The following is a 72,089-nucleotide window of genomic DNA, read 5'->3' as shown; positions in this document are numbered from 1 at the left end:
GACCCAGGTTTGATTCCCCAGGACCCATGTAAGCCAGATGCACAAGATGGCACAGGCATCTGGAGTTCATTTGCAGTGGCTAAGGCCCTAGCACACCCATTCTCTCCCTCTTCTCTCATAACTAAAAAATAGGTGTATCACCCTCTCATTGGTGGACAAAATACCTGACAAAACAATCACTCCATGCGAGGAGGAAGGGTTTATTTCAGCTTCCGGGCTACAGTCCACCATGGTGGGAAAAGCATGGTGATAGGAGCTTGAGGCAGCTGGTCATGTTCAGTCCACAGTGAGGAAGCAGAGAGCAATAAATACCCCTTTTCTTCTCTCTCTCTCTCTCTCTTTTTGCTTTTTTGAGGTAGGGTCTCACTGTAGCCCAGGCTGACATGAAATTCACTATATAGTCTCTGGGTGGCCTCGAACTCATGGTGCTTCTCCTACCTCTGCCTACCAAGTGCTGGGATTAAAGGCATGCGCCACCATGCCCGGCCCAAAGTTTTTTTTTTTTTTTCGAGGTAGGGTCTCACTCTAGCTCAGGCTGACCTGGAATTCACTGTGTAGTCTCAGGGTGGCCTCGAACTCATGGCGATCCTCCTACCTCTGCCTCCCAAGTGCTGGGATTAAAGGCATGCGCCACCATGCCTTGCCAGCTTTCTCCTTTCTATACTATAGTCCAGTACACTGCTGAGTCTTCCCACCTCAACCTAATCAAGAAAATCCCTCCAGGTCCTATCAATTTCACTATCAGTATAAACGGTCACAGTCAGCATTCCATTTTTCGCAATAGGCTGACCAAAATATTTGTGGAACTCATGTTTGGGGATTATCTTCAGGGTGAACATATATGTGATATGAGTACATGCACCTCTTTATTTATGATTATATCCTATTTTGAAAGTTGTTTTTGAGGCAGGGTCTCACTCTAGCGCAGAGCGACCTGGAATTCACTGTGTAGTTTGAACTCTCAGCGATCCTCCTACCTCCGCCTCCCGAATGCTGGGATTAAAGGTGTGCACCACCATGTCCCAGGTCTTTTTGTTTTGTTTTGCAAGGTAAGGTCTCACTGTAGTCCAGGCTAACCTGGAACTCACTGTACTGTAGTCCTACTGCTGGGATTAAAGGCACGGGCCACTATGTCCAGACACTAGTCTTTTAAGTTGCAAAATGTTTTGATTCCAAAAGTGTTTAGGCTATGTTTAAAAAATGATTTTGGCATGTGTATCGACTTTGGGGACAAACTTGGGGAGGGGAACATCAGAAACTTATAAGTGTAGGGTGTTTGCTTAAACAATCCCATGGCTTCCTGGGACTTTCTGGTCACCAGAAGGGTACAGTGGTCAGCAATAGCAGAATCTTCATTTGAAAGTTCTCCCCAGTGATTTATCTTCACACAAAGTTAGAGAAGGGCTGTTCTAGTCTACAGCTCTAATGGGGAACTGATCTGCCTGAGTCAACTGAACCTCATCAATAGGGCAACTTTTATTTTTTTTTTTCCGAGGTAGGGTTGCCCTAGCACAGGCTGACCTAGGAAACCTTGTTTATGCTGGAGTGAGCCCAAGGCCTCTCGCTTTGTAAGTGCTGCTGTGCCACTTAGCACGCTCCAGGACATAGGGTTTGAGTAAGTGAAGATGGCAGTCTGGGAGAGGACTCACCACTTGGCCTGTTTGAAGGTCATCTGGGAGGGAGGCAGCAGACCTGAGCTTCCACGAGGAGGCGCTGTATCCCAAGAAGTGGGTGTGGAACTCGGAGGCTAGAAATGACTCAATTTGGGAGGCACATGTGACTTGTCTTATGGTTCAGCAATGGTTTATCATGGTAAAATTTCTAAAACATGTATTCCGATGCCGGCTAGAATGTCTATAAATACCAATTAGGTCAAATTGATTTTATTAGTCAAGGTTTTACAATTGTTACTCGTTTTCTGTCTACTTAATTAATGATTTATCAACGAGAAGAGGGCTGGAAAATCCACCTGTGCATTTGTTCCTCAGTTATATCAGTTTTTAAGTAATATTTTTATTTATTTATTTACAAGGAGAGAGAGAGGGAGAGAGAATGAATGAATATGAGAATGGCATGCCTGGCCTCTGACCACTGCAAATGAACTCCAGATGCATGTGCATCTGGCTTTATTTATGTAGGTACTGGGGAATCAAACCTGGTTCTTTAGGCTTTGTAAGAAAGCACCTTAACCACTGGACCATCTCTCCCATCCATGCTCAGTAAGTCTTGATGACTACATAAATATCTTGTAAGTTAAATATTTATATATATATATTTTCTGTATATGTTGTTAGAATCAACTTATCTTTCTGGCTATATTTGATTAGTTCTCTCTTCCAGATCTCAGAAGGTTTCCCTAATGCTTAATACTACAGTCAGATCTGTTACCTTCCAGCCCAGAAAGCTTGGTTGTTGGATGGACTAAATATCAACTCATGGAAGCAGGAGCATCTGTAATGGCCTGTATTGCGTCCACTTCGGAGTTGTATCAATAATGACATGTGTGACTGCTTTTATGTCTCTGACAAGATAGCAATCTTTGGGTGTGCATTGATGGAAAGGACACAAGCACAAGATGGGAGAGGAAGCCCAGAGGTGGGTATTTGTCCACTTCTGCCTTTTTGGCATGATCCTTTAAAAAAAAATATATATATATATATAATTTTTTTATTGACAACTTCCATAATTGTAGACAATAGCCCATGGTAATTCCCTCCCTTCCCCCACTTTCCCTTTGAAACTCTACTCTCCATCACATCCCTTCCCCTTCTCAGACTCTTTTATTTTGATGTCATAATCTTTTCCTTCTATTATGATGGTCTTGTGTAGGTAGTGTCACGCACTGTGAGGTCATGGATATCCAGGCCATTTTGTGTCTGGGGGAGCATGTTGTAAGGGGTCCTACCCTTCCTTCGGCTCTTACATTCTTTCTGCCACCTCTTCCGTAATGGACCCTGAGCCTTGGAAGATGTGATAGAGATATTTCAGTGCTGAGCACTCCTCTGTCACTTCTCAGCACCATGGTGCCTTCTGAGTCATCCCAAGGTCACTGCCATTTGAAAAGAGAAGCTTCTCTAACCAAAAGTGAGAGTAGCATTAACATATGGGTATGAACATTAAGAGTATTGCTTACTGGGCAGTTTGGTGAACATGGTATATTCATTTAGCCCTAGGACTCATGACTACCCCTGTTGTAGGTTTTCAGTATCAGGAATGTATTTATTTATTATTATTATTATTTGGTTTTTCAAAGTAGGGTTTCACTCTAGTCCAGGCTGACCTCCAGGTCACTAAGTAGTCTCAGGGTGGCCTCGAACTCACAGTGATCCTCCTACTTCTGCCTCCCAGTGCTGGGATTAAAGGCATGCACCACCATGCCCGGCTTATTTATTTATTTGAGAGAGATAGAGAGAAAGAGAGAGAGAGAGAATGAGCATGTCAGGGCCTCCAGTCACTCCAAATGCATGCACCACCTTGTGCATCTGCCTTACATGAGTCCTGGGAATTGAACCTGGGTCCTTTGGCTTTGCAAGCAAGTGCTTTAATCACTAAGCCATCTCTCCAGCCTTTTGGCACTATCTTAATGTCTTAGGGTTACAACAGGTAATTACCATAAATAGGGTACTTTAAGCAATAGAGATTTGTTCTCTCATAGTTCTGGAGCCTATAAGTTTGAGATGAAAATGTTGCAAAATTGTGCTTATCAAAGGCTCCTCTAAAGGGACAGAACTTTCTTGCCTCTTTCAAGGTTCCAAGCATAACTTGTGGCTTCTTATTTCACACTACGATGATTCTCCTGTGTTTCTGGTTCTCCACCTTACCACTTCCTTCTGCTTATAAGGACATTGGGTCTTTTGATTTAGACACCAAATAAATCCATGGGGAGCTTATGGTAAGACTGTGAACCTAATTACATTGCAAAGAGCTTTTTCTCAGCTAAGGTCATGATCAAGGTTTCAGGGGTTAGGAATTAGACTTGTGGTGGTTTGATTCAGGTGTCCCCCATAAACTTAGGTGTTCTGAATGCTAGGTTTCCAGCTGATGGATATTTGGGAATTAATGCCTCCTGGAGGGAGTGTATTGGTGGGGGCGGGCTTATGGGTATTAAAGCCAGTTTCCCCATGCCAGTGTTTGGCACACCCTCTTGTTGCTGTAGTCCACCTTATGTTGGCCAGGGATTGATGTCCACCTTCTGCTCATGCCATCGTTTTCCCCTGCCATCATGGAGCTTCCCCTCAAGCCCGTAAGCCAAAATAAATCTCTTTTTCCCAGAAGCTGCTCTTGGTTGGGTGATTTCTACCAGCAATGCGAACCTGCCGCGGACTGACCCTGCCGCGGACTGACTCTCGGGGAGATCAGGACCGAGGGAGAACAAGGGCGAAGGCTCAAGGAGAACTCGGGATTCGGCGAGGAAATGACAGACAGACACACTCTAGGTAGAATATGCTGCTGCAATTTACTGAAGGTTTCATGAAGTTTTTATACAGATTGAACAGGGAAACTTAGCAAGCCAACAAGTGATCTTAGAAATCATTAATTTAAACAATCTTAAGTATTGTTCTATTGTAAGCATACATGTAGTGTTTATCAGGCAGGAACTGTACCCATTTTTTAAGAAGGATGCCTTGTATCATTGACCACAACATTATACAAACAGAAACTAGGTGTAAGGTGAATAACAGGTTACTTATTTCTTATACCCCAAGGACTGTATAAACACCAAGGCTTACGCTTTCTTGTTAAGCGTTCCCATAAATGGAAGAGAATGCCATAGCCTCCTTTTTATTTCATAATTCACCCATCTATTACCGAATTCATCATATCCTTCCTCATAGGGGAGTGGAACTAAGTAGATTCCAGCTTTAGGAGTCCACCATCTGCCCTTGATCAAGTACTGAACATATCCCCCAGGAAGTTTCCTGGTGGGAATGCCTAAGTTTTGTAACTCCTTTTCTGCAGAACTGTCATGTTTCTTATGAACACTACCGATCAACATTTCTACTTTCATATTCTCAGGCTCAGTATCGTTCTCAAACATCATAAGCTGTTTTTACTTTACACCATCTAAAAACTGTTCTAGAGTTAATTTTTTATTCCTAGTAGAGTTATACATTCTCTCCATTGCCCTAATCATAGGAGGGGCACATTCAATGCTTAGATTGTTTCTTGTACTCTGATTGCGTGCATGATTACTAATAAGTGTTGAATTAGCTGTTCTTAGACAAACAGCTAGAAGAAAGCAGGAAAGAAACAGCATTGGCGCCAGCAATTAGGTCGTCGTGACTTCATGGGCAGCAGGAACCTTTACAGTAACCGACTGCCAAGGGGTCACCGGGGGCATCCCTCCGAGGAGTGCTGGCCCTCTGTCCTCAGCTCTCTTTCAGTGCAGAAGCATTTCTGCTTGCTACACAGGCGAGGTCGCCGTGGACGTAGCACGAACCGGACTGCAACAGACATGTATTTTTAAAAAATTTTTATTAGCATTTTCCTGGCACTCTTTAATCCTAGGCTGGCCTCAAACTCAGAGCGATCCTCCTACCTCTGCCTCTTGAGTGCTGGGATTAAAGATGTGTGCCACCATGCCCAGCTGAGCTATTCCACTTTTGTGCTGTGTTAGTAAATCTAGCTGTAGGTTTGGCTCCATGCTCAGGAAACTAAAATAGACTGTTACTTAAATGATACCTTATTTCTGCTTCAAGATAGCTCACAGCCCAGAAGGAAGTAGGGCTTCCTGACTCTTCAGCAGTGGCCTTTGTACATCTTAGTCCCTGTGTACATGCCTGCTACCTCTGACTTGCTTGGTCTCAGGACAGAGTGCAGATTTCATGGCTCTTGAAAAGGAAATTTGTTGGAAAGCTTTCTTATATATAAAGCATGTTTCTAAATTATTCAGTGATATGAATGTTCATTTTTGCAGAGAAAATAACAGAAAATTTCAACAGTCTTTGAAGAAAAAGTTGTTGCTGAGTCTGTGTTGAGTAAGTTAGGGCCTGCTTTCTGGAAACCAGCAAGGCAATAAAGACTCAGCTATGTGGCCACACTTGCTCTTCTACAGAACCATGACAGGGCTGGCCCTCCCTGAAACATTTCCAAAGACCTAACATCTTTTAAAAATATTTTTTAAAAATATTATTTTATTTTATTTAACAGAGCGAGAGAGAGAGAGAGAGAGAGAGAGAGAGAGAGAGAAGGAAAGAAAGAAAGGGTGAAGGGGTGTGACAGGGCCTCTAGCCACGGCAAACAAACTCCAGATGCTTGCACCCTCTTGTGCATCTGGCTTATGTGGATCCTGGGGAATCGAACCTGGGTTCTTAGGTTTAGCAGGCAAGCACCTTAACCACTAAGCCATCTCTCCGGCCCCTTAAAATATTTTATTTATTTATGAGAGAGAGAGAGAGTGAGAGAGACAGAGACAGAGAATGGGGGTACCAGGTCCTGTAGGTACTGTAAACAAACTCCAAATGCATAAGGCACATTGTGCATCTGGCTTTAGGTGGGTACTGGGGAATCAAACCTAGGTCCTTTGGCTTTGCAGGCCAGCACCTTAACCACTAAGCAATCTTTCCAGCTCTAAGACCTAACATCCTTTTAAAAAAATATTTTATTTTTATTTATTTGACAGAGAAAGACAGAATGAATGGGTGCACTAGGGCCTCCAGCCAGACATGTGTGCCCCCTTGTGCATCTGGCTAATGCGGGTCCTGGGGAACTGAACCTGGGTCCTTTGGCAGGCAAACTCCTTAACTATTAAGCCATCCTTCCAGCCCAAGACCTAACATCTTTTTTTTTTTTAAATTTTTATTAACATTTTCCATGATTATAAAATATATCCCATGGTAATTCCCTCCCTCCCCACCCCCACACTTTCCCATTTGAAATTCCATTCTCCATCATATTACCTCCCCATTACAATCATTGTAATTACATATATACAATATCAACCTATTAAGTATCCTCCTCCCTTCCTTTCTCTACCCTTTATGTCTCCTTTTTAACTTACTGGCCTCTGCTACTAAGTATTTTCATTTTCACGCAGAAGCCCAGTCATCTGTAGCTAGGATCCACATATGAGAGAGAACATGTGGCGCTTGGCTTTCTGGGCCTGGGTTACCTCACTCAGTATAATACTTTCCAGGTCCATCCATTTTTCTGCAAATTTCATAACTTCATTTTTCTTTACCGCTGAGTAGAACTCCATTGTATAAATGTGCCACATCTTCATTATCCACTCATCTGTTGAGGGACATCTAGGCTGGTTCCATTTCCCAGCTATTATAAATTGAGCAGCAATAAACATGGTTGAGCACAAGACCTAACATCTTAATGAGGCATAAAGTTAAGCTTACACAACATAGAGAAAATAAATCTGATAATAGATCTTAACAGTGTCAAAAAATACTCTTGTTTCTGATAGTCTCTTTGTCATCCTCCCACCCAAGCAGCAGTTTGGAAAGGGCAAAAATCGTGGTAGTTAAAGTCCGGCCCCATGGCGACCCCAAGTCATGACATTGATGGATGCATAATTATCAACCAACCAGGTCTGCTTCCTGCCCTTGGAGACTCCCTGACTAGGGAGTCCCCACCTTCTGCCCAGATAATTCTAACAGCTTCCTCCCTCCGCAGTATCTGCATGCTACTCCCCGTCCTGGCCCACGTCACTTGTCACTCATTCACATACGTACTGCATACATACATACGTACAAACAGCTTATCTAATAGGACTCCAAACCTAGGGCCATGTTTCTTAACTTGTAAGATAATCAGTTAATAATTTAAAAGTTTTATTTAAATGCTTCACAATTATTTATTAACCTTTGTTAATATTTTTGCTGGGCCAGCATCAAGGACTTCACTGTCACTTTCGTTCTTCTGGGAAGCATGGAGAGGATCACCAAGCCAGCAACTTGGTGTCAGCTTCACACTGGGCTTGTGGGACCACTCTGACCCCTAACTTTCTGCCAGGGTTTTTGAACCTTCCTTCCCCCTATTTAAATATGACTGTTCATCCTCTTAAAAGGAACCAGCTAGGCTGATGTTTTTCCTGTATGTGGTGTATACCTGTGTGTGCACGCAGATGCACACCAGGTCCGCGTGTGTGGATGCCAGGGTAGAGCTTTGGTGTTGTCTTCTATTACTCTTCTGCATTGTTTCCTCGAGACAGAGTCTCTCACTGAACTTGGAGCTGCTGTTTTTGGTTTGTCTGACCAGCAAGACTCAGCCATTCTCCTGTCTCCAGCCCCATCAGGGCTGAGGTTACTGGCCTGTATGGGCGTACATGGTCTCTAGGGATTAAACTGAATTTCTCATTATGACACAACAAGTGCTCTTTTCCCCTTAGTTATCACCCCAGCCCCTAAGCTGTTAATTTGTTGAAAGTCATTAAAATATAATATTTTCACCTCAACAATAATATAATCATTTTAATGGTAGTTACTCAAGTCAGCTTCTTTTATGATGAAATCCTGGCTCATCAGTCCTCTCTCAAAAAAAAAAAAAAAAAAGAAGAAAAGGAAAATTCTCTAGTATTACTAGGGCCTCATGACACACCAGAATCTTCTAAGCAGCTTAATCCCACTGAATCTGTTTCATCCCACAAGTAAAGCAGCAATGTAACATGAGGAAAGTGTGTTCAATTATGTGGAGTAAAGATTATCTAGCAGGAGCTCTTTATGCCAACTTGGAGCCTGTGGGGACCTCCTGAAAACAGGGTTTCTTTTTGTAAACTATTTTTAAAGAACAAATAATTAATTAGTTTGAGAATGAGTGAGAGAGAATTAGTATGGGCATGCCAGGGCCTTCTGCCACTGCAAATGAACTCCAGATTCATGGTCCACTTTGTGCATCAGGCTATGTGGGAATCGAACCTAAACCACTAGGCTTTGCAAGAAAGTGCCTTAACACTCTGAGCCATCTTTCCAGCCCTGGGAACAGGATTTCTAAAAGACAAATATGTCTACAAGGCTGTGGTGCAAGGCCATTTTTTTCTTTTATTTTGTGTGTGTGTATGCATGCATGTGTGTGTGGTGTGATTTATACACATGCTTTGCAGATGTGCACACCTGTGTGTACTTGCAGATGATGGAGAAGGACAGTGGTGTTCCTATCACTCATCTGTGCATTTCTCTGAGGTGAGGTCTCTCCCACATCTCGGAGCTGCTATCCATAAGTGAACCCCAATGATTCTCTGGTTTCCACCTGGCACAGACTGGGGCTACAGATGTGCATGCCCTGCTCGGCTTTTTACATGGGCTCTGGAAGTCGGAGTTGGCAGTCCCTAACCGGAGAGGCTCTCACAAGCACTCTTAACCACTGAGCTGCCTCCCAGCACACATTAAAAAAAATAAAAAACAACTTTTCTGGACAATTTTCAAATGTGTACGAAATGCATTTTGATCATAAACTCCTCCCTTCACCTTCTTTGTACCCTTTCCTCTGAACTTTTTCTCTATCTACTATTTGGTCTTTGATTTTGATAGCTTTTATTTTATTTATTTATTATATACTGTTCTCCACTGTCCATGGCAGAATGTCAATGGACCCAATATTTTTCAGGTCTTGTGCAGGTAATGACAGCCACTGTAAGGTCATGAATGCAGTGGCCACTTTGTATCATGTGACAGCATTCTAAAGCCCTCCTCCCTATCTCTGGCTCTTAAATTCTTCTATAGTATTCCTTGAAATGTAAATAAAGTAGATTTATGCCATCTGTCTGTCTATCTATCTATCTATCTATCTATCTATCTATCTATCTAAATATAGATATGGAAAAATTGGCTAGATTATATCTGTTCATTTGGGCTTCTGAGTATAATTTTATTAATTTATTTATTGTGTTGGGATCAAACCCAGGGCCTCATGCATACTAGATAATTTTTTAAAATTTATTTATTTATTTGAGAGAGACAGACACAGAGAGAAAGACAGATAGAGGGAGAGAGAGAGAATGGGCGCGCCAGGGCCTCCAGCCTCTGCAAATGAACTCCAGACGCGTGCGCCCCCTTGTGCATCTGGCTAACGTGGGTCCTGGGGAACCGAGCCTCGAACCGGGGTCTTTAGGCTTCACAGGCAAACGCTTAACCGCTAAGCCATCTCTCCAGCCCTTATACTAGATAATTTATAAGTCTTGTAGTCTCAGTATTGTGGGTAAGTACCCTCATGAGAGGGATGGTCTGTCCTGAGGGGTTCTGCTGTTATGGGAATCCAGGGATAAGGCCAATGATGTCTCTGTGCTTTCACCCACAGTAAAGAAGACAGATAGGCACAAAACAGGCTCTCAACCTGTTTTGGAGACCTTGTGGCTCTACGTGAGAGCTGTATCTTCTGTGGGCTCAGGGGATGTATCCAAACTCTTGCTGTCATCAGCTCCTGTACCCTTCAGAAAGTCTACAAGGACATGTAGTTAACTCAGGAAAAAAATAATAAATTAAAGTCAACTATATGCTGCTGAAAAAATTTAAAGGTAAGGGACCTTTGGAAACCAAAAATTTAAAAAGCCTAGTTATTTTAAATGAGGAAAAAAAATGTATTATTTAATTTAACCTTATTAAAGAATGAATTGATGTTACTCTTTAGTCTGAAATTTTTGGTCTTGAAGCAATGGAATACTTGCCTACTTATACTCAATCAATTTGTCTCAACTAAGTAAATTTTCCCAATACTTTATGTAGTATATAACGTGCCATACATAGATAATATATGCAATAAATCTGAACAGCCATTTATCTTTGAAATATGTATCAGGATCCTGTGGGTTTAAAAAAAATTTTTTTTGTTATTTTTATTTATTTGAGAGCGACAGAGAGAGAGAAAGGCAGATAGATAGAGAGAGGAAGAGAGAATGGGCGCGCCAGGGCTTCCAGCCTCTGCAAACGAACTCTAGACGCGTGCGCCCCCTTGTGCATCTGGCTAACGTGGGACCTGGGGAACCGAGCCTCGAACCGGGGTCCTTAGGCTTCACAGGCAAGCGCTTAACTGCTAAGCCATCTCTCCAGCCCCCCTGTGGGTTTTTAATCACAAAGAGGTTCTCTTCTTTTGGTAAATTCAAGGGCTGGAGAGATGGCTTAGCAGTTAAGGCACTTGCCTGCAAAGCCTAAGGACTCATGTTCAACACTCCAGGTCCCACATAAGCCAGACAGACAGTGACACAAGCACGCAAGGTTGCACGTGCACACAAGGAGCACACACGTCTGGAGTTCGATTGCAGTGGCTGGCGGCCCTGGTGCACCAATTATCTCTCCCTTACTCTTGCTCTTTTGCATTAAAAAAAGAAAAATGGGAGCTGGGGATTCAGTTCAGTAAGTAAAGTGCTTGGCTCCCAAACAGGAGGGTCTGCATTCTATCCCCAGGATTCACATAAAAGTGGTGAGCATGGGGCTGGAGAGATGGCTTAGCGGTTAAGCGCTTGCCTGTGAAGCCTAAGGACCCCGGTTCGAGGCTCGGTTCCCTAGGTCCCACGTTAGCCACATGCACAAGGGGGCGCACGCGTCTGGAGTTCGTTTGCAGAGGCTGGAAGCCCTGGCGCGCCCATTCTCTCTCTCTCTCCCTCTATCTGTCTTTCTCTCTGTGTCTGTCACTTTCAAATAAATAAATTAAAAAAAAAAAAGTGGTGAGCATGGGCGTGGATGCCTATAATCCCAGCTCTGGAGAAGCAGAGACAAGAGGGTCTGAGCCTCACTGGCCAGCCGCTGTAGTCTATTTGATGAGCTCCAGGCCAATGAAAGACTCGGATTCTCAGAAGAAAAGGTGAACAGCATTCTTGAAGATGACACCTGAGGCTGTCCTCTTGTTCTACATGGGTGTGTGAGCATGCATATGCACACACATGCACACGTACACACACACACACACACACACACACACACACACACACACATACATTTCAAAACAGTGCCCCCAACACACCAGAACACAACAACTGATTCAAACATAGGGTGTGTCACTTGGGTAAAAGGAGTTCCCTTGAATTTCTTATAAAGATAATAAATGCCTTGAATGTCCTACAAAGATAAGACAGTCTCACAGATCTATTTATGTCCCCTGAGAAAATAACAGCTTTTGATAAGAATTATTGTTTCAGCAAAGAACCTGCTGATCCAATTGGTTTTTTTAAAAAAGCAGATCATACTGTTTCAATTCCTACATCCAATGCATGGTAAGCTATTTGCTGTTTCAAAGGATAAAAATAAGACAATTTAGTTTAAAGATCTCAGTTGACAGTGTTTTCAATTCTGGAGTTTAGCACTTTGTTTTGTACAACAGTCAGTGTTCTGTGAGCTGAGAAGAGCTTGGTTGATTTGTAGGTGGAAAAGGGCTGGAGAAGGCAGCCATAAAGAATGGGGGATGATCATCTCAAAATGACTTTTCTTGGGAGGTGAAGGCCAGGAGATAGAACAGAACAATAAGACTAAGACAGAGGAGGCTTCCTTATAATGCCAGTTGAAACTGGCCTGTTTCACAACTTTGGCACTGGGCTTGGTGATACATGCATTTGATGTCAGCACTTGGGAGGCTGAGACAGGAAGATTGTGAGTTCCAGGGTAGCCTGGGCCACTTAGCAAAACCTTATCTCAAAAACCAAACCAAAACACACACACACACACACACACACACACACACACACACACACTCACTCACTCACCCCCCCCCCCAGCCATTACATAGCAACAACAAAATATTTGGTGACATAGAACTATGAGTGACTCCATTTTGACTTTTAGTGTGGTCTGGAGCTTAGTCCCAAACAATAACCTCCTGTACTTTTAATTTAAACTAGTATTTTGTTGTAAACAATGACATTGCCCCTTATTCCTGGCTGTGAGTTACCTTTGGACCACAGAATACATTTGGTTCTTCCTGTTTGGACAAGTATCCTTGTGCTTTAAATATGGCCTGGGGTTTTTAAGTCCAGTTTCCTTAACTCATGTCCAGCCCAGCCCTGATCCCACCCTGTTGCCTGTGGCCCCAGATAAAGGTCATATGATTAAGCAAGTATGTATCAGGAGCTTGGAAGAAAAAGGCATATGTCATAATAAGATGAACATTGAACTTAAATGCAGACATACAGCAAGAAGAAGGCAGATGAAAAAAGAGAAGAAAACCTTGATTTAATACTTGTAGGTCCCAGACATTGTGTTAAAGGCTTTTATTTATTTCATTAATTTAAATTACTATTTCATTACCTATTAAAATATTTATTTCATTTAATTAGCCCTTGAAGATGTTATTACTAGCTCCCTTTTAAACAGTAACTAGCTTATCAGTGGTAGTAAATTCCTCCAGGGAAAGAGAAAACTCTGGGCTGGAAAGGCCACGAACCACAGAGTGCAGCTGTAGATGGTAAGAGAACAGAGCGTGGGATGCCAGGCTTCACCATGAGGATGAAAAACCCACTGGGACCAGTCTTTTTGCACTTCCCCACACTGGCTTGGCTCACTGTTGGCTCTGTGACCCTCAGGCCCTCACTGCTGTAAGGCTGCCTGCTGAAAATGGAAATGTGTTGATATTTACTACTTGCTCCAGAAGGCTTGTGAGAAGATCTGGTGTCAGTACTCAGGAATGGAATTCACGGGCAAACACACACACAAACAAAAAAAAAACATGTACAGTTCACGATCTTCTTTGAGATCCTACCCCAAGGAAGTTGCAATAGAGTTCAGAGGGCACAGCATATAAATCAGGCAATACTAAGATACATGTGACTGAAGTGTTAATCACCTGAAGTCCCCAAGGTCCTCTTGCCTTCGGTGTGTATGTGGGGAAACCCTGTCCTAACATAACTAAAACCTGACTTGAATGCTCATTTACAAAATGAGAAAAATCACCATTACTCCCAATGTGTGTATGAGTTTTGGGGCAGGGGCATCTTTCTTTGCCATGTCTGTTTCTGTTTGCCTGATTCTCCTGAGTTCTATAACTGCTGAGTGGACTTTTATTTTATTTTAAAATATCCCCAAAGTCCCCTTTCTGCCTTTAAACTATCAACCAGTGCCTTTGACGCTCTAAATACTACAAATACTGGCTATGTACACAGCAGATACTACTGAAGACGTGCAGGAATGAGGGTGAGGTTGTAAGTCAGCTCAGTAAATTTTATTTTTTATTTTTGTAGTCAGTGAATATGGTCAAGTTGGTATCATTGTTAGCCTCCTCTCTATCCTCCCCCCTCCACAGGGACCCTCTTTGTTGAGTTATATGGGTCATGCATTGTGGGGTTAGCCTTTAGTTTTGGGTAGGAGGAAATGTCTTTGCATGTCATGACCCAATGTGGCCCTGACATTCTTTCTGCCCTCTTTTCCACAAATTTCCCTGAGCCAAGTTGGGTTCATATTAGGTCTGCTTCCATGTTGAGATCTTGGGAGCCTCTGTGTCTCTGGATATCTGGTTTGGCAGGAGTTGATTGTTCTCTGTGTCGATCTCCTTCACCCTTGTTCTGGTTCCTGGTTCACCAAGAAAACAGCACTCTTGCATGTTTCCCCAATTAATCTTAGTTTCAGCTGGGGCCCTTTTGAGGTATGATGTGGTGGTTCTCTCCTTAGGATCTGCATCTATCTGAAAAAGAGAAGCAGATTCTCCAGCGGAGTTTAAAGTTAGCACCAAGTAAATGTGATAACCATTGTTTTTTAGAGAGTTTAATAGAGAGTGGGCTCATTGTTGGATATGGTTCTGACTTGTTTCCCAGCTCCAGCTATGGGTTCCATTCCATTGAGCAGATCAGTTAGCCAAACCCAGAGCAGTTGGTTTCCCACCATGGCTATGTGCCACTATTGCACTTGTATGAGCATCATGTCAGGTTGCTTGCTGCTAAGTTGGTTAGACCTTGCGTTGCTTGGGAAGATATTGGTCATTATCCCCCAGTCGCTCATGCAGCACCTTCTGGCACTAGATCCACTAAGTCTCTGGGGACTGACTCTCTTCCAGCTTCCAGTCATGTTGCTCCATGATACATGCCAACACTGTATGGTATCTTCAGCAGTAGGGTCTTACCACTAACCTATGGTGGGGTCATCAAGCACTCTGACATAAAGCTGTCTTCTTTTGGGAGACCTTGTAGGTCTCTGTGATTAACAGCTTATTGTGGATGATACCTACCTGCTGGTACTGGGAGCTACAGGTGAGCGCTCAAGGAAACATAGGATAAGTGAGATAGAAGAGATAAGAGATGAGAGAGAAGAGGGAAGGAGGGAGGGAGGGAGGGAGGGAGGGAGGGAGAGAGAGAGAGAGAGAGAGGGAAAGAGGGAGAGAGAGGGAGAGGGAGAGGCAGGCAGAAACAGTTTTTGTCATACCCTCTCCAGGGCCTTGTGAATCCTGTGTTCCCTCTAAGGGCCTGGTGAAGGTTCAACCATTTAGTCTGTCTTTTAGGATGTAGTGTTTTATGGTACCATTGCTGTTTGGGTCCAGCTTTGTGTCCCCCACCACCTTCTTTACCCTTCCCCCCCTCCCTATTGTCTGGTCCTCGAGATGCTTGGTAGGTATGTCAGCAACTTGAGTAGATTCAGGCTAGGAGCTGTAGATGTTTGAGACTATGTGGCAATTATCTTTCTGTGATTGGGTGAGTTCACTGAAAGATCGGTTCCAGGTTTGACCATTTTTCTTCAAATTTCATTGTCTCATTTATCCTTACTTCTGTGTAGAATTCCATCATGTAGATATACTACATCTTAGTTATCCATTCGTCTAATGATGGACATATGGGTTGACTCCAGCTCTTGGCTATTACAAATTGAGCAGCTATAAAGGTGGTTGAGCAAATCTCTTTGAGCTGAGGCATGGAACTTTTAGAGTACATGCCCAAGAAGGGAATAACTGGGTCTGTTGGTTACTCTATAGTCAGTTTTTTTAGGAGTCCCCATATTGCTTTCCAAAGTGGTTGTACCATCCTGCATTCCCACCAACAATGGATGAGGGTTCCTATTTCTCCATATCCCTGCCAGCATTTGTTTGCATTTGATTTTTTTTTTTTTTTTTTTGGTTTTTCGAGGTAGAGTCTCACTCAGGCTGACCTGGAATTCACTATGAAGTCTCAGGGTGGCCTTGAACTCATGGCAATCCTCCTATCACTGCCTCCCCCATGCTGGGGTTAAAGGCTTGTGCTACCATGCCCAGCTGCATTTGATTTTTTGATGTTTGCTGTCCTTACTGGGGGAAAGGTGAAATCTCATAGTAGTTTTAATTTGCATTTCCCTGATAATTAAGGATGATGAACATTTCCTTAGGGGTGTGTTTGCCATTTGTATTTCTTCCTCTGTGAACTGCCTGTCCAGTTCCTTGCCCCATTTTGTGAGTGGGTTGTTTGGCTTTTTATTGTATAGGTTTTTGATTTCTTTGTAGATTCTAGAAATTAGGCCTCTGAATATGCAGCAAATATTTTCTCCCATTCTGTGGGTAATCTGTTAGCTCTGCTTATTGTATGTTTGTCTGTGAAGAAACTTTTCAGCTTCATATATACCATTGATTGAGTGATTGTTTAAGATCCTGTGCTACTGGGTTTTATTCAGGAAGTCTTTTCCCATTCCTAAATCATGGAATGTTCCCCCTAACTTTTCTTCCAGTAGAAGCTGAGTTTCTGGTGTTATATTGAGGTCTTTGATCCATTTGGACTTGATTTTTGTGCATGGTGAGATGTGTGGATCAAATTTCAGTTTCCTGCATAGGGTTATCCAGTTTGTTGAGCACCATTTGTTGAAGATGCTGTCTTTTTTTTCCAGCCTATATTGTTAGGGCCTTTGTCAAATATCAAGTAGCTGTAGTTACTTGACCCAAAGTCCGGGTCCTCAATTCTATTCCATTGGTCTATACTCCTGTTTTTATGCCAGTACCATGCTGGCTTTGTAATATAGCTTTAAATCAGGTATTGTTATTCAGCAGCATCTTACTATGTAACCCAAGCTGGCTTCAAACTTGTGATCCTTCTGCCTCAGCCTCCCAAGTGCCGGGATTATAGGTGTGTGCCACTATGTCTAGCACAATAAATTATTAAGGCCCTCCTTCTTTACTTCTTCCCTCCCTCTCTCCCTTCATCCCTCCCTTCCCATCTTCCTCTCTCCCTCCTTTCCTTCTCTCCTTCCCTTTCTTTTTTCCTTCTCTCCCTCCTTCCCTTCCCTTGCCTTCCCTTCCCTTGCCTCCCCTTCCCTCGCCTCCCCTTCCCTCGCCTCCCCTCCCCTCGCCTCCCCTCCCCTCGCCTCCCCTCCCCTCCCCTCGCCTTCCCTCCCCTCGCCTCCCCTCCCCTCGCCTCCCCTCCCCTCGCCTCCCCTCCCCTCGCCTCCCCTCGCCTCGCCTCCCCTCGCCTCGCCTCCCCTCCCCTCCCCTCCCCTCCCCTCCCCTCCCCTCCCCTCCCCTCCCCTCCCCTCCCCTCCCCTCCCCTCCCCTCCCCTCCCCTCCCCTCCCCTCCCCTTCCCTTCCCTTTTCTTTTGCAGCACTAGGGATTGAGCTGAGGGCATTGTGGGCAAGCACTCTTGCATTGAGCCTATGTCCCCAACTAATGGTCCCTTTTCATAACATCACCTCTGCAAAGACCTCACCGGTCCATTCTGTGTCCCCATGATGTTACTTCATTCATATCTTCCCTGCTTTTGCTACCTGCTTCTCCCAAGACGCTCCAGTGATTCCCCTCTGCTGCTGATATGGTACATTCTAGCCACCACCTAGGGAAAGCCTACTGTGTACCAGGCACCATGCTGCTGCCAATTCCCAAATATTGGACTTTCTTCTCACTCTCCTTTGTTCCAGATGGTTTAGGCACATATCCTACAAACTTCTCATTAAATAATTTAATGTTTGTGTGATACGTGTGTGTATGCAAGTTCGTCTGTATGTGAGTGCATATGAACATGTGTGTGGAGGCCAGAGGTTGACACTCTGTGCCTTTCTCTATGGCTTTCCAACCTTATTCTTCGAGCCAGAGTCTCTCGCCGGAGTCAGAGCTGTCTTATTTGGCCCCAGGGATTCCCCGTGCCTTCCTAGTGCGGGGATTACAGGAGTGCACCACTTCTGGGTACTTTAGGTGGTGCTGGAGATCTGAACTCAGGTCCTCCTACTTGGGCAATAAGCACTTTACCCATGGAGCTATCTCCCCAGCCCCTTATTAAATAATTTTTATACAACTCCTATATGATAGACCCATGGGATCTCTGTTTTCATGGCATTTTTAATAACAATGACAACAAAACTCCAGTCAAGGCATTTTGCCAAATATAATTTTTGAGGGTTTTTTTTAGGTGATTTTGAGATAGGGCCTCACTCTGTAGCCCAGGCTGGCCTTGAATTCAGAGTGATCTTCCTGGCCTGGTCTCCTAAGTGCTGGAATTATAGGAGCATGCAACCACAAATATAATTTTAAAAAAATTGAAGTTTTTCAATAAGATTTATTCACAACTATAGAACTAAGTAACACTGTATTATATAAAAAGATAAGTGATTTTATTATTATTATTTTGTTGTTGTTTTCTGAGGTAGGGTCTTGCTCTAGCTCAGGCTGACCTGGAATTCACTGTGTAGTCTCAGGGTAGCCTCGAACTCATGGCGATCCTCCTACCTGTGCCTCCGGAGGGCTGGCATGTACCACCACCATGCCTGACCTTTTTTTTGATGCTAGGAATCACATTCAGGGCCTTGTGCATGCTACAAGGACCTGAGCTCAGATCTCCAGCACTCACGTAAAGTACACATTGGAGGCTCTATCACTAAGTTACATCCCAAGCCGTGCATAATTTTTTTGTATTTTACTTTTATTTATTTTAGAGAGACAGAGAGGCAGATATATATATATAGAGAGACAGAGAAAGAATGGGCATGCCACGGCCTCCAGTCACTACAGATGAACTCCGATGAATGTGCCACGTTGTGCCTCTGGCTTATGTGGGTCCAGGGGAATTGAGCCTGATTTCTTTGGCTTTGCAGGCAATCGCCTTAACTGCTAAGCCATTTCTCCAGCCCTTGTTTGTGTGTTTTAAGACAGTGTTTAACTCTGTGTCCCAAGCTGCCCTGGAACTCACTGTGTATCCCCAGTTGTCTTTGAACTCTTGTGAATGATTCTCCTGCCTCAGTCTCCCAAGTGCTAGAATTATAGGTATGAGCCACCATACGATCTATAGTTGTTTTTACACATTTTCTCCTCAAAGCTACAATTAGGTAGGACAACATTATGACAAACAGGAATATTAGAAAGAAATACAAATGGTACCACAGCACTGACACATGAGTAGCTCAGGCAATAAAGAGAAGACAGTGAGTTTAGGAGTCAGCATGCTGAACTGGAGCCCAAGGGCTTTCGGGGGAAGGGGAATCTTGAGTTGTGTCTTAAAGGATAAGCAACACTGGAACAGGGAGGGATGAGAAAGGCATGATTAGCTGGGGCAGGATGAGTGGTGAGAATCTTGGCAAACGTCAAAGACTCGCGCTCAAACTCAGCAGTGTCATTTGCTCACTGGTAACTTTGGCAACTTACTTCATCTCTCTAAGCTCGATTTGGAAAACTGGCATAACAACAGAACCTTCCTCAAAAGTTTGTAGTCAGGGGAAATGAGAAAAAGCAAGTAAAACTCACGTAGTAGTACTTTCAACATAAGAGAGCATTCTAACATCAAAGAGAGAAAGAGAGAGAGAGAGAGAGAGAGAGAGAGAGAGGGAGAGGGAGAGGGAGAGGGAGAGGGAGAGGGAGGGAATTCTAACTTAAGAAAGAGTGCTGGAGAGATGGCTCAGGGGTTAACGCACTTGCCTGCAAAGCCTAACAACCTGAGTTCGATTTCCCAGTTCCCATGTAAAGCCAGTTGCACAAAGTGGCAAATGAGAGAAACATGGACAATGGTGGCCCAGTTCATGAGGTTTCAGAAGAGAAAAAAGTTTTACTGGGAATTTAGAGGAAGATCATGCGATATTTTGGTAAAGAAACTTACTGCAATCTGTGTGTGTCCTGAGAAGTTGAGCAAGGTTAAGTTTAAAGATAAGAGACTAATATGTTTGGTGCAGGAAATTTCAAGGGAAAATAACATTGTATTTGTGACATGGTTTTTGCTAACTTCTCTGATTCTGATCTACTATGGAAAGGGCAAAATGAAAAGCAAAAATATGAAGAATATGAAGTTTGGCAAAGAAAGACATATGAACAAATTTAAAGTTCTGAACAAAGAGACTACAGCATTAGCTTTAGTTGTTAGAAATAACGCCATTGGAAAGAGTCCTATTATTCTACACTGAGACAATCAGAAAGATGCTCTGAGGACAAGACCCAACCTATTTAAGGCTCTATCTAGTACAAATACAAATTTTGTGCTAGAGAGATGGCTTAGCAGTTAAGGTTAAGGTTTGATTCCCCAGTACCCATGTAAGCCAGATGCACATGGTGCCACATGCATCAGGAGATTTTTTCAGTGGCTAGAGTCCCTGGTATCTCCATTCTTTCTCTAAGATAAAAATGTTTAAAAAATGAAAATTCTTTTGAAAGGCAAGGGCCTGAATGAAGAATGCTAAAAAAGTTTCCTTCTCCCTAAAATAAGTATACAGAGACTGCCATAATTGTGGTTCAGGGCAGGGTTCATCCTGAGTTGGCCACAGAACTGGTTTTTATAGGTATGAAAAATGCAAGATTGAGGTGGCCATGGTGTCTTTCTCCAGTTCCACAGAGCCAATAAGGTTAGGCAATGTGAGGCAGGGTCTAGTTCTCTGCAAAGAAGCCCTGTGAGGCCATTGTGTGAAGTGATAAAGATGATAAGTTTTACTGGAGGCCCCAGAATGCAATGCATAATTTATACATGTATAAAATTGTCAAAAATAAATTAAATAAAAGATAAGACCCTTTAAAAACCTGTTTTGTTTATTGATTTATTATTATTATTATTATTTATTTTTTTTTTACAAAGGTTGTAGTCTTATATCCTCTCTCCCTGGTACCACTTTCCCTGAGGGCTCTTCTCAGTGAGGTTTTCAGTGCTCGCTATTGGTAATTAAGGCCTCATTCCCTGGGTGGGGGAGGTGGATCAGGATATTTCTACCTATCCTGTGGCACTTACATCCAGTCTTCCCACCCCTTCTTCTTCAATGAACCCTGAGCCTTGGTGGGTCTTCTAGCAGTCTGATTTAGTGTTGTGTTCTCTGTAGCCTAGGCTGACCTGGAATTCACTATGTAATCTCAGAGTGGCCTCGAACTCACAGTGATCCTCCTACTTCTGCCTCTCAAGTGCTGGATTAAAGGTGTACATCACCATGCTTGGCTAAGAAGACTTTTTTTTTGTTTATTTTTATTTATTTATTTGAGAGTGACAGAGAGGGGGGGGGGAGGGAGAGGGAGAAAATGGGTGTGCCAGGGCCTCCAGCAGCTGCAAATGAGCTCCAGATGCGTGTGCCCCCTTGTGCATCTGGTTAACATGAGTCCTGGGGAATCCAGCCTCAAACCGGGGTCCTTTGGCTTTACAGACAAGCACTTAACCACTAAGCCATCTCTCCAGCCCTAAGAATACTTTTTGATGGGCAAAACCTCTCCATTTTGCAAAATAACAGTGGAAGCTTCCCTTAGAGGGTTTATGGCTTTCTAAAACACAGGCTTTTAACTTGTTTTTCAGTACCAGGTATGAATTACCTCCCATTGATTGAACTTTATGTCCAATCAGAGTGCAGTTGATCACCCCCATAACTTGATGTACCATGATTGCACTGCTGGGCACATCTTGCCTGCATGGTTGATTTTGTTGCTTACAAGATCCACTGTATGCTCACACTATTGATGACTTTTATCCCCCAGAGATTGCATAGCACTATGACAGTTATCTGTCAGGAAGCTGGCTTCCATCTTGGTTCCAGCTTGATTTCTCAATGTCTTGTGACCACAGCCTGTGGTGTCTTCAGCAACAGGGTCTTACTATCTAGTTATGGTGGGTGACCAATCACTTTGGCAATGGCCTGCATTGCTTTAGGGGCCTCATGGGCTTACCTGACCAACAAGTTGTTGTGGGGCGAGTGACCCAGTTCTGGCATGAGACTTACCAGTAACAACCTATACAAAAATCTTCATTGTTTTAAAGAGTCAGTAGCAGTCAAAAATCATCCTAAAAAGTTTATATGTCTTCATTAAGCATACCAAAATAGTAATCTTATGAAGAGGTCCCAAATTTTGTTAAATAAATAAATAAATATTTTATATATATAAAATATATATTATATATATATGGAGAGAGAGAGAGAGAGAGAGAGAGAGAGAGAGAGAGAGAGAGAGAGAGAAGAGAGAAGAGAGAAGAAAGAGGAAGAAAGAGGCAAGGGCCTCTTGCCGCTGCAAATGAACATATGTCCAGACATATGTGCCAGTTTGTGCATCTGGCTTATGTGGGTCCTGGGGAATTGAACCTGGGTCTTTTGCTTTGAAGGCAAGTACCTTAACCACTAAGCAATCTTTCCAGCCCTATATTAATTATTTTAAATAATTGTAGGTACAAATTGAGTTTTATTTCACATAAAACAATTGCATGATCTGTAAAACATTTTATTGCCTGGGACTTTGTTTAGTATGTACAAACCTGTTTAGGATCAAGTGTTCTCCAGAAAGGGAGGCATAGAACTAAATTACCTTTAATTATATGTTTATAATTTTTAATATTATAAATTAAATTGAACATAATTATCAACTATAAGACAAGCTGGAGCATGAAATGGAGAGTTCCCCCCACCCCCTGCACAAACATTTTCTCTTTCCTTTTCCTTTAGTTAGATATTGGAAGAGTGACAGAGGAGAAAGGCCTAATGCTAGCAAATTAACAAACCAAATGCCTAGCCAACAGAGTACTAGTCACAAGTTCCCTAGCACTGGGATGGACAAGTTTGGGTTGGTCCCATTCTTAGAGGACTCTTTTGGCCAGTGGAAACCTCAGCTGTACAAATGAGAATCAGAAACATCTTTCTCATTCCATAGTCTACCTGGAAGGCCCTGGTGGCTGCTATATAAACCTAGTAACAAAGCTTTAACGCCCTAGCTTGAGTTGTCCTCCGAGACTGCACAAGCAGCAGGAACATTCACCCTCCTTAATGAACTATTGCTTCTGGCTCAGTACTTTAGGAGAAGTAGCTAAGAAAAAAACAAAATCCAAATCAATATCAAACGACTTGAAGTCCTAAATCAAAATTTAGCACAGACTGCCTGGTTGGGACAGTTCCTAGACAGCTTTTCCGGATGGGTTTGGACTCTCAGTTCCTATAACCCTTTTCTTGTTGTGTTTCATTCTGCTCTGTGTCTTTGGTCTCTGTTTACTTAATCTTCTGGTGTTATTGTTATCTTCTAAATTACAGATGACATTGTCTTCGGGATATCAGCCATCACCATCTACACCAACCTGTCACCCATTACTGAGGACTTCTTGACCTCCTAGCAACTTGACTCCAGTGAAAACCTCCCCTCTTCAAAATGCAGCGCAAGCCTTTGGTGACTTGTGGTCCCGTGACCCTGTGATGGATCAGCAGTGCCAATAAGCACTCCCCGGGGTTCCTTCTCAGCTCCAGAGCAGTTCCAAAAGAAAAGAAAATTTTGTCCCTTTGTCAATGATTTGACCTTTCTGTTCTGTCAGAGGGAAACATGTAAAGACTAAAAGGACAACAGTGACCAGAAATTAACAATAAAACACAAAACCCCTCATTTTATAGTAATTGGACCCTTAGCTCAGGTCCCCTGGCACTTCAGCCCAGGGAGGACAAAGGGTGTTTGCTGGAGTACATGCAGTCACTTTAAGAGCCACGCCCCCATCCCCCTGCTGCCCACGCTGATCTGAGGCAACCTTGAATTATAATTCACTCCCTTATTTATGTCCTTCCTGTCTCACCCTACTGACTGTCCCTGCTGTGGTGGATCAGTCCCTGCTGCAGGGCAAGCCTGGGCTACCTGGGTTATGGCCGTGGGTCTGAGAGGAGAGTCACATGGAATAAACCCTTCTCTCCTGCCCTGGAAAATCATGAAAGCAAGAAGCTCTCTTTGTCAAAAGCTGAGGTCACCTTTTGGCTTTTGTGACCTCACTGTGCTCTTCAGTGGCACTAACCCTCCTCTAATAAACCTTTTCCCCCCAAGGGAAAAAAAAAAAACTATTTGATCATTTCTCTCCTGGCAATTGTATTAACAGTGTTATAAAATTTACTACTTCAAGATAGTGAGTGGCCCTCTTGAACTCTGTTCTAATATCATCCACATGGTGCAGGGAACAAGTCAGGTAACTTCATTGCTATAAAAGGGCCCCATGCTCCCCTGGGGCAGGAGGGAGATTTTACTTGCCTGAAACGTCACCTGTTGTATTTCTGTCCAGTGTCTCTTCTTTTTTTTTTTTTTAATATACATATATTTTTAATTTACTCATTTGAGTGAGAGAAAGAAGTAGATAGATAGATAGATAGAGAGTGTGGGCATGCCAGGGCCTTCAGCTTCTGTAAATGAACTCCAGAAGCATACACCACCTTGTATATCTGGCTTATGAGGGTCCTAGGGGAATCAAACCTGGGTCCTTTGGCTTTGCAGACAAACACCTTAACTGCTAAGCCATCTCTTCAGCCCTAAAAAATATTTTATTTTTTTAAGCTGGGCATGGTGGCGTACACCCTTAATCCCAGCACTCGGGAGGCAGAAGTAGGAGGATTGACATGAGTTCGAGGCCAGCCTGAGACTATATAGTGAATTCCAGGTCAGCCTGAGCTAGTGATACCCTACCTTGAAAAACCAAAAAAAAAAAAAAAAAAAATATTTCAGAGAAAGCGAACAAGAGAGAGGAAGAGAGAATTGAGTGCCAGGGCCTCCAGCTGCTGTAAATGAACTCCAGATGCATGCACCACCATGTACATCTGGCTTATGTGGGTCCTGGAGAATCATACCTGGGTCCTTTGACCTGTAAACAAGCACTTTAACTGCCAAGCCATCTCTCCAGCCCCAGTGTCTCTTCTTTATTAAAACTTTCAAGAGATGGCTTAGCAATTAAGCAAGCACTTGCCTGTGAAGCCTAAGGATCCCTGTTCGAGGCTCGATTACTCAGGACCCATGTAAGCCAGATGCACAAGGTGGCACATGCATCTGGAGTTCGTTTTCAGTGGTTGGAGGCCCTGGTGCGCCCATTCTCTATCTGCCTCATTTTCTGGCCGTCACTCTCAAATTAAAAACAAAAAACCAAAAACCCTTCATATCTATTCTGGTCTGGTAAAAAATTTTCACCATTGCTCTTGAGCTTATCTTTCTGGCACAATAGGAAGTGTTTTTAGAAAGACAAACTGGTAAGGATGAATTACTTCAATAGGCTCCCAGGTCTCTGGAGCTTGTTGTACAATTTAACTAAACCTACGGTTAATAAAGCTCCTTCTAGAGGTTTGCAGAGTGCTGATGAGCCGTGGTGTTCATTGCTTGAAGAACTACACCAGATAAATGTATTTGATACTCCTAGTTCATCCTTGTGGGGAGCAGGGAATTTAGTGACTCCCTCTAGAAAACTTTTGAACACTTCTGGAAAAGGAAGGAATATAAGGATGTTGGCCAGTTGTTTCTAGCATCTCTGGATAAAGTGACAAAGTGACAGAATGAGCTCAGAAAAGAGATTTACTGGCTCCATATGTAAACAACAACAACAAGAAAGATCAAAAGGTTTCTAAGTGTGTCCTGAGAGATATTGTAAAACACTTACATGCAAGTGTCCCTTGAGAAACCCATGCTTGTCCGATCAGGTGTGCTTCCGTCCTCTCTTGCTTGGGGCATATTTCTTTCTGCTTTTCAGAAAGCTTTACTTCAAATTTGGCTCCTCATGAAATTGATTTATTGGTCAAACCTACCAGTCCAGGCAGGCGTGATGGTGCACACCTTTAATCCCAGCATTTGCGAGGCAGAGGTAGGAGGGTCACTGAGTTTAAAAGGCCAGCCTGGGGCCACACAGTGAGTCAGCCTGGGCTAGTGTGAGACCTTACTTCACCCCCCAGCCATCAAAAAAGCTACCAATCCAAGTTTTGTTTGGATGGAGGTCTCTTAAAAAGAATGCAGGGGCTAGAGTGATGCCACAGTGGTTGAGGTACTTGCCTACAGAGCCTGACACTCTGAGACAGATTCCCCACTAACCACATAAAGCCAGCTGCACAAAGTGGTGCATGCATCTGGAGTTTGTTTGCAGTGGCTGGAGGTCCTTGTGTGCCCATTCTCTTTCTCTCTCTGTCCTTGTAAACAAGCAAACAAACAAATAAATATAAAGAACTCCTCGGGTAACTGCTGGAGTGGTGAGGAACCTTGCTCCTGGGTCCACTGACATTCTCTGGGGGCTTTATCTTGGATTCATCTGAAGTTTCCCCAACTGTTGTTTGTTTGATCTGTCCTGTTAAATAAAGGCTTGCAAGTTGCTGCAATGCTATCTTGGTTTCTTTGTTTCTGTTTTCTGGTCAAAGTCCTGCACAGTGTTTAATGAGTGTCATTGCCACAAAAGATAGAAATCTCCTGGTCCCATTCCTACTGAGTTCCTGGGTTAGAAGGACCTTTATTGACTCAGCTGGGAACACACACATGAGAGTTTCAGCAGAGTCTTGAGCCCCTCACAGCCTGTAACTGTGTAACAGGACAAGTTAGAGACAGTGGGAGAGCTATTCCCTCATATAGCACATTTTGGATCCAAAACAAATTAGGATCAGCCACTTCTGTTGTCTCTCTTGATCCTAAAATCCTTTTAAAGATGCTTCCTGCTGTTGCTGTGTATCTACTTTCTTGGTTTTTCCTTTCCTACTTGCTTGCTGAGGATGCTCACTATTGCTACTCTAACTGCTTTCTGTGAAGCGAACAACCTCAGTTAAGGGAACTTTGTCACGCTCCTCCCCTCCTAAATTCTGTACTGCTAGCCAGCTCAAGCTTTCCCCTGTGAGATTGGATCCTCATTAGATAATATTTTAAGAAATGGGTTTTAATAATTCTCATGGCCAACATAAGCATATTTAGGCCCCGTGCATTCTTATTTCATAAGAGGTTAAACAAAAACAGTTGCTAAAAAAGATCAGTTGCTGTGTATATCTATGCCTTTCAACTTCATACTGGCTGGATGATGATGTGACGGTGTCTGATCCAGGTGGTGAATTCAGTATAAATTCAGCTTCACACTGGATGGACAGATGATGATGCTTGGTCCAGGCTGGGCAAGTCACTAGGGACTCCTAGAGAGGAAAAATAGCCACTGGAGATGGAAGACACCCTTATGCCCAGTTAATGGCTACACTGGATAGATTTCTGTCTGATCCAGGTGGGGAGCTCAATATGAGCTCTCCAGGTTTGGCTCCACTGGGCGAGCCCATGATGCCTGACCTAGGAAGGGAACTCAGCATGCGCACCCCAGGCCTGTCTACCCCTGTCTGCTTTCCCCTTTCATCTTTCCCTGTTGCCATAGATATATGAGCAAAGCTATGGGTAATCAAACCTCTATTTCTGAGAACTCACCTTTAGTATTTTAAGTAAGTTCGGCCACTTTAACGTAGAAGATGTAACAAAAAATAAATAAATTAATCACTTATTGTAATGTAATGTAATTTTGCCATGATACAAATTAGGAAACAGGGATATCTGACCTAAATCTGGACCTTTAAACTATAAAACAAGATTTAGCTTGATGAATTATACAAAGAAAGGGACAGCTGGGATGGAGAGATTGCTCAGTGGTTAAGGTGCTTGCCTGCAAAGCCTAATGACCCTGGTTCAATTCCCAACTACCTGTGTAAAGCCAGATGCACAGGGAAGCATGTATCTGGAGTTCATTTGTAGCGGCTGGGGGTCCTGGCATGCCTACTCTTTGTCTCTCTTCTCTCTATCCCTCTCTGCTTGCAAATAAATAAAAATATTTTTTAAGGGAAAGGGACAGCGGATCTTAGATGCTCTATATTCAGATATTTCTATCACTCTCCCTCTGTGAACTGGGAGGGTCTTGTAAGCTCTGTTAAGTTTATGTGCACTTAGAAAACAAAGAGGACACCTTAGAAGATGGATTACTAGGTGCACCCAGAAAGCCACCAAGAGAAGTCCTTGAACAAGAACAGAGTCTAAAAGAAATGCCTCCAACCTCAAGTCCTGGAAGCCTTCAGTTCTGACTTCCCAGCTGCCCCATACCTTCTCCATCTCTTTAATGAAACATTTTGATCTGGTAGGGGTAACCAGGAGCAGGACTTTTTAATTGCCCAGATGGTCCCAAATCAGTAAATATGTGTGCCTTCTGAGAAGTAGCAAAGGAGCAGTAAGAGTACATTCCCCCTAATTAATGTCAGATTTAACTCAGTGCAGACAAAAGCTGGGACACTTTTCAGAAAAATCTTGAAATTTTATCAATGAATTCCAGTCCTTGTGTGTTTCATTTCCTTTGTTCTAATTTAGGAAAGTTTAAATGTAATCTTGTCTACCAGATAGGACCCTGAAGAAAGGGACAAATTTGGGCAGCTACACAGGCTGATGGGGAGTGACCATGTCAGAGACCAGGGCGAGCCCCTTGGGGCTGCTGCTGTGCCAAGTCGGAAGCCAGACTGGCAGCTGCAGACAGGAAGCGTGGTCTGGCTCTGCATGACCACATGATGACTTGCTTGATTGAGGGGATCAATGAGCAACCTTGTTAACTATGATAAGATTAGGGAATCCCCCTCCCTCCCACCCAGTGTGTGAGAATCTAGCCAGTTGCTAGGCTATTTACTGAGGCTATTAAGAAAATATAGCACTTTTATCCTCATTCCCATGACTGTCAGGTTTTACTCATTTTTTTTTTCGAGTTAGGGTCTCCCTCTAGCTCAGACTGACCTGGAATTCACTATGTAGTCTCAAGGTGGCCTTGAATTTATGGCAATCCTCCTACCACTGCCTCCAGAGTTCTGGGATTAAAGGTGTGCGCCGCAACACCTGGCTTTTTACTCACTTTTATTAGTCAGTCTACTCTAGATATTAGGAGAAAGCTAAAGAAATAGCCTGTGGAAACATAGATGTCCCTAAATTAACTATTAGAGTTGTTGTTTTTTTTGGGGGGGGGGGTTCAACGACAAGGATAAAATCAAGATAGCCCAAAAGGTCCAGGAGAAAACAAAAATATAGTTAAGAGAACAAACCTAATTGATTTCCTTGGCCTTGGGAAGTAATATATTTCCCCCAGAAGATGTATTATCCCAATGTTGATGGGAATCCCCAAACCAAGAGATTCATGGAACCTTTAATTTGTAGGTTTAGAGATTTAGTCTTCTTCTAAGCTTCTACCCTTTATTGGGAAGGAATATTTTTTTGCCTTCATAGGAGAAAAGTGGAGAGGACAAAAGGTCACTTTGGGCTGGAGAGATGGCTTAGTGGTTAAGGCACTTGTCTGTGAAGCCTAAGGTTCCATGTTTGACTCTCCAGATCCCACACAAGCCAGATGCACAAAGGTGAGGCAAGTGCAAGGTCGCACATGCCCACTAGGTAGCACAAGTGTCTAGAGTTTGATTGCAGTGGCTGAGGCCCTGGGACACCAATTCTCTCTCTCTCTCTCTCTCTAAAAAAAAATTAAAAATTAAAAATAAATGAATAAAAAAAGGTCACTTTAACAGAAGTATGCCAAGAAACATCCAAGACCTGGCTACATTTACTTCTTATTGCCCTGCTAAGAACCAGAATTGTTCCTAAGGTCTCTGCAGAGCTTCATCCTTATGAAGTGCTCTACTACAGACTCTAACACCCAGCTTGATGATTGATCTGGAATCCCAGGAAGTGGTAGAACAGGAACAAAAGACCTTGTTAAAATGTGGTATTAAGAACTGTCCAGCTCCCAGTATTGGAGCATGTAAGTTATAGGAACAGTCAGATGACCACAGGGCATTAAAGACCTGGAGAAAGGAAGTCCTAGCAGATCAGCTCCTTTTAGACAGAAGGGCTCTTCCAGGTCTCCTTAATCACAGCCACACCAATTAAACTACAAGGAATTCTGCATGTCCATGTCTCTAAGATAAAACCTGTCCTTTTGAGTTTCTATAGCCCCAAGTGCATACCAAAGACAAGGCTGGTGCTACTTGTGAGCCATTAGAAGGCTTAAAGGTCATTTTCAGACAAGGAAAAAGGACAGCCTGACTTCCTATAAAGATAATTTCCTTTTCTAAAGTTACTCTCTGTTAACTATGAATATGCCTCTTAAGTTTTTAATTTCCTTTTTGTTAGATGCCTGTTTATGTTAAAACAACTCCTGGTCTGGAGAGATGGTTCAATAGCTAAAGTGTGTTTCCTGACCCAGCATGAGGGGGTCTGAAACTGCCCAAGTTTGAATCTCTAGATTCCACAAAAACAGCTGAGCATGGCCACATGCACCTGTAATCCCAGTCCCACAAAAGAGAACAGACCAGGGAATTGTCTGGGCGTGTGTACCAGTAGCAAGCTCCAGGATCGCCCAAACAAGAACAGGCAGAAGAGTGACGGAGAAGGATACTGGATGTTGTTTTGCTCAGGCCACTACAGGTGCCACCTGCACCCCCACTGCCATAACCAAGTACATGGGACACTTCAAGGGTGCATACAGGTGTAACACACACACACATACACATGCACGCACGCACATGTGCATGTACCAACTCCTTTTTAGATTGGGCATGATATAGCAAAGATAAAAATAACATTTATAGATGACTGCCTTCTTACTTCTGGTGTTTCTAGGTATGGTCTATTGATCAACTGCTCATTGCTGGGACAAATTACCGGGCAGAAATCGGCTTTAGGGCCAGGGTTTATTTCAGTTCACAGTTCCAGCTCACAGTCATCCTGGTGGGGAAGGCGCAGCAGCAGGAGCTCGAGGCAGCTGGTCACGTTCAGCACAGTGGGGAAGCGGAGAGCAAGGAATGCTGCTCTCAGCTATGCTCTCCTGTTGATATAGTCTAGGACCCCAGCCCATGGAATGGTGCCACTTACAGCTAAGGTGGGTCTTCCCACCTTAATTAACCTAATCTACATACTCCCTCACAGGTGACTGTAGGTCCTATCAGGCTGACAATCACTATCAACTATCATGTACACCTTGCTGGTGCCATGACTGGAAACAACTCCAGCAGCATATTGAAGGGACAAACAGCAACACTCTTCTGTCCTTCAGGTAGCTACAAATTTTCATTGTTTCCCTATAAACATTACTGCTCACAGATCTAACCATGGAAACAATCTTCTAACGGAGACTAACTCCCAAGCATGGTCAGTAGAGAATCCCAATCAGATGAATTAGCTGGACAACCCCTCAAAGTACAGCCAGATAATTATAGATATAAGGAAGAATATTTTCAGATTTGGGTTAATTACATATGGATCTTTCTTTCAACAGGACAAGTTAATAAGCTTGTTTCTTTGATCAAAACAAACAAACAAACAAACAAACAAAAAAGAACCATTCTTTTGATCAATATAGAACACTTAGATTGGGTCCTCACCATTAGCTGTAACTCAGTTATAATATCAAAGAAAACTGACTGGTTTGCTCTGGACTGAACTTGAAGACCTGGAATTAGGTGATTGTTCCAAAATGGCACCAAGTGGCTCTGTGGTCATGACCTCTGGCTATGGCTGCCCTCCATAGTAATAGCACATAAGGGCATCCATGGATTCACAGGACACTGGATAAACACTGTAAATCATCTAATAAATTTCATTCTACAACATGGATTGACATGGTCTGTTTCCAATGTTATCATCTAGCATCCATTTTTTTTTTGTTGTTGTTGAGGTAGGGTCTCACTCTGGTCCAGGCTGACCTGGAATTCACTCTGTAGTCTCAGGGTGGCCTTGAACTCACAGCGATCCTCCTACCTCTGCCTCCTGAGTGCTGGGATTAAAGGCGTGTGCCACCACGCCTGCCTTTAGCATCCATTTTTATTCTACAAATATTCCTAAAGGATACCATGGGGCATACAGAATCTTAATCCAGCATATACAATGTGCTCTTAATGACACAGACCAAAGGATCTCTTTTCTAAATTCTAAGATAAGAATGATGAAGGCTTTTATACAGAACCAGATGCCTCTTGAATTTTGATTGGATTTATTTTCCATCTGATTTACAGATGCTATGCCAGCAAGTCCAGAATGGTTGCTGCCTCCTGCACACGCAATCCTATTGTATAATATCAACACTATAATGAACCAGTGCACTACCTTATCGAAGGAACTGGTGATCAAAATCTTTGCAAACTAATTTGTGACACAGTGCTAGAGAAATAATATATGCCATTGATATAATGTGACAGAAGAAATTTAACAAAGAAACCAGATAATACTCTAAAACAGTTTTTATTGTACAAACTTTTTGTTGTTGTTGTCTTGTTTGTTTTACGAGGTAGGGTCTCATTTCAGCCCAGGCTGACCTGAAATTCACAATGTAGTCTCAGGGTGGCCTTGAACTCACAGTGATCCTCCTACCTCTGTCTCCCTCCTGAGTGTTGGGATTAAAGGCGTGTGCCACCATGCCCGGCTTCTATTTTACAAGTTTTACCAGGGAGTCAGCATGACCGTACGTATGCAGCTGCACCTCCTTGTGTGTTGTCTGGTTACTGCAGCCATAGACACAAAAAGCTTTCTGTCCTACATTTGTGCTTTCTTAACACTAAGGAATTTTGTGTTTGTGCCCCCAAATCATGTAATGTTAGTAACTTGTAACCCACCAATAGTATAACAAATTCAAGATGATGTCAGACTGCCTGCCATACTGTCTATAAAACCCCTGAGCTACCAGAGTTCAGACTCAGGCTTTGGAAGTTTCTCCCCTGAGTCCGTGTCAACACTCTATCTCTGGTGCCATCTCTGTGTGACTCAGTATCCTGTAACAATAGAACAGTGAAGGCATACCATGGCCAGCTTGCTTCTGGTGTTCCAATTGACAGGTACCAAAAGATGTGTTACTCTGCTCAAGCAAGCAAACCACATTTGGTATAGCAGCTGCAATCGGAGTCATTATTTAAGCTTCCAATTTAAGCTTCTCCTCCATCATCCATCCATCTTCTGCATAGACCAAATAAGAAAGTTAAAAAGAAGAGGGCTGGAGAGATGGCTTAGCAGTTAAGCTCTTGCCTGTGAAGCCTAAGGACCCCGGTTTGAGGCTTGATTCCCCAGGACCCACGTTAGCCAGATGCACAAGGGGGCGCACGTCTGGAGTTCCTTTGCAGTGGCTGGAGGCCCTGGAGCGCCCATTCTCTCTGTCTCTCTCTTTCTCTCTCTTTGCCTTTCTCTCTGTGTCTGTCAAACAATGATCCTTTGACTCCCCATCTCCACAGATCTCATGCATGTCCACTATAAAGCATGGCTCTTCTTTCAGAAGACCACGTTTATCCTAGTGAGTGTCTGTAGCTCTTAAACAGATAAATAAAAAATGAACAACAACAGCGACAAAAGGAATGTAGTGAGACCCACCCCCCCTGCATCTTCCATGTTCTTGATGATGGCCAGCACTGGTCTCCATAACCCTGCCAGGGAGGCAGTGTTGTTTAGGGTTCACTGTTTTCCCTGGTAGCAATGGCACTGTTTGTCTCCATGTCCTCTTTCCAACCATAGTACCCATCACTCCACAGGTCCAGGAGCCCATATGGCCATTCTGTTTACTTCTAAATACAACCTATCTATTTCACTTCTGGGAACATCATTATTAATCAGCAAGTATCAAAGATCTCCATGAGTCAGACTATTATGAACACTGCTTCGGTAAGTACCTTCACCTTGCATTTGGTGATTCATCCTGCCATTTGGCATTACTACTCTGGGGTCCAATTAAACTCATTGTGTGGCTGGAGATGGCTCAGGTTTTCAAGGTGCTTGCTTGCGGAGCCCAATAGCCTGGGTTTGACTCCTCAGCACCAATGTAAAGCCAGATGCACAAAGTGGCACATGCGTCTGGAGTTCATTTGCAGTGGCTAGAGGCCCTGGCACACCCATTCTTTCTCTATCTACCTCTTTCTCTCTATCTCTCTCTCAAATAAATTAACTAATTAAAATTTTAGGGGGAAAAAAACCATCGTGTTTAAGTTATCCCACAGCAGTTCTTCCATTTGAACTCCGTGTTCCAGCAGATCCGATGGCACTTGAGGTGTCAGTGGCAGACAGGGATGCTGTCTGAAACCTTTGGCAGATCCCCATAGGTTAAGTAGAGCAAAAGGTCTTAGGATTTTGAACACAGCTCTGATGTCATCTGCAGACAACTATTCTCCTTTTGAGACAGCTCTGGGCTTGCTATTGGGCCTTTGTGAAAACCTATTGTTTGACAATGGGCTGCCAAGTTACCATGTGACCTGAGCTTGCTGTCATGCACTGAGTGTTTTCTGTCCCACCAAGCCATAAAGCTAGATGCACACAGCAGCAGTCTATCATCAAAGTGTTTGTGACTGGGCCTGAGAAGATCCTGAAGGCACAAGTAAGTTACATGAATAAGTTGCCCCAATGTCTATGAAGCCACTGTTGCTACAATGTCTCTGTCTCTAAGGACACATCTATGCTACATGCCCTAGGATGTATTGACTAAGGAAGAGAAGACTAGGGTCTGGTTTACAGATTGTTTTGCACATTACGAGCACCACCCAGAAATGGACAGGTGTAGCATTATAGCCCCTTTCTGGAAGGACTGTGGTGATGGGAAATCTTCACAGTAGGCGGAACTCTGGGCAGTGTGCATGGTTGTATAGTTTGCTTTTGAGAAAAATGGCCAGCTGTGAGATTATATGTTGAGTTGACTGAATGGCTGGGTACTTGTAAGGAGCACAATTGGAAAACTAGTTATAAAGACATTTGGGGGAGGTGTATGTGGATGGATCTTTCCAAATGGGAAGGGAATATGTAGATCCCTCATGAACATGTTCACCGAAAGTTGACCTCAGCAGAGGAAGACTTCAAGAATCAAGTCGATAAGAGGACCCATTCTGTAGATGGTAGTCTACCTTTCCCACAGTCATCCCTGTCATTGCTCAGTGGGCCCATGAACAAAATGGCCATGGTTTTAGGGATGGAAGTTATGTGTGGGCTCAATAAGATGGTCTTCCACTCCTCAAGGCTGACCTGGGTACAGCTTTTGCTAGGTGTCAAATCTGTCAGTAGCAGAGACCACCGCTGAGTTCCCAATGTGGCTCCGTTTTCTGAGGTGACCAGCCAGCACCCTGGTGGCAGATTGACTAAATTGGCCTACTCCTATCATGGAAAGGGCTTTGGAACAGATATTTGTTCTGGGTATGGACTTGCCTTTCCTGAATGTAATATTTCTGCAGAAACTAATATCCATGGACTTACAGAATGTCTTATCTATCTTCATGGCCTTCAACACAGCATTCCTTCTGACCATGGAACTCACTTCACAACCAAAGAAATGTGGCAGTGAACTCATGAAATTCACTGGTCTTAACCATGCTCCCCACTATGCCAAAGCAGCTAGTTTGCTAGAACTTTGGCATGACCTTTCAAAGACAAGGTTCCAGTGTCAGCTAAGAGGCAATAGCTTAGAGGGTTGGGGGCACGGTTCTCCAGGAGATTGTATATGTGTTGAATCAGCATCCAATATATGGTACTGTTTCTCTCATCACCAGGATTTATGGGTCCAGGAATCAAGCCGTGGGCGTAGGAATGACACTACTGACCCAGCAGCAAAAGTTTTGCTTCCTGTTTCTGCAACCGTATGCTCTGCTGGCAGGAAAGTCTTGGTTCCAAATGGATGAGTGCTTCTGCCAGGAGGCAAAATAAACATTCTATTGAACTGGAAGCTAAGACTTGCCCCAGGCTACTTGGGAACCTGATATCCTTGAGTCAACAGGTGAAGAAAGGAGTTAAAATGTAAACAGAGATGATAGAATCAGACTACCAGGGAGAAATTGGACGGCTCCTCCATGATGGACATAAGGAAGAGTATGTCTGGAGCGCATCTCTTGGTATTACTATGTCCTATGATTGTGGTCCATGGGAAACTATAATAGCGTGTGATAAATGGCCCAGACACTTCAGTAATGCAGATGTAGGTCACTCCTTTCAAGTAGAGGACCAAGGCCTGCTGCTGAGGTGTGTGCTGAGGGTGGGGGAAATGCAGAATGGGTACTAGAAGAAGGCAGAAATGAAGATTGTCATTACCATGACTCTTTCTGTCCCATTTTGTTAAGAATATGTTTGTGCATATTTAAGCATATATTAAGCACATATTTGTGTTTTCTTTTCTATTCTTTTACTATTTCATATAACGTAGATTAATATCAGTGGTTAAATATTATTAAACCCACACTATCATATTAACTTGTGAAATATTAAAGGGCTATGTATTTCTCAAGGGACTTTGACATTTATTCTGGGAGAAGAGTGTGTTTTCAATTATACATGGAATAGTTGCTTCCTTTTAGGCAGAATTCTAACTCTGTTGTCATATGGAAATAAAGTATGACATAAGGGGGTTTGTTTGGGTCTCAAGTCGACAAGAGATGGATTTGTCAACTTAGCTGAGACTCGTATCAACTAAGAGATGAGACACTCCTCTGGGTGGCTCTGTGAGAAAATTTCCAGGAAGGATTTAACTGCGGGAAGAAGACTCACCTACAGTGGGCGGCACCTTCTGAGAGCAGCCCAGATAAAGAGGCCTGAGGATAGAGCAGTGTTGCCTGCTTGCCCGGTGTCCACTTCTCGCTGGGGGAGTGTGTCTGTCTCTGCAGTTCTTCACTCACATCAGACACCAGCTTCTTCAGGCTGCACTTTGGACCGAAGACCAGCAGCTCTCCAGGAATCCTCCAGGACGTCAGCGCCAAAGTGGCGCTGCTGAGGGACCCCGCCTTGTGAGCTGCGCAGGCTCCCCGGCTCTCCAGTGCGCACATCCACTGCTGGACTATAGCCCAGATCCTGTAAGTCGTTCGGCTCACGCTCACGTATATCGGACATTCTATCAGTTCTGTTCCTCTAGGGAACCTGCTCAATACAGCAGTCTATCTATTTCTACTTTTAAAAAATAAATATATATATTTTTTTTATTAAGTAGAACTTTAGGATGGACACATCATAAGTTGGTACCATCATTTCCGTCCTCCTTGTCCCTGCTCCACTGAGGTCCCTCCTTAGTGGGATTGCTGGTATTCACCATGGAGTTTTGGGTTATGACTTGTGAGATCTGCTTTCTTTTTTGGTCCTTATTTTTGTACTTGAGTTTTTCTTGAGCCCCACCGCTCACTTCTGTTTCCTTATTCCTTAGCATAGCCCAGTGGGGACTCCTCCAGGAAAGAAGCAGCAGTTACTGTATGACCCTTTTTTTCTTTTCTTTTCTTTTTGTTTTTTCAGTTTTTCGAGGTAGGGTCTCACTCTGGTCCAGGCTGACCTGGAATTCACTATGTAGTCTCAGGCTGGCCTCGAACTCATGGTGATCCTCCTACCTCTGCCTCCCAAGTGCTGGGATTAAAGGAGTGTGCCGCCACGCCCAGCTGTATGACCCTTTCTTTGAGGGACTACAGAGGTCTATTGCAGTCCAGGTCCTGGGACTCGAGGTAACCCACAACTTCATTCCATTTCCTCTGCCCTCCATTTCTCCTCTGTTGTACTGCTGCTTCCATAGGTGTTCACAGTAAGAACTCGAGTTGGACTTTCCAATATTTATTATAATGAAGTTCAGCACCCAATCTTAACAAAATCTTCTGACTTTCTAGTGAGATTTAGTTTGTGTTTCCTATGAAGACCTGTCCTAACAGTTCTCCCCCGTCCCATGTGACAGCATGGCAAATCATTCAGCCTTGCCCTGTATTTGTTTTTCAGACAAGGATAACAGGCCATGGAGAAAACAAGTGGAAGAGGTTCCATCGCTCCAGCCTCAGTGGAGAATGGCGTAGAGAACCCAGGGCTGGAGCTCATGGTAATTCAAGATCGTGGGTCACCACATGGCTTTTGTAGATCTTTGGCTGCTCTCTCAACCTCCCTCACTTTTGGGACTGAGTCTGTCTTACCTGTGCTTACAGGAAGGAGTAAATACTGAGGCTGAGGGACCCAAAAGGATTGAAGAAGGGACAAAGGAACACAGCATGAGGGATGACCCGAGACTGCCCTCTCACCCAAGGTACAGATATTCCAGAATCCAGCTTAGTGAGGACCTAAGGACCTGGGGTGGGCTAAGTAAAAAGTGATAACAGCTATCCTCTTCTCAGAGAGCTGATCTAATAGTAGAGCTAAGACCACATCCACTTCACATTACCACATGCACTCGTTTGTATTTTGTGTAATTATCATTTATCTCATGCCATAAATAAGTTTATAAGTGTGGGCAAGGATGGCAGCAAAAATAACAGCAACAACAATAATAATGGCTAATATTTATTACTATTATGGAGATCATTTAATTAATTTATTCAATTTTCAGGACAGATGGGTATTAATTTAAATATATTTTTTTAAAATTAGAACATTGAGACTTGGAGATGAACTTGTTAATTAAAAAACTTTTCTGGAATACTCAGATTCAGGGATGGGAAGAAAGGAATGGTGTGTGTGTGTGTGGTGAAGGTAGAGACAAAAGGACCATTATGTAGGATAGAAGAGAAAAATAAGTAGATGTTGTCTTGGAAGTCAAGGGAAAGCTCTGAGCCTGTAGGCTTATATGAACAGGGGTGAAGGAATGCAGAGTGAAAAAACCAAACTTTCAATTTAGACTTTCAGAATTTTGTTTGCTTTCAAGATTAATGTCAGATAAAAGTTAGTTGGGTACATTTGGTTAGCTAGAAGTCATGTACCATGGTATGGGAAAGGGTCTAGATATTTATGAGTTCAGACACCACACCGTAGGAAGTCGAGAAGAGAATATTGGATAGTTTATGAAGAGGATGTAGGCCTATGATCCTGAGATGCTTCCAAACACAATGCTATTTTTGTATTTTTTCCCTTTAAGAATTAACTCAGTGACTTAGTTTTTAAACTTTTCAATTTTATATTTTAAAACTAGTTTACAAAGCAGCAGGTGTCCTTATACTTTCAGCATACTTTGCTTTGGTTGCTCCTTCTTCCCTCTACCCCTCTTTCTCTATCACTCTCTCCCCATTCTCTCCTTTTGCCCTCTGCATCCCCCCTTCAGTGTAATTGTCTGATGTGCTCTACTATCTTCACCATCCAACCCCCAAAGCTTCCCTTTTCCTTTCTTATGGGTCTCTTTCTAGTCTCCTGGCCTTAACCCACATCTACTTCCACCCAGACACATACTTAGTACTTAGAATCTAGGTATAGCATATGAGATAGAATAAATGGTATCTATAATTCTGAGCCTAGATTTTCCAGATTTCCTGCAAATTTGATAATTTCATTCTTCTTTATAACTGAATAAATTTCATACACACACACACACACACACACACATATATCACATTTCATTATCCATTTATCTGTAGATGGACATTTAGGTTGATTCCATTTTCTTGCTATTGTGAAGAGAAACTTGGATATGCAAGTATCCCTGTGGAACAATATAGAGTCCTTGGGGCACATGCCCAGGACTGGTATAACTGGGTCATAAGTTAGCTCTGGGTCATAAGGTTGTACTAGTTTACACTCACATCAATGGAGGATAAGGGTTCCTCTTTCCCTGTAGTCTCACCAAAATTTGTGGTCATTTGTTTTCTTGAAGGTGGTCATTCTGATTTAGGTGATAGAAAATCTCAAAGTAGCTTTGATTTGCATTACTCTGATGGCTAAGAATGTTGAACACCTTTAAAAATATTTATTGGCTATTTCTAGTTCACCTTTAAAGACTTATGTTCATTTCATTGGCCCATTAAGTTATTGGAATTTTTTTTGGTCTTTATCTATTCTAGATTTTTGCCTTCTTTCTGAGGTGTAGCTGGAAAAAAAATTCTCCTATTCTGTAGGCTGCCTGTTCAACCAGTTTGTTGTTGCTTTCTTTATTATTTTTTACTATTGCAACTTCCATAATTATAGACAATAAACCACAATAATTCCCTCTCCCCTCACTTTCTCCTTCACAACTCCACTCTTCATCATATCCCCTCCCCCCTCAATTGGTCTCTCTTTTATTTTGATGTCATCATCTCTTCCTCCTATTATAATGGTCTTTTGTAGGTTGTGCCAGGCACTGTGAGGTCATGGATATCCAGGCCATTTTGTGTCTGGAAGACTGCATTGTAAGGTGTCCTACCCTTCCTTTGGCTCTTACATTCTTTCTGCCACCTCTTCCATAATGGATCCTGAGCCTTGGAAGGTATGATAGAGATGTTTCAGTGATGAAACCCTGTCAATTCTTCTCAGCAATATGGCGCCTTTTGAGTCATCCCACAGTCACCACCATCTGAAAAGAGAAGCTTCTCTGACCAGAATGAGAATAGCATTAATATATGGGCATGAACATTAAGAGAAGTGCTTACCGGGCAGTTTGGTGAGCTGGAAAAAATTTCTCCTATTCTATAGGCTGCCTGTTCACTCAGTTAGTTGATGTTTTCTTTCTTTCTTTCTTTCTTTCTTTCTTTCTTTCTTTCTTTCTTTCTTTCTTCCTTCCTTCCTTCCTTCCTTCCTTCCTTCCTTCCTTCCTTCCTTCCTTCCTTTCTTTCTTTCTTTCTTTCTTTCTTTCTTCTTTCTTTCTTTTCTCTCAGTAGGGTTTCACTTTAGCCCAGGCTGGCCTCAAACTCACAGTGATCCTTCCGATTTCCTACCTGTGCCTCCTGAGTGCTGGGACTAAAGGAGTGTGCCACCCATGCCTGGCTGTTGATTCTTTTGTTGATCAGTTTGAATTGATTTTTGTTCAAGGTGAGAGATATGAACTTAGTTTCATTCTTTTATAGGTGGATCTCATTTTGTCAGCACTATTTTTTGAAAAAGCTACCTCTCTTGTTTATTATTGTTATCATCATCAGTAGCAATTAGTATTATTATTTTCAAATGTACTTGTTTGCCTGTGTATGTGTGGGCACACCAGAGGCTCTTGTTGCTGCAAAGGAATGCCCATTAGGCTCTATGTGGGTGGCTAGGGCATTGAACCCTGGCTGACAGGCTTTTCAAGCAAACACCTTTAACTACTGAGCTATTGCCCCAGCCTCCTTTTAAAAAATTATTATAATTAATTATTAGTGTGTGTATGTGCATGTATATATGTGTATGTGCATGCGCACATGGGCTTGGGCATACAAGTGTCACTGTGTGCTTGTGGAGATCAGAGGATAAACTTGGTTTTTACCAGTGTAAATGCCACTCATGCTGGTGCATGAGCTTGGGATCTCTCTACCTTGTCTGTGAACTTAATGTCAATTTCCGTTCCAGTCAGACTTCTCACTTTGTTTTCATGTATGTATGTATGTAAGTATGTGTATATATGTATCTATCCAGTGCTGAGGACTGAACTCACTGTTTCCTGCATGTTGGGCAAGTGCTTTACACTGTGCAGCAACCTCAGCTCTAGCATCCTGACTCATGTTCATTCTTTCTAATTTGGCCTGCTGATAAACACAGTCCAGTTTCACTTGCTACTTCCAGGCACTTTATCTGCAGGCGTCATTTCTGCTTTCTGGCCCAGAGTAATCCTTCCCATACAAATATGCACATATAATAATCAGAAGCTACAATCCATGTCATTGGGTAGCAGAGTTCTCAAAGAGTCTAAATGTTCTTCTGAGGTGATGTAGTTAGATTGTCAGCAGGTGATAAGCCTCTTGGTGGTATTTTCCTTCCTGTCTGTCCTTGCACACATGGTTGACTATTCGAGGTATTGGGTTTGTGTGGGTTTGAGATGAGAACACCAGATTGCTTCTCAGAAGAGCAGGGTTTCTTCTGAATATGGAAGCATCTGTTCTTTATGAACAGGGAAGAAGTGAATCCCTGCTCTGACTTGTCTCCTTCTGTGGCAGGACATTATCAAGGGTATTGTTGGTCTAGGCTGAGAAGGGTCATTCTGACTTGCAGCCCTGGGAAAGGTTTGAATGGCCTTTTGGGCATTGCAGTGACATTACCTGACCCCTCTCCCTCAGGTGAATAATTTTCTTCATTGACTAAAAGCAAATTCTGCCTTGGGGTATATTATCAAGTTTTGAGAACTGGCACAAATGGGATGAGTGAGTCTTGTGTTTTAATTTTGTGTTCTCACTAGGAAGAATCTACAGCCTTTCACCAAGGCAAGAAGTTTCTTCAAAAGACACGCCAGCTTGTTCAAGAGGATCCTGTTAGGATTGTTGTGTTTGGGTGAGATCATGAGAATTCATGGGAGGGGAAGCAATCATTTTAGAAATCTTGCCTGTGTCAAGACAATTATGGGATGGAAAGCAATTTTACTAACAAATTGATCTGAAGGCTATTTGATGTACTTGCAAGCAAGACATAATGTGTTAAATTGCACCTAAGAGTAATAGGTAAAACCTAAGTATAAACTAAATCTCAAATCTATATTATTTGGCAGGCTTAAAATATGCCAGAGAATCACTCTCTTTTAGTTTATTTTCCTAGTGTCTTGATTTGATTCAGGGTACAATATTTGCTAGTCTTTATGAAAGAAATCTGCATTATACATGACTTATTTGCTGGTTTATAAGTGAAATCAATTATATAAAGTGCTGTTTTTTATTAAAAACAAAACCCAGCAAACCTCTGTTTAAACTATGCTGCCAGTGACATTTGGGGCTTTATAGCAACATTAGATGCAGCTGAGATAGTGAGATCACAAATTGTACTTTGGAGTGAGTTGCCAATCAGGAGAAGGGCCATGTGGCTTTTCTTTCTTGTTTACGCGTGACTCTGCTCAGGAGAAGAATTTAACCATTTAGCATTTGAAGTGACTAGGGCAATGCAACTTTAAGAAGAAATGACTGACTTGAAGAGTCTGATGGTGGAAATCTAAGCGACAGGGAGAGGATATCAGATAGAATGGAAGGGAGTTAGGGTTCATCAGGGACAAGTGAAGAGATATAGTTTTCAGACTAAGTTGGCTTGTGTTTGGGATCTCAAGAAGACCACAGCTAGACCTCTTCCCAGGCTGGGAGAGATGCAGCTGGGCCTGACTGCAGAGTCCCTGCAGAGTTCTTGCTTTGAGACCCTCATGACGGGGCTTCATTTGCCCCGTGGAGGCTCTGCCATGCTGACCGTACTCTGCTCCTTCTCTCTCCAGCGTACGCCGCCTACTTCCTGGCGGCGTGCATCCTGGACTTCCACAGGGCACTGGCCTTGCTCGTCATCACATGCTTGGTGATCTTCTTCTTGATTTGCCATTTTCTAAAAAAGCACTTGAGTAAAAAAATGACAAGATGTTTGAAGCCCTTTAAAAACTCCCGCCTGAGACTCTGGATGAAATGGTGAGTATTTTATTGAGCTTTGTATTGCAGTGGCATGATATCCACAGAAAGCACCTTAAAGAATAAAAGGTTTTCTTTGGCTCTTAAGTGCAGAAGTTTTGCTCATGGTCACTTATCCCAATCACTGTTAGCTTTCGGTGAAGTAGAGCATCATAGTGGGGCAAAGACGCTCATTCTATGGAGACCACCAAGCAAAGAGAGCGAGAAAGCAAGGGGTGTAGGACAAGGACCACCTTTAAGGACATGTGCTCAGTAAACTACTCCAAGTAGGTCCGCCACTTCCTACAGTTTCCACCAGCTTCTAATAGCTCTTTCAATACAAACCCATCAGTGGATTAATCCACTGATGAGATCAAAACCCTCACGATCCAGTCATTTAGTTTCCAGAAGCCCCACCTCTGAAGATTGCTGCATTGAGGAACAAACCTATAACACATGAGTCTTTGACGGACAGTTTAGATCTAAATTACAACAGTATGATAAGAATTCCAATATTTTTCACCCCAACAATTTATATGAAGGCTTTTGGCAGCTCCTGAGTGATATCCAGGTCCTTACACTTGAGAAAACCAGAGTACAAGACTCAGCAACAGGAGCACCAAACCTCAGTACAGTTTCTTATACCCTTAGATCAACATTGCTAGGGGCAGAAAAGGCTCAGTTTCAGAGAAGAATTTCAGTCTAAATAGTCTAAGAACCCATGATAGAAATGAGAACACCAATTCTTTTCTTCAATGAGCTAGTCAGAACAAAGACACTTGGAGTTGTGTTATCAAATCAAGTTGACTCATTTCTCCTTTCAGTCCCTGATCTGTTTAATGCTTCACCCCTCTAGTACCCCAAGATTTCTTGCACTCAGTGGTGCCTTTCTCATTTCCTTAGAGTTTAAGGAGCAAACTTACTGATTAATACAGCTGGATTCCAGAGCCGCCATAGGTTACCTATTGCATGCACATGTCCTTTGATCACAGACCAGGAGTAAGAGAATAACTTTCAGACTTCTAGAAAGTTCCTCCTTGCACATTCTCCAATGTATACATAGAAAACAGGTGCTAAGGATGTTTTCAACAGTGACACTTTGGAGAAATAACAGCAGATTATCATCAAAGTTTTGAATCCTTGATTATTTGACACTGGGTAGGTACAGCTAAAATGACTTTATTCATTAAGAAAGATGGAGTTTGAAAGCCAGATTTTAACTTTAAGAGAGATGAGTACACAGTGAAAAGAGCTCTGAGTTAAAATCCAGGTCTGTAATGCCTTTTTCTGCTTTGCTTTGGTGGTATTACAGTGAATAATGTGCTCCTTTTGTTTTGTTTTTATTTGCAATTTTCCCTGTAATTCTGTTTCCCCGGATTTTGTACATTTTTTGTTTGTTTTTGAGGCAGAATCTTACATAGCCCACATCAGCCTCAGCCTCACTTTGTAGCTGAGGGTGACCTTGAACTTCTGATGCTCCTGCCTCCATTTCACAAGTGCTGGAATTATAGGTGTGTAAGACCATGCCCATTTTTTTTCTTTTTTTCTGGTGATGTTTGGGATTAGAGGCAGGAACCAGAGCCTTGTACATGTTAGGCAAATGCTCCATCATTGAATGACATCCCAAGCTGTAGTCTGTGTATTAATCAAGTATGTTTGGTGTATGAAAAGCCAATAAATTCATAAGTAATTGATTTGTGGCTCTTTTACTCTTGCCCTTGAAGTAGTTAGAAATTGGGTGGAGAACAATAGGGGATCAATTTCTCCTTCAGTTTTTGGTATTTTTTTGTTAATCATTGAAACCATCTTCAGGAATGAGTCATTATATTAGGTCTTTTAAATACAGAAATATAGGAAAGGAAATCATGTAATTTGTGTCCCCAGATTAGAAACTTTATTCTGGAGGCTGGGGATGTAGCTCAGTTGGTTTTTATAAAGCCCAAAGCCATGTGTTTGATCCTTAGCACTACATAAAAATGTTGTCATGGTATACACCTGTAATCCCAGCACTCAGGAGGTGGAGGTATAGAGGATTAGAAGTTCAAGGTCATCCTTGGCAACATAGTGAGTTGAAGCCAGTCTGTGATACATGAGATCCTGTCTCAAAAAATAAAAGGGAGCCGGGCGTGGTGATGCACACCTTTAATCCTAGCACTCTGGAGGCAGAGGTAGGAGGATCGCCGTGCGTTCAAGGGCACCCTGTGACTAGGTAGTGAATTCCTGGTGAGCCTGGGCCAGAATGAGACCCTACCTCAAAAAAATAAAAATATGAAATAAAAGGGAAGGAAGGAAGGAGCTTCATCTTAGTTGGAGAGGAAAGATGTGGAAGCTAGGGAACTAACAGTTGGATGTTTCTCAAGATGTGAAGAATAAACTGTTGAGTCCCCCCACCCAACTTATTCTTGAGGTACATTTCTATTTGTCAGAAGCATTCACTGAGTTAATGACATGCTTTTGGCATTTTTTCTCTAGGTTGCTCACAGGAGTCTCCGTAGTGGGCCTTATCCTGTGGCTGGCTCTAGACACAGCCCAAAGGCCGGAGCAGCTGATCTCCTTTGCAGGAATCTGTATGTTCATCCTCATCCTCTTTGTCTGTTCCAAGCACCACAGGGCAGTGAGTACTGGGTATTCACGTATGGCATATAAACACACAGAAGGGTCAAGTACAAATTGCCAAGTACATGTGTGAAGTCGTCATGATAAAGACATGGAATTATGGTTTTTTTTTTACAACCCCTGGGCTCTGGCATTTTTATTCCTAAGAAACATTAAGGATCTTAGACTATTTATTTTCAAAATGTAGACTATGACTTATTAGTGAGTCTTGATATAGATTTTGTAGATCTAGGACAGCATTAAAGAGAATGAAGGAAAAAATTAAAAAAAAGAAGGGAAGAAAATATAATAGAACAGAGAATAAAACACAATTTCACTGTACATAATGATAGTGATTACAGAAGTTACTTGTATATATGTTTGATAAGTGTCATCTAGCATCTAAACATTCTGAAAAACATGTGGGCACAGTTGACTCTATGCACCATTGCCCCGTGTCTCCATGTGTTTCTTTTCCATTCTCCCTGCTCCCTATGCCATCTTACCCCACATTTACTGTTAGCACCATCAGTTAGTTCATTGCAGTCAAGCAGGGTTTAGAATTCACACTGGAATAATTTTCTTATTGACCATAGGTGTGCTGGAGGACAGTGTTTTGGGGCCTGGGTCTTCAGTTTGTCTTTGGGATTTTGGTCATCAGAACTGATCCTGGATTTAATGCATTTCAGTGGCTGGGCAATCAAATCCAGGTATGGAAAATTGAACATGATGGTTTTGTTCTTTTAGAACCTAAGAAAGTAGGTTAAAGTAGCTTTGAGGAAAACATGAGGTTAGGGCTGTATCTTAAGGATGGAGCTCGGAGATCTGCTTGAGAAATAACGGTATGGTTCAGACTATGAATAAAGAGAACTGATCTTGTGAACCCGTCACTCAGTGAGCAGCTGATGGGGACATAGCCTGCCCTCAGTGGTCACACATGAGGTAGATCCCTCTCCTCCTATGTCCTGCTTGGCTTTACTCTTATTCTCCTTCTTTCAGATCTTTCTGAGCTACACTGTGGCTGGTTCCAGTTTTGTCTTCGGTGATACGCTGGTCCAAAATGTCTTTGCTTTTCAAGTAAGACCTGTTTTGTGGCAGGAATGACAAAGTCAATGGAAGGGTAGGGGGCATGGCAAGTAAAGCAGAGGTGGAAAATGCATGTTCAAGAGATCAGCCAGCCCCAAGAAAAGGACTTAATCCCATCAGTAAAGGAAAAAGCTTCCATTTCTTCTCCTTTGATTATTATTATCCTGAAATTGGTTGAAAGAGACTTGGGGCAAAATGCCCAGAAAACATCTTTTTTTTTTTTTTTTTTTAGGTAGGGTCTCGCTGTAACCCAGGCTGACCTGGAATTCACTATGTAGTCTCAGGGTGGCCTTGAACTCAAGGTGATCCTCCTATCTCTGCCTCCCGCGTGATGGGATTAAAGGCGTGCGCCACCACACCTGGCTCACATCTTCAGATCTAATACTCATGGGGTGATAGCTTTGTAGCATATTTTAAATTTCTTCTTAAACTACGCTGTGACATGTGCTCTTGGATGCTGAGAGTTTAATTTGGAAGCCTGAAACAGTTTGCTTGTGGTATATGTAGCACACAAAATGTAATGTCTCACCAGTTGCCCACCACTTTCATTACAGTCCTTACCAATCATTATCTTCTTTGGATGTGTGATGTCCATTCTCTACTACCTGGGACTTGTGCAGTGGGTAGTTGAGAAGGTAAGTCATTTTTCTGTACCTATTAGGTAAGGAACTTCACCTGGGATCTGTGTAGGGGGTGAAGATGGTACTTGATTTGGAGTAAAGCTCACTTATGGGATGTAGTGTGTTAGAACCAGTGAAAAATGGCATTGTAAGCATCCTTATAACAAATGGTCACTGAGATCTGAGATAGGCTAAGAGCAGCGTAGAGAGGAAAGCTGTGCTGAACCATGCTTTCACATTGAATTAAATATATATATATATATATATATACACACACACACACACACACACACACACACACACACACACACACGCATATTTTCAAGCAGAGAGAGATAAAAGAGAGACAGACAGAGAGAATGGGCACTCCAGGGCCTCCATCCATTGCAAACAGACTCTAGATGCAGGTACCACTTTGTGCACCTGGCCTTATGTTGGAACTAGGGAATTGAACTCAAGTCATTAGGCTCTTCAGGCAGTTGCCTCATGACTGAGCCATCTCTCCAGCCCTCACACTGAATTTTAATGTGCTTGTTTTCGAAGACAAGAGGCCTGAGTTCTGGCCAAGGCTACATTTGTAATTGGTTTTGAGGCTTTGTGCCACATTATTTCTCAGTTTCCTTATCAGTAAAAAGGAGGAAGGGCTTCGTTGGACATGATCTAAGATTCCTGCTAATATTGACTGTTTAAGTTTCTGAATCCTTTTAGATTGCCTGGTTTTTGCAAATCACCATGGGCACCACTGCTGCAGAGACCCTGGCTGTAGCAGGAAACATATTTGTAGGGATGGTAAGTACACTGAGGTGTTCAGGTTATATTTGTTCTGGAGAATTGAGAACTTGGCAAAGTACAGGTTTAGAAAGATATGCCCTTTCTTCCCTCCATCCCTTTGTCCCTTCCCCCTCCTCCTTCCTTTCTTTCTTTGTTTCTTTCTTTTTCCCTCTCTCCCTTCTCCCATCTTCGTCCCTCCCTCATCCCTCTCTCTCCTTTCCTTCTTGACAGGCTCTTATGTAGCCCAGGCTGCCCATGCACTCACTGTGTAGCCAGGGATGGTCTCCATCTCCTGATCCACTTGCCTTTACTTCCCAAGTTCTGGGGCTATAGGTATGAGTCACCATACCTGGCTTGAAAGGTGTACTTTTTTCATGAAAAGACAAATTAAAAACTGTGGAAAAGGTAGCCCTTGATGGAAAATATTTTAGACATTTAAGGAGGACTCAGATTCTTGCTTTCACCCTTAATGCAGAATAATTATCTGGGCACTCTTATTCTTTTCTTTCTTTCTTTCTTTTTTTTTTTTTTTTTTTTTTTTTTTTGGTTTTTCAAGGTAGGATCTCACTCCAGCTCAGGCTGACCTGGAATTCTCTATGTAGTCTCAGGGTGGCCTCGAACTCACGGTGAGCCTCCTACCTCTGCCTCCTGAGTGCTGAGATTAAAGGCGTGCGCCACCATGCCCAGCTGGCACTCTTATTCTTAATGGACACTCTTAGCCACAGATTGATCTATTAATCACTTATAACCAGCTTAGTTTCCCCTACTAGATTATAATCTTGTAAGAGTAGATACTTTGTTTTATTCATATCCATAGTCCTGGGAGCTAGTGCAGAATGTTAGTCTTTTAGTTGGCATTCATTAAAGGATAAATAGTGTCTTAGTGTGATTAGATACAGTTTTCATAGTTGAGCCATCTTAACTTTATAAAACATTTATTTGATTCTTTTTTAATTTTAATTTTGTTTATTTTGATTTATTTGTTTGAGACTGACAGAGAAAGAGAGAGAGAGAGAGAGAGAGAGAGAGAGAGAGAGAGAGGGAGGGAGGGAGGGAGGGAGAATGGGCACATCAGGGCCTACAGCCACTGCAAACGAACACCAGATACATGCACTGCCTTGTGCATCTGGCTAACGGGGGTTCTGGGGAATAGAGCCTCAAACCGGGGGCCTTAGGCTTCACAGGCAAGCACTTAACCCCTAAGCCATCTCTCCAGTCCCTACTTTGATTCTTTCATAAAATGTTGGCTTAGAGCAGCCACTTTCAGTTCATTCGATACTATTTTGTAAGCATCTAATATGTACCTAGTGAGTGCATCATATTCCATAAATTAATTTCTCATGGCTTTTGACAGAAAGAAAAACAAAAGAAAATATCACTTATTTTCTATAGAATTGAAAACACGAAACAGTGAAAACCATACCACAAACACACACTTGGGCTCCTGGAGGAGTGCGGCAGATCCAGAGGGCCTGAAAGCAGAGGTTACTGCTCACTTGGTGGAGCTGTGTCTCCCAGAACAGCACACGGGATAGACACGTATCTAGTGGGTCCATTTGCTGCCTGTTGCTGGCACTTTTGCATAGGGAAGTACATCTTCATGGAGTCAACTGTTGCCCCCTTGTCTTTAGACAGAGGCACCTTTGCTCATCCGCCCCTACCTTGAAGACATGACCCTCTCTGAAATCCACGCGGTGATGACTGGAGGGTTTGCCACCATTGCAGGCACTGTGATGGGAGCCTTCATATCCTTTGGGGTAAGGCATAGTCTTCCTAACCACTCCTGGGCAAGCCGAAGATGCATTCTAGAGTGATGCTGACCCTCTGTCTGGCTTTACAGATTGACGCATCGTCTTTGATTTCCGCCTCAGTGATGGCTGCCCCCTGTGCTCTTGCCTTGTCCAAGCTGGTGTATCCGGAAGTGGAACAGTCGAAGTTCAAGAGCAAGGAAGGGGTGAAAATGCCTCGTGGGTGAGTCAGAGGGGGCTGATGATTTGGGAGATGGTGAAGTAGATGCTCCTAGAGGGGCCCTGTGTGGTAGACTTCAAGTCTCTCTGAGGGAAGACCATGATCACATATACCCTCTTGGCCTGTCTGTGCTTCCAGCTCATCATGCTTGTTTTGTTTCTTGCTTTCCTTCCTAGCTGCCACTGGCTTCGGTATGCCAGGACCTCCTGTCCTTAGCCTCAGTGTAATTTCATGGCAACTACATATGATACTGTTTCAGAGTAATTCCCATTGACAGGGACATTAAAGAATTCCATTATCATCCCTCACACTGGCCTTGTACCTACTATCTGCACTTTGGGGGCAATGGAATTTCTCTTCTCCAAGGGGCTGAGGCTATCCTAGGTATTCTTTCGCTATGCTTAATAACCACAGGAAGGAGAGAAATATCCTGGAAGCTGCCAGCAATGGAGCCACAGATGCCATAGGCCTTGTTGCTAATGTAGCAGCTAATCTGGTTGCTTTTTTGGCTGTGTTGGCCTTCCTCAATGCTACCCTAACCTGGCTCGGGGAATTGGTGGATATACACAGGCTCACTTTCCAGGTAAAGGCTTATATTTATTAGGCATGTTTTCCTGGCTCACAGGAAGTAAGAGAAGGTATAAGTAGGAGAAAGGGGAAGGAGGAGGAAGAGATGGGCTCCAGAGAATGGCCCTGGCACATGGCCTCTGTGATTTGGTTTTTCCTTGGGTACCTCTCTTTCACACAGGTCATCTGCTCCTATGTCCTAAGACCCATGATTTTCATGATGGGTGTAGAGTGGGCAGACTGTCCAATAGTGGCAGAGATAGTGGGAGTCAAGTTCTTCATAAATGAGTTCGTGGCCTACCAACAACTGTCTCAATACAAGAATAAACGTCTGTCTGGAGTGGAAGAGTGGATCCAGGGCGAGAAACAGTGGATTTCTGTAAGTGCCAATGTAGCAAAGAATAAATAGTGTTAAATATAGGCCATGGAGATCTGAGGGAAGACAGAAGATGCTGTGCAAAAGATTGTTGCCCATCGGGTGCTTTCCAGGGTCCCAGGCCTAACCACAAAATGAGCAGAACCATATGCTTGGTAACCTTGTCTCCAGCATCTCAGCTCCTTTCTCTGAGCTGTGTGAGCTGTTTCTCCTCAGCATTCTTGCCCAGATTTGCTCTGTAATGTAATTGCTGACTCTTTAGAGTTGGGGAAGTCCACTAGTTTTTGATGGCCTAAGGTCCCTTCATTTATGTTTATTTATTTATTTGAGGAAGAGAGAGAGAGAAAGAGAAAGAGAAAGAGAAAGAGAAAGAGAAAGAGAAAGAGAAAGAGAAAGAGAAAGAGAAAGAGAGAGAGATAATGGTGTGTCAGGGCTTCCAGCCACTGGAAACAAGCTCCAGATACATGTGCCACCTTGTGCATCTGACGTTAGGGGTGTATTGGGGAATAAACCTGGTCCTTTGGGTTTGCAGGCAAACATCTTAACCACTAAGCCATCTCTCCAGTCCCTCATTTATGTCTCAATTACTATGAATTGATCTTCATTTTCTCCCTCTTTGTGTCTTTAGCTCTACTCTCTCAGCCATCCTCATTTCTATGCCTTATACTTATTCACAGTTTAGTAGATAGTATTGGGCCAAGATATCTGTGGTACTTTCCATATTGCCATTGCTTTTGTAACTCAGAAATCAGTCGTTTCCTCAGCATCTTTTGTGTGTTTCTCAGAATAACAACAACAACAGAAAGACGAGGGGCTCTAAGTATCTTGGAACTTCTACTGTGATTATAAAACTGCATTCATGAAACTGAACTTATACAACTTTTAATTTTTTTTCCCTAGGTGAAAGCTGAAATTATTGCAACATTTTCACTCTGTGGATTTGCCAATCTTAGTTCCATAGGAATCACACTGGGAGGCTTGAGTGAGTTAATTTCCCCTAGGTCCCCAATAAGCTAAGCAGATCCCAGCTTTTCGGGGTGCAGTGCCTGGGTCTTAGTGCCAGGGCTGTGTGAGATGGGCCCTCAGGCCACAGTTAACTTAGACCCACAGCAGCTCTGCCGTGCATGTGCGCCACCTGACTGCATGGAGTCCCGAACGACTTCAGCTTTAATTACTTTTCCCTTTAGGGTTTAGGGTTTTTTTTTTTTTCTTCTTCTTTCTTTCTTCTTTTGGATTTTCGAGGTAGGGTCTCTAGCTGACCTGGAATTCACTACATAGTCTCAAGGTGGTCTCGAACTCTCAGCGATCCTCCTGAGTACTGGGATTAAAGGTGTGTGCCACCACACCCAGCTTCAGTTTAATTTTAATTTTTCTTGTGGGAAAAAATATTATGATATTTCTATCTTGCTACTAAACTAGCACAAACATATATACATAAAGATGATGTGGTTTGTTCAGTAATGAAGGCACTTTCTGAAACTAAGCTCAATTCTGGCTAGCTGCACAGTGGTGACAGGCACACATGGAAGAGCAGACACGTGAGAAAGGGACTGTCATAACGGCGCGATTACTAGCTAAAAGGTACCAAGTGTAGAAGGAGTTAGTCTCTGAGGCCAACAGAGATATATTCAGCCATCGCTAGACAGGGTGCTGTATACAGACAATGGCTGGAGGAATAACCTGAGGAGGGCAGGGCAAAGAGAATGTCTAGCACAATCCCAAGAGCCTGGAAGATTTAAGTGAGAAATAAAAAGAAAATGCAGCTCAGGGCTGGAGAGATGGCGTAGCGGTTAAGCGCTTACCTGTGAAGCCTGAGGACCCTGGTTCGAGGCTCGGTTCCCCAGGTCCCACGTTAGCCAGATGCACAAGGGGGCGCACGCATCTGGAGTTCGTTTGCAGAGGCTGGAAGCCCTGGTGCGCCCATTCTCTCTCTCTCCCTCTACCTGTCTTTCTCTCTGTGTCTGTCGCTCTCAAATAAATAAATAAATAAAAATTAAAAAAAAATAAAATTAAAAAAAAAGAAGAAAATCTCAGTGTGTAAAAAGAACCATTTTGTGGCAATAATATTTTGGGATAGAATCCTATATAATTTATTTGATAGCTTATTAAATAATATGAAGGTGAAATAATTTTCTTTTGGTTTATCATCTCTTCTGGTAAACACTTGCCTAAATTGTTTGAATTCTGATAACTGTTTACTCTCTGGTTGTGAAAAGGCCAAGATTAGGTGAATGTTGCCTTAGTACTGTGGCTTAAAATGGTCTAATTTGGGTCCAGGTTTAAGAGAGCATATCTCAACTGGCAAACACCAGACATTTACACCTGCTTGGAGCAACTCAAAGACTTACTGGATTCAGATACATCTTGAGTATGTTCATAGGACCACTGAGGTGAGGGTCAGATACATCATCTTTGACCAAGGGAAAGTCCCAGTTAGATATCCCTCAGGACTAATATACATATACATGTTTCTCAGGGTGACATTGGCAGCCTAGGTTGCACCTAAGAATACTGTTCATGTGATATGTTTTGTTCCTCTACATTCTTCTAAATGCATCACTGTGTGGGAAAGAGAGCAAACGACTTTGTTCTGTTGTCTGCAGCATCAATGATACCCCAGCGCAAGAGTGACCTGTGCAAGCTTGTGGTGAGGGCCCTCTTCACAGGGGCCTGCGTGTCCCTCATCAGTGCCTGTATGGCAGGTGGGTGCCTAAGCATGGACTCTTGGCACAGGATCTCTCTCAGAATATTGATTTCACTATCTGTCCACAGATACGAAGAAAACCCACCTAATCCACAGTGTTATTAACTCACAACCGAACAGTGAATATTGAGGACCATGGGTCAGAGCACCTCCATTCATTGCCTGTCTCCTTTGTCCAGGAATCCTCTATGTTCCCAGGGGAGCTGAAACTGACTGTGTGTCCTTCCTAAACTCAAGTTTCACCAATAGAACTTACGAGACTTATGTGTGCTGCAGGGAGCTATTCCAGAGGTGCGTGAATACCAAACTCCAGCTCCCTCCTCTTATATCCTCTTTTCCATGAAGGAATCTTCTGGAGGTAGGATAATAAAGGTCTTGAGGATAGTTATGTGGATACTCAGTAGTGGGCATGTGACCAGACAGTGTCAGTTCTACTGTGTACAAATGATAGGTTCTATCTCCATTGGTGGAGAGGGGCAGGGGAAGAAGTATGGGTTCTCTATTAAGAACTTACTGTGTTCATTATGACCCAAGTATAGACAGGTTGCAGGCAAATATTTAGCAATGAGTCTAAGTAGCTAAAAATAGGCTTCTTCAGATAAAAGTCAAGAGAAGAGAAAGTTGATAAAATAGTGATAAATTAAAATAATGTAAAAATGATTTTGTTCACTATGAAAATTAAATGAAGAGAATACAAGTCTACGGGCATGATGGCACACACCTTTAATCCTAGCACTCAGGAGGCAGAGATAGGAGGATTGCTGTGGGTTCAAGACCATCCTGGGACTACAGAGTGAGTTCCAGGTCACCTTGGGCTAGAGTAAGACCCTACCTTGAAACCTTCTTCCCATCCCCTAAATAAAAGATTATGAGTCCGGAAAGAAGAGACTTTATCATTAAGCTAAAAGAACTAATTTAAGGGACATACAAAAGACAGACCTTAAAGAATAAGAATGTTTTATATCATCAAAGTGAAAGGTGTTTACTGATAGTAACTTGTAGATGAGTGAGGAGCATTCTGGGACATAAGGCTGAAATATTACAAAAGACCTTGTATAAAATTCTAAGAAATTTAGATTTAGACCCACAAAGTTCTAACACTGGCGCAATCAACTGTGATTTTTCAGAAGATCATTTTGTAGTCATCTGGATAGCAAGGAGATTGATAAATACACTGCTGTTAATAGTCTTAGTGAGAGATGGTGAAAACTGATACCTGGCAAGTTGTAAGGACAGAGAAGCCTAGACAAAAAGCAGTCAATAGGGTTGGTCTTTGGAGGAGGGAGAAAGGGTCACAGTGAGGAAGGGCTATTTCTTTTAGCTTGGGAAAGTGGGTCCAAAGTCTGCCATTACTTCACTGAGAGGAACAGGACTAATTACCAGAGATTCCCATAAATGAGACGGGTGTGGCCTTCTGCAGTTTTGGATAGCTTAACTTGGAGGTAGATATAACCACCATGTAAAGTTACTTATAAACCAACTTGAGTCTGGGGCTCAGGAGGGAAATCAGAGCTGGAGATGGCTAGGAACTAAGTAGGCAATTTGTTTACTGTACAGGTAGGTGTTGGCTGCTAATTAACATACAAATAATAAAAGTTAATAAAGTACAAGTAATAAAAGTGCAAGTACATGAATATTACTCTGTCTGTGGGTGGAGATTATCACTAGAGAAGGCAATCAATATCCTTCAAAATTTACCCTTCTGGCTGGAGAGATGGCTTAGCTTGCCTGCGAAGCCTAAGGACCCAGGTTCAATTCCCCAGTACTCACTACATGGACATGGTGGCGCATGTGTCTAGAGTTTGTTTGTAGTAGCTAGAGGTCCAGGCATGCCCATTCTCTCTATCTCTAATAAATAAATAAATAAGAAATAAAGATATAAAAATTATAGCTGGGTATGGTGGTGAACATCTTTAATTCCCCCAGTAGGGAAGCAGAGGTAGGAAGGATTGCTGAGTTCAAGGCCACCCTGAGACTACATAGTGAATTGCAGGTCAGCCTGGGCTAGAGTGAGATCCTACCTTGAAAATCCAAAAAGCAAATAAATAAATATATATATCATCCTCCTGATAAATAATTAAAGATGAATTTATGAGCTGGATAGATCATTGATCTGTCATGTTTTGATGCCTTTGTTCTCACTTGATTTCCTAAAGCCACATCCAAAGCATTAGCATCTAGAACTTGACAAAAATTGCATTTTGTGTCATTAATTAATATGTATTAGTTAGGTGGTTTTCCTTTCTTAAAAGCAAAGTGGTCTTGGGTTATCACTTTATTTAAATTTTTTTCTTTCCTTTTTAATTGACCATTTTTATAAATGCATATAACATATTTTGATCATAATCTCCCTCTGTTACCCCCTCCCCAATTTCTCTTCCACCAGACTCCTTCTTCTTTTCGACTAGTCCCTTTTCTACTTCTGTCTTTTTATTTTTATTTATTTATTTTTCGAGGTAGGATTTCACTCTAGCCCAGGCTGACTTGGAATTCACTTTGTAGTTTCAGGGTGGCCTCAAAATCACAGTGATCCTCCTACCTCTGCCTCCCAAGTGCTGGGATTAAAGGCATGCACCACCATGCCAGGCTCTGTGTGTTTTTTTAAAATTTTTTTATAAAAAGTATTTTATTTATTATGTGCAAGGAATGAGAGAGAGACAGTGAGAGAGAGAGAGAGAGAGAGAGAGAGAGAGAGAGAAGGAGGGAGAGAGAGAGAGGGAGAGAGAGAGAATGAATGGGTATACCAGGGCCTCTAGCCACTGCAAATTAACTCCAGATGTATGCACCACTTTGTGCATCTGGCTTACATGGGACCTGGGGAATGAAACCTGGGTCCTTAGGCTTTGCAGGCAAGCGCCTTAACTGCTAAGCCATTTCTTTAGCCCTGTTGCGTTGTTTTTATCTGACTGCTATGCATTTCTCTGGTCTTTCATTTCAGTACTTCCCTGAATGGCACCGACCTGCCTACCTTCTCAGGCCCCTGGGAAGACAAGGAGTTCAGTGCCACAGCCCTTGCTACCTGTTGTGAACTCTACACAAGTACTGTCTGTGCCTGAGGCCACCTGGGCCATTTCCAAAACTGTTCTCATCTGACAGTTTTATGATGGCAAATACATTTTTTATGTACTCAAGCTACCTTTTCTATAAGGAGCTCGTAAAGGTACACAAAGTCAATTTTAAAAGATTTAAATTGGTTTGCTATATTCCAATAATGAAGCTTCACATTCCTTCATTGGTTCACTGCATCAAATAAGACACACCTCATGGGCACTGAGGAACATGTATTCGGCAAAATAAATATGACCATATCCAAAGAATCTTGACGAGATCAAATGTCCACCTTCTAAATGGAAAGGTTCACAGTGTCAGCAATGAAAGAGCAAATTAAAAATGGATGATGTTGAGAAAGACAAGAAGCCCTTTGTTCCGAAATATGCCTAGTGCCACACTGTGGGAAAGGGAGACAAGCACAAGACTGGACCGTGGTCTGTTTGGGTGGAAGATGGGTCAGGTGGCTGGATTCTTTTACACACACACCGACAAGAATGAAGGCATCGCTGGTGGAGAAGATATATGATAAGAGTACTTGGAGAATCCCAAAAAGCACATCACTGGAACAAAAATATTTTGCTGGCATTAAGAAGAATGGAGAAAGGGCAGACTTAATAGCTCATCTTTAAAAAGGTACTAATGGGTAATAGCCACTGCCCTACTTATTATAAAACTGAAATATCTCATGTTTTTAAATGTGTATCACAATTTTATTGACTTCACACACCCACAATTCAGATCACAAATGGCTAATAGAGTATGTTTGTTGAACAGTCCTCGTTTAAGTAAAATTGGCTTATAGTGAAGTGAACAGTAATTCTGGTTCCATAAATACTATGGGCTTTCCCTATCTATCTAAAGATAAGATTGGACTTCATTAGTAATGTTCAACTTCTCACAAAAACATGGAATGCCAACTCAAAACCTATTGAAGATTGATTTTATATATAGATTTCTATTGCTGGTTATGTGAATATGTTTAAACACTGGAAAAAGTTCTCTTCACTGTCTCAGAACCAAGCTGGACTTGCAGGCAAGGGTTAAAGATAAGGGTGCAATTGTATTTATTTTTGTTGTTGACTCTGTCAATTTCATTAGAATTCCCTGTATTTAAAGATGCTTTTTTACTTACTAAATGGCATTTTTGCGTGGTTTATGTATATCAAACAAAGAATATTTTACACCCCACAAAAAAGAATCTTGAAAATTTTGCTCCAAGCTACCCTCTTAAGTTATGGTGAGAGTATGGTCAAGTAGGAGAAAGCACTGGGTAGCAAGGACCAACATCCAAGTTCAGTTCCCGGCCAACCCACAGAGCAGGGAGAAGGAGGAATCAAAACGAGGTGCTTCTTTTGAAACAGGTCATGGTGGTATGCCTGTAATTTCAGCACTTGGGAAGCTGAGGCAGGAGAATTATCTTGAGTTCAAGGAAAGCCTGGGCTACAGAGTAAGACCCTGTTTCAAAAGGATCAAAAACTAAAACCAAAGCCACTAACAACAGTTGCCGTATTCTATAAAATGGTTCAGTATATGATGCGTCCTGGGGCAGAGGTGAAGGGAATTATATTTTTTGGAGTTCTGTGGATGAGCAGGGTTTCTAAGTTTATATATGAAAGGTACATGAATATTTAATGATAATATTTTTCTGGTTGTTAAATATTTGTAAACCTGAAAGCTCTATAATATCTTTACATAATAAACAAAACAAAAATTTTCCTGTGTACAAACATTTAAGGAATATCCATTTCTTAAAGGCTCTTACTTTGTTTTAATATTCTGCTATTGTGCCAACTATCTGTACTTTAGGTTTATGGAGGATGTATTAAAAATGCAATTTTCAGTGTTGGGGCACAGTTTTGCTACCCAAGAGCCATTTGGCCTGTCTGCAGACATCATTGGTTGTTACAGCTGGGTGGATGCTACTGACATCTACTGGGTCGAGAACAGGATTGCTACTAAAATTCTTACCTTGTCTCCCATAACAAAGAATTCACTGGTTGGCTCCAAGTGTCAATAATACTGAGGCTGAGAAATTCACAATATTTAAGATGTTTATTAGTAATATTATAAATATCACAGCTTTAAAGAAGTCTCTTGAAGTGATATAGGACTTCCTCAAGACATTAAACATAAATTATCATATTGCTCCACAAGTTCCATTTCTACATAATACTCAAAAATTGAAATAATTACACACATGTTCATAGCACCACAGTAGTCAAAAGTGAAATCAGTCCAGACATTTATGAACAGATGGGACAAAAACTGCAGTGTATACATATAGTGGGCTTTTACTCAGTCATTAATAGGACGAAGTACAGATGAATACTATGCATAGGGCCTTGAAAATGTTATACAAAATGAAAGAAGGCAGACACAAAAGGCTCATTATTGTATGATTTCATTATGTGAAATACCCAGAGTAGATAAATCCATAAAGAGAGGACATACTGGTGATTGCCAGGGACCCAGGCTAGGGGTGGAGAGTGACTAAGTTCTTAATGATCATAGCTTCATACTTTGGGGCAATGAGAATATCTTAGAGCTAGAAAGGTAGTGACTGTATAATATTGTGAATGTATTAAACATAACTGAATTGCAGTTAACTTATATATTCCTTAACATTCCTCTCCTAGCTTCTCAATTCTCTGTGATCAGATCCCATTAGTCTTGAGTTCTTATACAATCCTTTCTTCCATATTTTCCAGATGATATAAAACAGGCGTCAATAAATTACTTTGTCCCTTTCCTTTCCTTTCCTTTCCTTTCCTTTCCTTTCCTTTCCTTTCCTTTCCTTTCCTTTCCTTTCCTTTCCTTTCCTTTCCTTTCCTTTCCTTTCTTTTCTTTTCCATTCCTCCCCTCCCCTCCCCTGCCCTCCCCTCCCCTCCCCTCCCCTCCCCCTCCACTTGTCCTCAAAAGGCTAATTAAATAGACAGGTAATAGTGACAGCAGAGACAGGAGTTGAGAAGAGGAGCAAATCAAGAGGTCCAAGGACCCTCTCTGCCAAGTCCCTCATTAGGATCCTGACATGAGGGTTGGGTTCAAATAGAGGGCAAGAGGCTTGCATAGCTCAGCAGCCCTGGTCAAGGTGAGATCCTACCCATCACTCTCTCAGTTTCAGTCTGCCCTGCGAGGTGATCAGATAAGTTATCAGAATTGTGTGAAGTCTCTTCTTAGGGGACAAGTTTCTCCTCAAGCTGCCACCAGGCTTCAACCTATTTCTTCTCCAAGCATGAGATTCCTGGGGAAATTGCAGCTTTGGAAGGAGCATTGCTTCAGTAGTCTGAAAACTGAAGGAGGAGGTACAAAAATATCTCTTCAGTTAGGCTGGGAAAATAATTCAGCTGTTAAAGGTACTTGCTTGCAAAGCCTGCCAGCCTGAGTTTGATTCCCTAGTGCCCATGTAAAGCCAGATCTGGAGTTCGTCTCCCTCCCTCCCTCCCTCCCTCCCTCCCTCCCTCCCTCCCTCCCTCCCTCCCTCCCTCCCTCCCTCCCTCCCTTCCTCCCTCCCTCTCTCCCTGTGCTCACAAATATGTATCTATGTACTGGGATTTCTAGAATAGGAGCCTTGCCAAAGAATCCTGGGAAAAAAGAAACTATAACATACTACACTCTGTTACCAAAAAGTGCAAGGAATTATTAACCCAGATGAGACCCCCGCAGAGAAGCAGGAGGGAGCTAGGAGCTTCCAGCAAACCCACTATCAGCAAGAAGACCCCTGCCTCCGCCACTGGGAAGTGCTTGTCCTCACAGGCCCTGCCTGAACCAGCAAGGCAAACCACTGGGAAGGGATTCTCCCACTCACACAGGCCTTTCAAAATCAAAAATCCTGAAGGAGATGGCAAGGACCAGCTGAGCAGCTCCAGAACAACTTCAACATCTTTCTACACCTTCCCATTCCCCGTATGCCAGTATCCAGAACCACTGGTTATCTGAGGACCACACCTACTCCCCATAGCATCCAGCACGGCTGATCTGAAGAGCAGATCTGCATAATAGGAGGGAACTATGGTAACATCAAACTAGAAGAGAGACTAGTTGGAAAAAAGAAGGGGTGCAGTGGAGGGGGGACTCAAGAGGGAGAAAAGGGAGACTGACCGAGGGTATTATGATCGTGGTTTATTGTCTGTATGTATGGATGTTGGCATGGATTGGCATGGCATAGGTGGAAGTAGGTTGAGCCTACCTGGATGCCAGATGCTGGACCAATCATTCTGAGGCTCTGCCCTAAAGCAGGAGCAAATGTGCCCTCACCATGGTTTAGGATGTGCCATTAGGTGTGCGTGTGCACCCTATGCTCCTGCAAATGAATTCCAGATGCATTGCCACCTTGTGCATTTGGCTTTTACGTGGATCCTGGGGAATCAAACTCAGGTTATTAGGCTTTGTAGGCAAGCGCCTTAACTGCTGAGCCATCTCTCTAAGCTGCCAAACTTTTAAAAAAATTTTTTTGTTTTGATTTTTATTTATTTATTTGAAAGTGACGGACACATGCACAGAGAGAGAGAGAGAGAGAGAGAGAGAGAGAGAGAGAGAGAGAGAGAGAGAGACGGAATGGATGTGCCAGGGCCTCCTGCCACTGCAAATGAACTCCAGACACGTGCGCCCCCTTGTGCATCTGGCTAATGTGGGTCCTGGAGAATCAGGCCTCAAACCAGGGTCCTTAGGCTTCACAGGGAAGCGCTTAACCACTAAGCCATCTCTCCAGCCCCCAAACTCTTTTTTAAATTATGTTTTTTCCATTAGTTAACAAAGAAATATGTGTCCATATGGCTTATTCATAAATCCTTTAGTTTTGGTTAACCTTGCCCCCTATAGTATCCGAAGCCTCAGGAGCCAGTAATGTGCCTAACAACAACAACAACAAAAATACAGAATACTGTTGAATATTTGTTGAATGAATAAAAACGTTAAAGCTCCAAAGCCTTCAGCCTGAAGGTCTAGAGCAAAATGAAGGAAGAGAAAACGTCCGTTATATGAAAGAATATACATGAATCATTTTTCCTATGTAGTATAAATATTTAATCAAGGCTTATTATTATCAACATGTGTAATAGGAATTGGGGAGGGGGTGATGGGTCATAGATAGGAAAGGAGAAAGTAAAATTAAAAGCTGGAGCAAAACTAGTGCTGGACTAAAACCGTTTGTGAGGACTTCACAGAGGTAGAAATAGACGAGGGACGCTTACTTTATGAACAGGGACCCTTCACTACCTAGTAGCAACCTCGCTGCCCTGGTTCCCGGAGCTTCAGTAGAATTCTGATGAGCATGCGGTCTGGTGTCAGTGCTATTCTGAAGTCAAGAATCCAGGAGCTGTCCTATGTAGGTTGTGTGGTGTAGGCAGCCTCACAAGCAGGGGTGGAGCATTCAGCAGGAGTTACACAGAGCTGTCAGTCATAAGGAGAGAGGCAGCATGCCCAAGAAACCTCAGAGTATTGGGAACAATGCTGAATTTTTTTTCACTAGATAGAATGGAAGTTTAAGAACATTTTCATTAAAATTTCAAAGATAGGTGCTTCTCCAATGGGTTGAAGGACTTTAAGGGACATCAAAATGGTTGCTGTGTTATATGTCTATTGTTATTCTATGTAAATTGTCATATATTCAGAAATGAATTGTTTGTGGAACTAGAAACTATGACAAATTAATTAAATTTGTGATCCATTGTTCTATATATACTTTTTCTTTCATGTTTTTAAGGTAGGGTCTCACTCTAGCCCAGGCTGACTTGGAATTCACTATATAGTCTCAGGGTGGCCTCAAACCCAACAGCAATTCTCTTACCTCTGCCTCCTGAATTCCAGGATTAAAAGCATGCACTACCATGCCCAACTCTAATTTTTCTTTTTTTACAACAGCTTTATTGGAATCACCAAACCTTTTGTGGTCAAATGACAGGCATCACCTTTCCTCCTCCAGTTCTAAGGCCATAAAGGGAGATGTTGAGTACACACTTGCCCTTGGCCTTAAGCCCAACTCATAGAGTGAAAGAATATTATGTAAGTCTTTATACGGTGAATCTTAGTTGTTTTTTTTTTTTTTTCAAGTTCTGGGCATTAAACCCTAGGTCTTATACATGGTAAGCAAATATTCTATCACAAAGATAATCCACAGCCATGTCGAAACTTTTTTAGGCTTTTTTTTTTTTTTTTTTTGAGAGAGAGACAGAGGAAGAGAAGAGAGAGAGAGAAAATGGGCATGCCAGGGCCTTTCAGCCTCTGCGAACAAACTCCAGACGCGTGCCATGCCTGGATTTTTAATCACTTTCTTACTACGTCTTGTGCTCTCTACCCATGTGATCACCATACAAGATGACAGAATTTCCTTGAAAATCCTATACCTGCTTCTTCAAGTTACTTTGACAAAGGCACAAGTGAAGCTGTGTGAGGCCAGAGGAGAGTGTCCAGTGTCCTCTTCCATTATTCTCCCACTTCTGTCAGACTGAGTTTCTTGTTGAACCTGAATATGCTGTGTTTTTTTTCCAGTCAAGCTGGCTGACTAGAGAGACCCAGTGATTCTCTGGTCTCTGTTACCCACGGGCTCAGGGTAATAGGTACCTTCTTGGGCCTTCTCAGGTCCTCATGTTTGCACAGCAAGCGCTCTTACCCACTGAGCCATCTCTCCTGCCCAAAGGTAGAGTTCTTATGAATGGACTTAGTGGCCTTTTGAAAGAAAGTCAGAGAACACTTGGGCCATTCTGTCTTGTGAATGATGGAATCCAGGCACTCAAATACTGAACCCTCTGGTGCTTTAATCTGGGACTTCCCAGCCCTCACTAATGTGAGAAATGAATTTCTATTGTTTAAAAGCTACTTGACGTAAGGTATTTTGTTTATAATAGACCTGACAGGCGAAAACAAACCCTTTCTGTGTAACTCTATCATACATTTATCGTATTTTTCTTCAGAGGTACCGGGCATTATGCTTTGTGCATGTACAACTCCTCTCTGAAGGGACAGAGGTAGGCTCAGAAGTGTGAGATTAGAGATTGGGTTGGAACTTGCTGAGAGTAGCCTGAGAGTCTAGACAGGATGCTCCTCCATGACCCATGTAAGGTACAGGGCCAAAGAGGAGAGTGATGGGCCTAAGTCTGCTCATAATTAATGAAAGTCAGTCAAGAACAGAGACACCATCAAATGTTTGCAATGAAAATAACAGTCCCAGTGTATGGGAACTCACCACCCAAGGCAGAAGGAGCAGACACGTGTAAATTACTAGAGATTTAGGAGCAGAAGCATGTTGTGGGTAACAGGAAGACAAAAGAAGTTCTGCCCCCCAAGCCTGGAGGAAGTGATGTACAATAAGCTGGACCAAGGGGTACTATAACCCGTCATAATGTATCTATCTTTTCTCAAAAAACAAAATGACAAAACAAAGACAGGGCACTCTTGGGGCTGGGAAGATGGCTCAGTGGGTTAACAGTACAAGCATGAGGCCCTGAATTCAAATCCCACAGGCAATCTCTAGGGCTTGCTGGCTAGCTAGTCTAGTTAAATAACTGAGCTCCAGGTTCAGTGAAAGACCACATCTCAAGAAAACAAGCTTAGGCTGGAGAGACGGCTTAGTGGTTAAGGCACTTGCCTGCAAAGCCAAAGGACCCAGGTTCTATTCCCCAGTGTCCATGTAAGCCAGATGCACAAGCATGCATCTGGAGTTCATTTGCAGTGGCCAAATACCCTGGTGCACCCATTCTTTCTTTCTCTGCCTCCTTCTCTCTCTAAAATAAATAAGTAAATAAATAAGATATTTTAAAAATAAAAAAACAGGGACTGGAGAGATTGCTCACTGGTTAAGGTGCCTGCCTACAAAACCTAATGACCCAAATTCAATTCCCCAGCACACACATGAAGCCAGATGCGCAAAGTGACACAAGCATCTGGAGTTCATTTGCAGCAGTGAGAGCTCCTGGCACTTCCATTTCTCTCTCTGCTTGCAAAGGAATAAAAATAATTGAAGAGAAAAACAAAGGGAAATGGAGAGTGCAACTGAGGAAGGCACTCAATGTTGATCTCTACACGCATGTGCACACACATGCACACACACAAATATGCATGCACACACTCACCACAGACATCATACACAGCCATCTTGACACTTTGTGCCTTAGAGTTTGGAATGTATGCCAAGGTCACATGCAGAAAAAAATTAGCAATTTCAGCCAAGAGGGTTGTAGTCATGTCAAATAGGAGCCCTGTGACCCAGCACCCCTGGGAAGCTTGTGCTATCATCAGGGAAGTGTGGTTTAGGACATTTATGAGGAGACCTTTCAAGACAGCCTACACTGTCACTGGATCAAATAACTTCAGTTTATGTTTTTTAAAATTCAACTCTTGCTTCTAGAAAGTAAAAGGCATCTTTTAAAAAGCTCAAAATTCATTTTTTTTCACTGTCTTACAGTAGATGTCTATATGACATTCAGCAGTAGATTTTTCTTGACCATAAAAATCCTTTCCTTGTACTTGAAGCAGGAAGCAAACAGAATATTGAGGCAGTTTTTAACAAACACAGAGCAGCAAGGTTTTGCTGAAATCATATTTCTACTTGTCAAGAGCTGTTGTTCCCTCAAGGGAGGTAAACATTATGTCTATGGCAGTGAGTGCTTCATAAAGAAAAACTGAAAAAGAAAAAGAAAGTTCCCTTTTCCATGGTGACAAGACTCAGATTTGAATTATTCATCAAATGAAGGCTGTTTCTTTATGAATACTCAGAGGATAATGTAGCAAGTTTCCCAAGATAATATTATTATTCTCATATTTGACATTTGAGGGCTCCTCTATTCATGGTTCAGAAGCAAACTTATGATGGCAAATGAGCAAACTATCCTTCAGCTATATGGCTATAATTTATAGAACAAAATCTAATAATTTATTTCCTTAGTGGATTTTATAAACAAGTCAAATATTTAAAAGATTTAAAATGGCTAGACAGCACTGAAAAGATGGCTTAGGGGTTAAAGCACTTGCCTGCAAAGCCAAAGAACCTAGGTTCAATTCTCCAGGACCCATGTAAGCCAGATGCACAAGGTGGTACATATGTCTGGAGTCTGTTTGCAGTGGCTGATGGCCCTGGCATACCTATTCTCTCTCCTTCTATCTCTGCCTCTTTCTCTCTCTCTCAAATAAATAAATAAATAAAATGGTTAGACAATGGAAGGCATTATCAGGAGTCAAAATAATCAACTATTGCCTAGCTATATGTTGCCTGTAGTGTGGTTGCCATTAGGTGGGCTTGTTAAAACTTTTTGGCTATCTGGCTGTGCCATGCTGGTGTGGCACATGGCACAAACCATGGCATTGTTGACTGCTGACTGAGCAGAGTAGTGCTAACAAAAGCTTGGAAAATGTGGGGGAACACGCAGACTAGTTGTGGAAGGCATGGCACAATTGTGCATGCAAAAATTCAGTAATAACTATTAATAGTAGAGGTTAATATTTAGTAAGTACTTATTAAGTCCCCCAGGCAGTAGATATTACTTGACATATAGTTACAAAACCTTTATGGTATACCTTATAAACCCAAAGCCACAAGCTCCTGCTTCACATTGTTTCCTGCTAACCGAAGGGCTCCAGTGTCCTGTGCTGACCAGGAGGAAAGCAGTTGCCCCTGGCCAGAATGGCCTGCAGAGGCTTCGGATTCCCAAGAGGCCAGCTGGAGGGGCTGCATGACACAACCTGGATGAACTTTCTGGAAATGACTACGAAGATCAAACAACAGATTCGTTTACAGTGATGCTATGGCCATCTTGGTAGCACATTCCTTTTATTTGTTTCTGCTTCTTCCACACATCAATTCATTTTCCCCTTTCACATTCTCTTCACTCAAACTTCATCAGTCAATAAGACATTTACAAAAGCTAATACTTCTGTATATTAACTTTTTGTTTTCTTGGGATTCTAGGCTAAAAAAAATTATGGTAGCAAGAGCAGACTCTTGAAATGGGATTTTGGAGTTGAGTAGCCTACCTGTCTATACTTATCTGGTGGCAATAGGATCTGCTCTGTAGTGGGGAGACAGTCAAGACCCATGCGATAGCTCAGTCACTACAGCTTTGATGGAGATGAAGTATGGCTGGAAGATGAGGCCTGGGGAGAGCTAGTGAATGCTGCACTTGATTGGTATAGGAGAAATGATAATGCTAAAGACTAGGGAATAGACTGGATGCTTTTGACAGCATTTAATCCATGAAAAAAGAAAATGGTAGTTCAAAGCAGCTCATTTGGGACCACTATGAAAGCCAGAGAACTTCTAGGGCATCCATAACTCTTATTTCTTGCAGCATCAGAACAGCCACTGTTGAAAAATTTAGGTTCAGGATCCAGAGCAGCAAAGCTGTGAAAAACACTGAGGGCACAACTTCTCATATCAAATTCTTTTCCAGGAAACATGTGAGACCTTCAAACTTGGACAAGGAATATTTAAGTTGATCAGCCTCAGAATTAAAAAAAAAATTAATCTTTTTTTCAATATTCTATTTATTTATTTGAGCAAGAGGGAGAGAGAGAAAGAAAGAGAGGCAGTTAGAGAGAGATAGAGATAGAGAATGGGTGCACCAGGGCCTCCAGCCACTTAAAAGGAACCCTAGATGCATATGCCACCTTGTGAATCTGGCTTTATATGGGTACTAGGGAATCAAACCTGGCTCCTTTGACTTTGCCAGCCAGCTCCTTAACCGCCCAAGGCATCTCTCCAGCACCAGAATTTTCTTTTTTTATTTAGAGAATACCTTATTAGTTCCTGTAATCAAGCCCATGTATATAAGACTTTATATACTTAATATAGTGTGTTACCTTTGTATAGATGAAAACAGTGAAGTTTAATGTTTCTAGAATGTATCATTTACTCTCACATCTGGGAAGAAGCAATTTACAGAAGGAAAAGGGTTTAATTCCACATACAGTCCAAAAGTAGAGTTCTTCATGGTGGGGAAGGCATGGAGGCCACAATGGGCGGTCTGTGTCACATTGTTACATCAGCAAGCACAAGCAGAGTACCAGTAACAAGTGGGGCCAGGCCACACAACCTTAAGACCCAACCCCAGTGATCCACTTCCTCCAGCAAGGCTCTGCTTCCTAAATGTTCCACAGCCTTTCCAAACAGTGCCATCAGCTGGTAGCCAAGTGTTCAAACACATGAGCCAGTGAGGGACATTTTATATTCAAATCACAACATAGATCAATGTGGTTGTTAAATTCTATACAATGCCAACTCAGCACAGTAAACTGAGATTTTTTTGCACAGTTGATAGCATAGCTAAAGTTTTCAAAGATTCAAATTAAATATGTATATACTTGTATAAAAATACCAATAATAACAATGTGGTATGCATCCATAGCAGCATAGCTTTTCCAGCTTTTCCAGTCATCAGCTTCAGAATCTTAACTTACCAACTGTCCCCAAATGTTCTTGGCCAGTAGAAGCAGACTCTTTTCAATCTAGACCAAGAAAAGTAGACTCTCTTTGCCCTGAGACCATATGTAAGCCCACTAAATAGGTTAACTAAAGGATACCTTGTTCTCATGAAGATACACCTTCACTATCTTTGTCCCCAATATTATAGCCAGTGTCACAGGCACAGCCTAAGGAGGAAGTACAGTTTCTTCTCCAGAAAGAATTAGCCCACACTTCACTGGGAATCATAGGATATAGAGAATATGAGGGAGTCAAAATAATATAGGTAGGGACAGTTCTTGACAGTGTTGAGACTTGGGAGAAGAAACATGTACAAAATAAAGTTATAAAGAAGGGAATTCAGGCTGGAGAGATAGCTTAACAGTTAAGGTGTTTGCCTGCAAAGCCAAAGGACCCAGGTTTGATTCCCCAGGACCTATGTAAGCCAGATACACAAGATGAAGCATGCATCTGGAGTTCATTTACAGTGGCTGGATGTCCCAGTGCACCAATTCTCTCTCTCTCTCAAATAAATAAATAAAAATATTTTTTAAAAAAGAAGGGAATTGGGCTGGAGAGATGGCTTAGCGGTTAAGCGCTTGCCTGTGAAGCCTAAGGACCCCAGCTCGAGGCTCGGTTCCCCAGGTCCCACGTTAGCCAGATACACAAGGGGGCGCACGCGTCTGGAGTTCGTTTGCAGAGGCTGGAAGCCCTGGTGCGCCCATTCTCTCTCTCTCCCTCTATCTGTCTTTTTCTCTGTGTCTGTCGCTCTCAAATAAATAAATAAATTTTTTTTTTTTAAAAAAAAAAGAAGGGAATTCACCCAGGTGTGGTGGCATACATCTTTAATCCCAGTACTAGGGAGGCAGAAGTAGGAAGATCACTGTTAAGTTCAAAGCCAGCCTGAGACGACGACTACATAATGAATTCCAGGTCATCCTGGGCTAGAGTGAGACCCTTCCTCAAAAAAAAAAAAAAAAAAAAAAAAAAAAAAAAAAAAAAAGAGAAAGGAAGGAAGAAAGTGGGCTGGGAAGATGGTTTAGCAGTTAAGGTGCTTTACTGGGAAGCCTAAGGACACATGTTCCACTCTCCAGGTCCCATGTAAGCCAGATGCACAAGGTGATGCAGGTGTGCAAGGTCACACATGTGCACAAAGTAGTGCAGGCACCTCGAGTTTGATTGTAGTGGCTGGAGGCCCTGGCATGTCAATTCTCTGACTCCCCAAAAGACCTTTAATCCTTTAATCCCAGCACTTGAGAGGCAGAGGTAGGAGGATCACTATGAGTTCGAGGCCACCCTGAGACTACATAGTGAATTCCAGGCTAGCCTGGACTGGAGAAAAACCCTATCTCAAAAAAACAAAGAAACAAAAAATTACAAAAAGACAAGTTCAATAAAAAGTCAATTTTGAAGAAAAGAAAAAATTTACAAAAAGAGAAAGGAATAAGGGAATTCATTGACATGAGAGTATCTACACTTGAACTTTTACTCAGTGTTCTGGCAAGTACACTCATGTGAAGATCAAGTCAACAGCTTGACCTGGTACCCTACCACCTGATTACACAATTCAGTAGAATCTAATAAAATTCCTTTTACTAAGAGAACAAGCATCCACTGAAGTAGGGCCTGACATCATTATCTTCTATAAGTGGTGGAGGAGGCTGCCATAGAATTGAGATCCATGATATCAAAAGTGTTGATGAACAAAAAAATTTAAAATGGGATGGGGGCCTGGAGAGATGGCTTAGCAGTAAGACACTTTCCTGTGAAGCCTAAGAACCCATGTTCAACTCTCCAGATCCCATGTAAGCCAGACACACAAAGGTGAGGCATGTACAAAGTTGCACATACCCACCAGCTGGTGCAAATGTTTCGAGTTCAATTGTAGTGGCTGAAGCCCTGGTATGCTAATTCTCTCTTTTTCTCTCTCTGAAATTAAAAAAAAAAATTAAAAAAGGGTTGATGGGATTTCAGAGTAAGAGGTCTGGTAATAGAACTGAACCAGTAGATGATGGGTAGACTGCTTAACTAGTATGCATCAAGCCACAGGCTCAATCACCAGTATCACATAAAACCAGGTATGGTGACACATTCCTCAGCACTCAGGAGGCAGAGAAAGGAGGATCAGAAGTTCAAGGTCATCCTCAGGTACATAGCAAGTTTGAGGCCAGCCTGGGCTATATGAGACCCTGTCTCAAAAAAAAAAAAAAAAAAAAAGAACTTGGGCTGGAGAGATGGCTTAGCAGTTAAGATACTTGCTTGCAAAGCCAAAGGAGCCAGTTTTGCTTCCCCAGTACCCATGTAAAGCCATATGCACAAGGTGGTACATGCATCTGGAGTTTGCTTACTGTGGCTGAAGGCCTGGCCTGCCCATTCTCTCTCTCTCTCTATGCCTGTTTCTACCTTTCTGTAAAATATATAAAATAAAATTAAGATTAAAAAAATAAAAAAGAACTTAACTAGCAGAGTGATAGTACATATAATCACTATAATGTACAACAAAACCAAAGTGATGAAATACCTTGACCTGCAAGTATTTTTGCAACCATCAATAGATTAGGATTCTTTCAGAGTTAAAACAGATGGACTGACTTAGTTAATTTACAAATAGAAAGACAAACAAATGTAATCACTGGTAAGCAGCAAGCTGACATCAACTACCACAATAGAACAAAATTATTCTTCAGCCAGTTTCCAAAGTTAAGTCAATTCACACACAGTCTACTAAGTAAAATGAAGGCTGACTTCCTTGATAAGGAACTTTAATGCTTCTATAAGGATATACATTAAATATTTCCTAATCCAACCCTAAAAGTACTAACAATGTTTCCTCATGATAATAATTGCACTGGGCAAAGTAGATACACATTAAAATTCTTTTATCAAGGGTTGGTGGCTCAGAAGTTAAGGTACTTGCTTGCAAAGTCTGCTGGCCCAGGTTCAATAGTCCAATACCCACATAAAGCTAAATGCATGAAGTGGAGCATTTATCTGGGGTTCATTTATAACACCAAGAGGCCCTAGCAACCCATCATCTCTCTCACAAATAATATTTTAAAAAATCCTTTGTTAAATTAATATACAGGTATAAATGTCAGATTTTAAAAAAATTTATTTATTTATTTATTTGAGAGCGACAGACACAGAGAGAAAGACAGATAGAGGGAGAGGGAGAGAATGGGCGCGCCAGGGCTTCCAGCCTCTGCAAACGAACTCCAGACGTGTGCGCCCCCTTGTGCATCTGGCTAACGTGGGACCTGGGGAACCGAGCCTCGAGCTGGGGTCCTTAGGCTTCACAGGCAAGCCCTTAACCGCTAAGCCATCTCTCCAGCCCAAATGTAAGATTTTTATGTACTACTGAATATAAGATTTTTATTTGTATGTAGTTGTCAGAGATTTGACATTAAACTTCCTTTTTACATCAGGATATAAAGAATATTGCTTGCCTACTTGTGCTCTTCTCTATCAAAACAAATTTATCAAAGTTAGTACCTTGTCCAGTTTAGACAAAAAAGGGGGATTTTAAAAACCAAGCTATTTTAGTTCATCAATGATGAGGTTCTGCTTTACTTTTATTAAGATATATGTAAATGGGGGCTGGAGAAAGGGCTTCGTGTTGAAGGCACTTGCCTGCAAAGCCCAAGGACCCAGGTTCAATTTCCCAGTACCCACCTAAGCCAGATGCACATGGTGGCGCATGCATTTGGAGTTTTTTTTACAGTGACTAGAGACCCTGGTACATCCATTCTCTCTCTCTCTATCAGCCTCTTTCTCTCTCAATCTCAAATAAAT

General features: G+C 42.4%; 1 protein-coding gene and 1 pseudogene across 2 annotated transcripts; both read left to right on the top strand.

The window, feature by feature from the left end:
* Positions 1–37,694: 37,694 nt before the first annotated feature.
* On the top strand, positions 37,695–56,913 carry Slc28a2 (solute carrier family 28 member 2). Of its 2 annotated transcripts, XM_004660862.2 has the most exons (18): positions 37,695–37,775; positions 37,879–37,948; positions 41,026–41,053; positions 41,997–42,088; positions 43,008–43,191; positions 45,643–45,784; positions 46,362–46,475; positions 46,765–46,842; positions 47,406–47,486; positions 48,180–48,260; positions 49,874–49,999; positions 50,083–50,213; positions 50,625–50,793; positions 50,959–51,156; positions 52,054–52,135; positions 53,757–53,855; positions 54,037–54,148; positions 56,796–56,913. In XM_004660862.2, exons 1-18 carry the CDS (start codon positions 37,695–37,697, stop codon positions 56,911–56,913), a joined length of 1,986 nt encoding a protein of 661 aa, XP_004660919.2. The 2 variants fall into 2 exon arrangements, with proteins under 2 accessions (XP_004660919.2, XP_045013313.1); XM_045157378.1 differs by lacking the exon at positions 41,026–41,053 and having other exon boundaries at positions 37,879–37,976.
* Positions 56,914–57,247: 334 nt separating this feature from the next.
* LOC105944187 lies at positions 57,248–57,555 on the top strand (annotated as a pseudogene).
* The last annotated feature ends 14,534 nt before the right edge of the window (positions 57,556–72,089 follow it).

The sequence above is a fragment of the Jaculus jaculus genome, chromosome 8 (assembly GCF_020740685.1).
Source record: "Jaculus jaculus isolate mJacJac1 chromosome 8, mJacJac1.mat.Y.cur, whole genome shotgun sequence".
Taxonomy (NCBI): domain Eukaryota; kingdom Metazoa; phylum Chordata; class Mammalia; order Rodentia; family Dipodidae; genus Jaculus; species Jaculus jaculus.
The sequence above is the reverse complement of the archived record's forward strand: the minus strand, read 5'-3'. Positions and strand labels throughout refer to the sequence as shown.

What these genes read in the sequence shown, in the direction of transcription:
- Slc28a2 (XM_004660862.2), top strand. Translation starts at nt 37,695, where the DNA reads ATGGAGAAAACAAGTGGAAGAGGTTCCATCGCTCCAGCCTCAGTGGAG. An exon ending in ACCCAGGGCTGGAGCTCATG is followed by an intron (nt 37,776 to 37,878) that starts GTAATTCAAGAT and finishes CTGTGCTTACAG; the next exon opens with GAAGGAGTAAATACTGAGGC. An exon ending in GAAACATATTTGTAGGGATG is followed by an intron (nt 48,261 to 49,873) that starts GTAAGTACACTG and finishes CCTTGTCTTTAG; the next exon opens with ACAGAGGCACCTTTGCTCAT.